Source organism: Cryptomeria japonica, chromosome 4 (assembly GCF_030272615.1).
Source record: "Cryptomeria japonica chromosome 4, Sugi_1.0, whole genome shotgun sequence".
Classification (NCBI taxonomy): domain Eukaryota; kingdom Viridiplantae; phylum Streptophyta; class Pinopsida; order Cupressales; family Cupressaceae; genus Cryptomeria; species Cryptomeria japonica.
The window spans coordinates 12,348,533-12,420,621 of NC_081408.1; the positions used below are offsets into that span (position 1 = coordinate 12,348,533).

Below are 72,089 nucleotides of genomic sequence, written 5' to 3' on the forward strand. Positions count from 1 at the left end.
CATCTTCATCCAACGGTCACAAATTCATTATTACTGCCAGCGAATACTTCACAAAGTGGATCGAAGCTGCTCCACTTACCCAAGTCACCGGCAAGCAGATCACCTCATTCATCCTTAATTACATCATCTGTCGGTATGGTGTACCCATGTCCATCATCACAGATAACGGTCTTCCTTTCAAAAATCAGGATGATTGTGAACTCTGTGAGAAATTTCACATCCAACACCGCTTTTCCACTCCCTATTACCCACAAGGCAATGGTCAGGCTGAAGCTTCAAACAAGAACATATTGAAAATCCTAAAGAAGACAGTCAATGATGTCGGTCGTGATTGGCACATTCAATTGAATCCAGCACTATGGGCATATCGAACTAGCATTTGAACCCCTACAGGAGCAACTCCCTACTCACTAGTCTATGGTGCAGAATCTATCTTACCTATTGAGGTCGAGATACCATCACTACGGGTTTCCTTGCACAATCTTATCGATGATAAGGCATACATAGTATCACGTCTTCAAGACTTAGAGCTACTTGATGAGAAGTGACAAGCTACATACAATCACCTCAAGGCCTATCAACAGCGTATGAGCAGAAGCTATAATCATCAAGTTAGACCTCTTACATTTGAGGTAGGTGATCTTGTTCTTCGAGAAAATCCTCGTAACCAACCCAACTGCGAACATCAGGGAAAGTTTGAATCAAATTGGTTGGGTCCATATGTTATCACTGCTATATTTGGGTCTGGGGCATATCAGTTGGCTACGTCAGAAGGAGAACCACTAGCAAATCCGATCAACAGCATGCACCTCAAAAAAATTTATACATAAAGCTGCATCAAGCATCAGGCTCCCATACATACCGGCAAAAACACCAAAAACATTTAGAAAAAAGTCCTGAAGAAAATATAAAAGCATCAAAATAATTAAAGAAAAGTCATGCATCCAAACGATGAAAAACCACTCCAGTGGCACCTTGGGTAAGTATGATGGTGAAAACCTGGCAAACAAGCGCCACTCATAAAGACTATGGCCCCATTATCTTTTAGACTTGTTGTGATCACATTCATTTCATTCACTCATCCATCTGTCCAAGTCATGGCTTGTTATTGATCTACAATCAAGGATAGTACTTTATGCGTCTGGCATCCTGCTTTTTCATAGTCATGTCTAAACTGGGGGCAAAACCCTTAATCTAGTTTGATGGAAGTGGATACTACATTGTTTTGTGATTCACTGAGTTCTTCATTCAAAACTATCTCACACAATACCAAAAACATTGGAAAACTATCTCACACAATACCAAAAACATTGGAAAACAATCATCAAAATCCAAAAACATTCAAAAATATCTCACAAAATCCAAAAAACATTCAAAAACAATCATAAAATCCAAAAACATCGAAAATACCAAAAACATGGCAACACATTGTACATACTCATCTGCATAGATACCAAACAAACATTGTGAAAAACTCCAAACGATGACCACTTATCCGATCAACCAAACAATCAACATTAAACACGCAAACTGTCTTAACAAGGATGCATCCTTCCTTACCAAAACAAAGACAAAATGACATTTTCTTTGACAAGAAAATTATGTTTAAAGCTATCAAATACTTGATTGATTTGTGGGTTATTTATTAATATCAGGTTCCTACAACATTGTTTGTGTATCTTCGGCGCATTATTCCAATGAAGTTCTGGGGCATGTACTAATGGTGTCTACGTGGGAAGTTCACTAAGCTACGTGATCATAGGAAAAATACAGTCATAGATCACTACGGCTTGCTGACTACAGCGTATACCTCGACCATATGAGCATGAACCATTACCAAGGATCCATATTCTTTATTCTTTATGTATGTTGTTTATTTACCGGTCCAATGCTCTTTCTTTGGTTCCTCCTACCTCATCCAATTTGGATAAAGGTTTTTGTCTCTTATTACGGTATGAACTTGTCTCAGGATATGATCAATCCAATATCAAGGAGGATGATCCAAGTCATGCATGAAAGGAGATGATCCTTGTCTATTCCACAAGTAATACTTAGGTCAACTTGATCCATTATATCAAGTTGCTTGTATTAACTTGCTATATCAAAATCCATGTAAGGAATACTCAGGTCATCTTAAATCATTATGTCAAGTTTCTTGTATTTTCTTACAACATTTTAAAGCTCAATGATGAAAAATAAAGCACTATGGATCGTCATTCCATCTCATCTGTATATATTGCTGTAAAGCGGAAAATCGCGATCGAACCCTAGTTGCTCTCCCCTCTTCCAACTCCAAGGAGAGAGAAGGGAGATTCACTAGGGTTGATGGTTTTCACTTAGGGGAGAGACTTTACATTCAAAAGAGGGGTTGAAACCCACAAGATCCAATCCCACACAATGCAAGATTGGATGCTAAATGTGTTTCAAGGGTTAAGAAAGCAAGGCTACCCTCTTTTGTAAAGAATGTTGATAGAAGAATTAAGCTAGGCATGCATAGAAAGTGAGAAAGATTCACTTATAAACTGAGATAGGGATATAGGATGAAGCTGCAGACCTGGAATTAGCAGTAAAATGTCGATACGGCGCTGTCCTGCAAATTTGAGCAAAAGTTGTCGGGACGATGGCGCCCGGCGCCACGGTCCTCCAAAAAATCCGCGAAACGAAGGGGGATCTGTTCGTCTCTGCACAAGGATTCCAGATCTTCAATTTCAGCCGCATACCTGCAACCTACACACAGAAAAGCAAAGACGATTGGGGGGTTAGGGATTAGGGGTTTGCCTTTAGGTCAAACCCCGGTTTTGGAATTAACCAAGAAATGAGCAATGCTGTAAATGTAAATGTCTTTAATGTAAAACAAGTACTAATACCTTGTTGTAAGGATGTTTGTATCCTTATGTGCGAAGGTATAGATGTTGTATGTTGTATGTTGTAGTAAGTGATCTCCTCTTCAATGGTTGAATCCTTGTCTTGAATGCAACACTTAGCCTTGAATGGAGACTTAGAAGGAATGCTTGAATGCTTGAATGCTTGAATGTTTGAATGTTTGAATCTTGCTTTCGCCTTTTTTCCATCTACCCCAAATGAGAGAGGAAAATGTAGTTTATATACTTGTCAATTAGGGTTAATAGACTGATTTTCCCGACCTTAGGCCGACCAGGAAAGATAATTTTCCAATTTGCAAACATAAAGACCCGAAGTCCAAAAGAGATCGGGCCCAAAATAGGACCCAGGGACCAGGGCGTTGGGTGCTCTAGTCCCACCTCCCGGGACAGCAGGGTGCAAAGGAGGTTCAGGCCAGGGTGCAAGAAAATGCAGTTTTTGGTGTCATAAGCAAGTTTCGGGGTCTCCATTCAGGTTGCGTGTTGCGTCGCCATCGTGAAGACCGAAATGCAGTCGAAATTGCAAGTGTCACAATTTTAGGATGCTACAATTGCATTTAGTTGCATTCCATCCATCCATACATTCATAAATAGATGCATATCATGCATACATAGTAATGATAATGCATACTCCATTTCACTCATCTTCTTCCATAGGACTCAGTCCTAGGTCCTCCATTTCTTCTATCTAAAATTGAATCCCCCCCTCACCCTCCCTATCTTGGACATCATCATAATCCCTTCATCATGTCCCATCAACCCAATCAAGCTACATTCATCACCATCCATCTCTAACAGGAGGGGATGCGCTTCCCATCCTCAGTCATCCACACAATCAAGCTAGTTACTCTGTCTGCACAGGTACATCGACTCATGCACACCTAGACTATCAATAGATACTCTGATCAAGTATCTTCGAGTCTCAACAGCTAATCGATCATGGTAATCCTAGACTACAACATGCATTTATCATAATGACCTAGTCTCAACGGGGCTGCCATGATTCCTCACAATCATCCATCGCACGCACAGACTATCAATTGATCAACCAATCAAACACAATCAAAATAGACAATTACATCAATTGTCTAAGTCTCAGCGAGTATTTTGCTTCATATATCTTGACTTCATCGAGCAATTACATCAATTGTCTAAGTCACATCAGATCACTGTGATTCACTTACTCAGACTTTATCCTCTCCAAGCGACCAACTGACATCAATTGTCACGCTTTGACTCGACCAAGGCAATTTCACCAATTGCACTAGATTGTTCAACCAATTTTGATCAATTATATAGCATCACTCGAAAGCACAAACCACTACATTTTCACCGTATCTCCTGCATGACCTAAGGGTATAAGGGTACTCACTGGCTTGTTGTTTCTCCATATTCACTCCAATTTCTTCCATTCTTTCACCGTTATTGCTCATTTCTTCTACTCTCCCTCCTAACAACTTCTTTCATTCTTTTTCGAGAGATTGCCCAATTTTTTGAAATTTCTCGGCCCATCTCTTAAGGGGGCATACCACCCATTAAATTAACATTTTATGGGGCATATTTCTTCACACCTATTTTTCTTTCTTTGAAATGACGCAATAAAATCGCACTGTCTCAAAGAGGGGCAAATGTAGTCACATAAATCTGTCCATTTTAATTAAATGAATATTTGCTATTTATTTGATTAAAAACCCACTAAGCCATCAGTTAATTAAATTAATATTTAATTAATTCATCTTCAAACATTCTTCTATTAATTAAATAAATTATTCAATTTATTTTAATTCATTCATTAAACCAAATTCACAATCAATTAAATGAATAAATCATATTTATTTTATTTTATCCCTTTTTCCTCTTTTAAATAAATTAAATAAAACATTTATTTAAATCATTTCCCCCCACTTGCATTTTCCTACAAATGCAACTTGCACACATTTATTGAAATAAATTAATTTATTTTAAATAAAAATCCTAATTTCTTTCACCCACCAAATCCACTTGCACTCCTAAACCCCCTTCTAGATTCTTCTAACCCCTTCCTAATTAACCTAATCCATCCCCTAATTATTGTCACATTCCCAAGCAACTTGGAGTCACTTCTCAAAGACTTCAAAGTCTTTGAAAAGCATTAATGCTTTGTGTGTTCAACAATCTAACCTCTAAAGTCTTCCAAAACCACTAATGGCTCTTATATGACCATTAATGGCTCTTACATAACCATTTATGGTTTATTCAACTTGCACTCATGTGTCTCCTCAAGAATTTATTGCTTTGACCATGGTTATCCCTTTTGCCTTTTCACAAGAGTTTATCCATTGGATAAAAGCTTTATTCTTTGAATAAATAATTTATTCACTCAACCCAACCTTGACCTTAACTCCCAAGTTAACTCTCGGGTCATGTCAAGCATTTAATGCTTATAATGCTTATTCCCTCTCCTCTCAACCTATCTCACATTGCCACTTGTCATCCTGGGATTGGGTTGAAAGCCATCACATGGATTGAATATCATTCAATCCTGACCCTTGTTGAGATTAGTCAATCTCAACCATCCATTGCTCCATTTTTCCTATAAATAGAGCCCATTTCTTCATAATCCAAATCTTGAAAACTTGTATGCATCTAAGTTATAGAGAATTTTAGAGAGCATTTAGCATAAATCACTAATATCTTATCATTTTGGTTTAAAATAAATCATTTTAGCATCATAGCATCATAGCATTAGCTTTTTATTCACATTTAGAGTAAATACTTCAATCTCAAACCTCCATAAGCATCCATAGTGCAAAAAGTTGTTGAGAGCTACACTAGTTTGGAACTTGAAGAGGAGAGGAACAAAGGAGAAGGAGCTAAGAGTGTGTTAGGAGGCATTTGGAGATGTCTCATTATATTTACTTTTCTAGTTAAATATTCTCTCATGCTTTTGGTATCTCTTTTGATATGCCTATTTAGATTAGCTTTTGATTGAATAACAGTAACGATTTCTTGTGTTTTTGTGTGTTATACGACCACAGGCTTTTAGTCTAACCTTTTCCCTTTTGCAGAGCATCAAATACTATGTAAAGATTCATTCAAGGAAGTAAATTGTCTTTCTCTTTGGAAAAATTTAGAAATAGGAGGCACACATGTTGTCGCATTCACATTGTGATTGTTGATTGTATCATTGAACTTGATGAAGCTTTTTGTTGGTTTGAACTTTGCAAACGGTTGTTGAAGACTCTCCCCCTTATCACTTAGAGCCATAGGAGTGGATTGCTCCATTTGACTCACGACCAGATGATAATTGAGGAGTGTTGTGCACAACTGCGGAAAGGAAGTAAACTCAGACAAAAGAAGTTTTTCCCTGATATCTTTTTGTAAATTAGAAATGAAAATTCTTTGAATATCATTATCAGGTAAATGAAAAGAAATTTGAGCACACAAATGATTATATATACCAATGAAATCAGTCAATTTTTCTTTAACACCTTGTTTACAATGCATTAAATCAGTCAAAGTGATTTTAGGACCAATGTTGTTTTGAAATTGTTGGATGAAAGCATTTGCCAGTTGTTGAAAAGAAGTGATGGAATAAGAAGGCAAAGAGCAATACCATTGTAAAACCTTATCTATTAGTGTTCTTGTAAACAATTTTCTAAGCAATCTTTGATCATAAGAAAAATCAGTACACAATGTTTGAAACGTTTTGACATGCATAAGAGGATCACCTTTTCAATTATAGAGTTCCAATTGAGGGATCTCAACATTTTTAGGTGGCACGGATTTAAAAAAATCAAAAGAAAGTGGGCTCACAACATCAAAAGTGGGCACACTAAACTTGGATTGACTCATAGAAGCAATTTGTTGTTGTAAGGAAGACACAGTTTGGGCAAGATTGTTAATTGTCATTTCGATAGAAGAATTGATTTTAGACATAGTTGATTGAGAAGGTGGTGTGATGTTATTGAAAGAAGGCATGGACTAAGAATAAGGTGGTGGGACATAATGATAAGTAGGCATGGGTGATGATTGGGTAAGAAAAGGGACACTTAAAGGAGGAATAAAGTTGTTGAAGGAATTACCCCCTTGTGTCACACTGATTTGTTGAGGAATAATAGGAACATTCATGGAAGACATAGGTAAAGATGGAGGATTAAATGAAGAAGAGGGGTTGCCCCCATGACCAATGGTTGTAGGAATGACATTTTGAGTTGAAGTAGCCATGATGTTGGAGGTGAAAGTAGGAATACTAGTCATAAGAGTAGTCAAAGGAATTGAAGGATTGACTTGTGTTGAAGGTTGTGAATAACCTAGGGTTTCGGCACAACTCTTGATAGGCATGACATTAGAATCAACAATATGTGCAATGCCATGCAAAATATCAATTCCATTCTCATCACTTTGAATCACGTGCTTAAGGCCTTCAATTAATGGAAGAGCTTTAGTATTAGGGTATTCTTGGGACATCCATTGTTGAAAGTTATCAAATTGATTTTCTAATGTGGAAAGTTGATCTATAGAAACCCTAGTTAAAGCTTCTTCACCATCATGGGATTCATCAATAGGGTAAATAGGCACATGATTAGGATGGGAAGAATTAGCATGATCGTCATTAAAGATTTCATCCAAATTAGGCTCCATCTCCTCGGTAATTAAACCTTGAGAAGCCTTAATTCTAATGCTTCGTCTAATGGGGATAGGATAGGTAGGACTGATAGTGGTAAAACTCATGCACTAGAGGGAAAATTTGAATTTTGAATTTTGGAACAAAGCTTACAAAATTGATTAATGCAAAATTTAAGAAAATAATGATTACACAATGTGAACTTTATTGGAAGATGAGGATGACACAATTTCCAAAAATGAAAGGAAATTGGAATTTTAAAATTAGGGCGAAGGGAATACCACTTAATTTTAAAATCAGGGTAGACTATAATTAACTTCTTAATTATAAAAACTTTCTTGAAATTTGAAATGTTGAATTTTGGAGGTATTTCCAATTCTAGAGGGATAAAAAATCGACAAAATCAGCCAATCTTCTAGATCTAGGCTATTAAATACAGTCATAACAGTCTCCCGAAATTTCAGGAAAAAAGCCGAGGACTGTGGCCAGAACGCACATGGTCCGACCAACATTTTTGAAATTTTTAGGGATGAATATTACGATGATTTCAAAGCGAACCCCAAAAAATTGGCAAATTTTACGATTTCTAGATGGGCAAAATGAAGGCGCAAATGTAAAAATAAGACCTTATTAGGGTTTTGAAGAAAAAGAGGAATTGAATTGCAAATTTTGAAAAAGGTCAAACCTAATGGATAGGGACACCTTGGAAAATGTGTAGAAATCTGAATGTAAATGAAATTGATTTGAAATTTGCACAAAATCCAATTAATTTTAAAAATTAGGGTTTTATGACCTAACCACTTAATTTTTAAATTTGAATTTTGGGAAAAGGGGGGAAATTGAAATTTTGAATGTCTGAGAACAACCAAAAATATGAAAATTAAATGAAAACCCAACTTTTGCACAAGTTCAAGATGATTTTTGAAAATTAGGGTTTTAACAAGTAACCGCTTAATTTTGTAAATTTGATTTGCAAATTGAACAAGACAATGAGGAAATCGACTTTGACAAACAAAACAATTTTCAGACCTAAGATAACCACAAACAATTTTTACAAATCACAAGTTCAATTTTAAGTTTTAAAACTAGGGTTTTTAATGATTTAACCACTAAGTTTGTAGAAAATTTAAACTTGCAAATGAAAAATATGCAATTTTGTTCAAAGGAAAGCATGCAAGACATCGGGTTCACCAAAATGTAATGTTCGTGAAATGTAAATTATAGATCAAGAGGAAAACTACCCTTTCCCTCCAAGGAGAGATGAGACTTTCACTACAGATTTCCCTTCAAACACTTTTCACCAAGTTACATTCGGAAGAGGAGAGGAGAATTCACTAGATTCAACCTTCAAGGATGAAGATTGAATTCTGAATGAAATGGGAATGATAAGTTGATCCTCTCTTCCTTATTTGAAATGGAAAGGAATTGATTGAATTATGTAGTGCAAAAGTGACAAAGAACTGATTATAACTTGAGATCGGAATATGGGATGAACCTGTGCACCTAGATCTGGCAGTAATATGTCGAGACAAAGTTGCCCTGCGAATTTGAGGAAAAGTTGCCCGGACCATGGCACCAATGTACACGGTCCTTTGAAAAATCCTCGAAACGAAAAGGGTTTTTCCACCTTTGCAAATGGAGCCTAAATCCAAAAGTACAGTTGTGCACCTGCAACCTACACATAGAAAAGAGAGAAAAATGGGTTGGGATTAGGAGTTTGCCTTTAGGTCAAACCCCAATTTTGGAATTAACTAAGTAATGAAAGAAAGTACTTGCAAGTAGATATAAATGAAAGACTGAATTGTAAATCACCTCAAGGGAGGTTGTGGTAGCAACATTGATAGAAATGCTTGTGTGGAATTGAATGTTGGGATCAATCTCCTCTTCAATGGTTAAATCCTTGACTTGAATGCAACACCTAGCCTTGAAGAGAGACTTGAGAACGCTCAATGCTGGAAAAGAATGCTTGAATGCTCTTGATCGCTTATGCAACTTGATAAAATCCAATCTTATCCAACTTAAACTTATTGAACTTTTGCAAATGAGAGGACGAATGCCCCTTAAATACATGTTAGTGGATTTGATTTTCATTACAAACCGACATCGGGGGAGTTTACCGCCCAATACTCAACCCACAATGCATGCTCTAGGAAGGTCCTACCCCAAAATAGGGTAGGAACAGGGGTGCCATGCCCCTATCCTGGGAGGACAAGTGATGCAGAGATTCTTGGAGTTACTCTCAGTCAGCTAGTGTCTTTCTTGTTCTCTCCAACCTTCTAACTCCTCAAGCCCATCCAATGGTACTTGGTAAGGGTTCTGCTGGTTAGACCTCCAAGGCTTAATCCACTTTGGCTTTCCTCCAAGGTATAGCCACAATTTTTTACAACAATGCTTCCTATTGAGGATTCCACCTCAATCCCTATCACACCTTCCCAGTGCTCCAACGACCTCTGCAAAGGATCTTTAATTACAAACTTGTTCCATGAGTGTAAATGAAGTTGACATAGTGTCTTTGGTGTTTTCTGAGGGTTTGATCACCTTTAAACCCATTTCCAAGCCTTCTCAAGCTCACTTTGTCTATACCGGGCTCCAAACAGACCTAATTCAATTAGGCCTCTTTTTACTATTTTCAAGGCTTAAGTTCACATCTACCTACACAAGGCCCCAAAAAAATTGCATTTATGAGTACCCTTTTCCTAGTTACATACAATATTGTAGAATGGCATATGGGTTCTTAGTACACATGGGGTTTCTAGAACTGTCCTATTTTTAAGGGTTTTAGGGCTACCCGGGTGACTTGCAAACTTGGCCTTAGAAAGATTCACCAGTCAAAACCTCTGCACAAAATAATCTTGGATTCTTAAAGGGCATTCAATTGGGTCTCAAAAAATGTATCAATGTTTTCTCTACCAATCCATGTGTGCTTGAAAACACACATCTTTTGTTGTCCTAGTCTCACCAACTCCTAGCTATGAGCCTAGGGTATAATTGTAAAACCACCAAAAAGGTTTGCAAAGCCAAAAAAACCTACACTAAACATATGTATAGACCCTAACCTATCATTCCATTGGATTTCAACTGGTGCCATCAGTGGGTGCTCAGGTTAGAGCCATTTATTGCTTAAACCCTAGCCTACAAGGGTTTTGTACCTAGTTCACAGAGAATGGTTTGAATCTCTGCAACTAGACACAATCAAACCTTGAAATCTACCTTTATGGAAAGTAGATTAACTATTCCTTCATGCCCTGTAGGTAGGTTCCTCTGAAAAGTCCGTACTGGACCATACAACACAGCAAAAAACAAGGAAAAATAGTGAAAGCGGTGTAAAAACAAGGTTTTTTTTCTTACAAACAAAACTTGCTTTGCATTCCAAACTCTTCCAACCTGTACAATGATGTTGTCTTTGGCTTTTAACATCATGATTCAGTTGGTTAGAACCAACTTCTTCACCGCCAACAGCATAAAGTGCAATGTTGCAAATGTTGCTTAGCATTTTACATCTTTTTTATCCTTAGGAGACAACCTTGCACTCAAGTGTACTCCAAGGCTCCAAAGGCCCTCTATGCATTCTAGGAGACCTAAAACAATGCATTACACCCTTATTACATGATGACTTTGTTTTTAGAGTAGTGCACCTATGAACAACATCAACATTACATCTTTCTAGGATATCAACATCCTGAACACAACAAAAGCTTGGAAAACTCAACCATGACTTCATTAAGTCCCAAATGCTTGGTCCACTTATTACAACATGACAGACAACATAAAAGACTTAAGAGCAAACCAAAATTTACATAGAGTGATAGGTGCCCTACACCAACAAGGGTGCCACACCCCTTTCCTAGGGGGGACAGGGGCACCACGCCCCTATCCTACCCCTTTCTCCAGGACAGAGTGTGGACAGGGTGATGCAGAGGCCAAGAAAGAAGCTAATTCTAATGGTTGAGCAATCTTCAGTCTCCGATCAAGCTAGAGGATTCGATCTCGCGTGTGTGAGGACCCTAATGCAGTCAAAAATTGCTAGGATCATAATTTTATGACACTATAGAACGTAGCATCCCAAAGGATCTATACAACATTCTTGATGCTAGGAGATTGACCGCTAGTAGAGTAGATAAAGAGATGAAAGAGCGTGAACTGATAAATGTTTGCACTTGTATCTCATAAGAATAAGCACATAGACTCATTGAGGAAGCCAATAAAAAGGAGTTCAGGAGCAGGAATACGATAAACAAGCTAATGATTGGCAGGGTTGAAGAAGTAAGGAAAGAAACCGAAGAAATATAGAAAAGGATCACAAAGAACAACCCTCTATATAATGATGCCGGTCAAAAGGAAGACATTTCCCATCCGGAAGTATAGGCACGTGTCCCAGATGATCAGAAAGATGAAACTCAAATTGAGATTTCAAAGGATGAAGAGGAACCAGAGAAGGTAAAGGTGCAAGACAAGGGAAAAGAGGTGGATAAAGGAAAGAAAATTGTTGATACTCCTGCAATTGACACTCCAAAGGACAAAGGGAAGTTCCTACCTTAGATTTCAATTAATCTTGATAGCCCTTTGGATATTGGATAGATGTCTCTGACTGAAAAGTTGATTGTTGCAGGCGCAGTTCAGGCCCAAGCTAGTCAAGACCTGGTTAAGTTTGGAAATAAAGACAAAAAGCTTATTCAGATGTCTATTGATGTTTTGCAAAAGGTGGTACCAGACTTGCAACTAGATCCCAATTCTAATCCCTCTGGTAAATTATTGCAATTGATTTAACAATGTAAATACCAATTTTGAATCATTGGAGAAGTCTACCACCAAGCGGGTATTAGATAGATTTAAGGAGGTTCGTATGCAGACATTCTGGAAGATGAAAGAGGATGACAGAGTGAGATTAAACACAGATCTACAAACTATCTCAGGGACATTGACAGAAGGTGGTAAGATATATAAATCTTGTCTTATTTTGCCCAAATTCACACTTGATAGTGACAAACAAATTAGTACTTGTCAGGGCAAGCTAGTGGGAATATCTCAGCCATTTGATTCTATTGTATCCCTAACCAGCAACATAGAAGGGCAAGTAATGGCTCTAAATGATCAAATCTCAAGCCTTAGTGCAGAAAAAGATAGAATTTTTAGGAGAGTTGGTGAACTCCAGAACATAATTACCCACCGGATGGACACCATGTTGAGTAATAAAGTAGATTGTATGAAGGCTATGGCACAACTTGTTCTGACTGAATTAAAGGATGTGGAAATTCATGCCTATGTTTTCAGTGCCTTCATCATAGTTTTGGATAACTTGAAGAGTGGGTGGGACATACACTTAGGATTTTTGAGGACCATTTTTGTTGATATCTTCAAGTATGTATAAAGTGTCTAGTAGATATCCCGATATATAAGTTTTGGTGCAAGCCCCGCAACTTTGGCATTGTTGTCAAAGGGGGAGAGTACGGTGAAAAAATTACAGAATGATACAGGGTTTTTTTTATCTAATGGGGAGCCTTAGAAATTTTGATCCGGTATCCAAGTTGTTTCAACACTTAGTCATTTTTCACAAGTGTTGCCATCAATTCCAAAGGAGGAGATTGTTGGCAATTAACACTCATCTTGTGGATATCAATGCTTGATTAATGTTTTAGGGTTTTCATTGATGGAAACTCTTCATGAGAGTTCTATCCGATAGATATAGTTTTTGGAGAAGTCATCCGGTAACTGGTAATCTGGCTTCGGTAATTCAAGCTAAGCAGAGCAGTTTTGGTCTAGAAGTGTTGCAGTGATTGTGGTGGTCAGATTTGTGTATGGGATGATAGATCTGACTTATAGAAACCATTTTATCATCATTTAGGTGATCCACATATGTTTTTGATGATCCGGTTCAAGTCGACTCATGATTACACGTTACACTATATGGTCGACTTGACAATTGTTTATTTTGTGATTGTGGATATATAAGATCAATGTAGAAGATCTTTTTGGTGTGTGGTATGATATGATATGAGCGAGTAGCGATCGAGAAACCTATTTGGCACAATTTCACGTGCGCATTCTTGATCCGATAGCTCACTGAGATATAAAATAGAGAAAAGTTGTAGAGCAGATGCAATCAAAATTTTGTATTTAACCAAAACTCATCTAGGCATTGTTTGATTCTATTTTAGAGTTCAACAATCGTAATTCATGATTCTAAATGATTTTAAAGGCAGTGAGCCTTTCGAGGTTTTAGCCCTTATTGTAATTGAGATGTAAGCTCTAGGTAGTGTGCCTGAATGCTAGTGCATTCCCCTTTTGTAATATTGTTTTTCTACTGGCCATAGTATAATAATATTATGGGTTCAAATCCCACTGTGGTTTTTTTCATTTGGATTTCCACGTAAAAATCCTGGTGTTATATTTTATGGTTAATTATCTTGTGTTTTTGTATCTTACTTTCTTGCATATGCTTCCAGTGGTTTCAGAATAAGTCAAAAAAATTGTGTGCCAGTAGATCACTAATTCACCCCCCTCTCAGTGATCCTTGATTCCAACAGAAACACCGTTGTCCACCATAAATTCAATGAAAAGTATGTTTATTTACAAGCCTTGGCAACAATTTCTACCTTTTCCTCCTACTCTATAATGTACCCAACTGTACGGTACCCAAATTTCCACCACACGTCACGTACTATTGTGATGTACCAGCACTCTCTGATGACACAGTACCCGAGGGCAAATTACTGAGGGAAGTACTTGAGGGAAATACTCGAGGGAAAAGTACCCGAGGGAAGCACTCGAGGGAAAAGTACCTTTAACACCTTCGACCCTCAATCAACGGCACTCGGCACCCTTCGGCTCCAGACGTGAGTTCCACTCGTATGAAAAAGTAGGCCTCAGAATTCCAAATACTCCATACGACAATGTTACTTCCACTGAAGGATCCAATCATAGATAATTCCTATGTCAATAAATTATTGCAGATATGGGAATGAATTATCAACATAGAGTATATACCATCAACATTGAATGACCAAGAACTAGATATTTGTAATTATATTTCCACACGGTAGAGATAGATCCAACAATGAAGTAAGTGAAATATCAGAATTGATATCTCCAATGGCAGACTAGGGTGGATGCTAACCACCGAAACTGTAATGACAGAATAGGGAGGTTCTTGTACCTCTGAAACTGCAACAATGCCAAACTCCAATTGGAATTCACAGATACAAAGAGAATATAAAATTCACCATACCTACAACTATTCCAAACTCGGCCTTATAAAGAGCTCCAAGAACTTTCCCGAAGGGTTACAAGCAAGACGACAATAGTTTACTATTTTATTAATTTGGGCCCCTTTATTTAATAATTTAATTAATTAATTAAATAAGTCCTTATGATATTATTTAAAATTTAGGACCACTTAATTAAGTCACTTTATTAAAATTGGGGACATTACAGTCCTCCCGGCCCAAAGATTGCTTGCCCTCAAGCAATCTGTAACTATCTACCATCTGACAAGCTTCGAGATCTTAGACCATGTGTGAATGCTGGTAGTCGTATCCACTGAAAGATTGACGCTGCACCATGACTGCGAGCACCACCTGCAAATCCCCAATCAGCTTGCGCTGCTCCACTCTAATATAAGCATTGCCCTGCTCGAAGTTGAGGAATAACTCATCAAAATCCAACTTGCTTACTTCATATGGATGCAACTCACGAGGAGAGATGACAATCATGCACGCCTCATGCCCAACCAAAGGGTAAACTTCGTATTCAACCAATTGTAGAGATTGCTCCTGTAAGGGATCATTGCTAGAGTTCACATCTCCATGAAGTTTATCAACCACTATTGGCTTGACAAAATTCATACAAACATCACCATCCTTGCACTTGTCATGAAAGTTTCAATGTTCTTCGCTTGAAGGGACAATTGTTATCTCTAGCTTGTCCATATCCTCCTGTCACTAGAGTGAACATGTGAACTTGTCTTCATCTTTCTTTGATTCTGATCGAGTTCCTAATTCAGGATCCAACTCCTCTTTTCTTTTCCTTACATAGTACCTATCAAAGGATTCGGTATTCTTGATCTCCTCAGGTTCACTCGAGTATTCATCAAAGATTCTGATAACCTCCTCATGCACAGGTATACTTTTTCCTATCAGAACTAGATATTCTTGAAATGTCAGAAGATTCTTCCTCTTTTGATATTTGTTATACCACTTGGTGATTTTATTGGCAGCAATTTCATTATCCCTTTCTTCCATTTCTGTAGGCATCCCAAGCATTCTACAGGCTGGCAGGTATTTTGGCTCTGATACCGCTATAATGTACCCAATCATACGGTACCCAAATTTCCACCACACATCATGTACCACCGTGATGTACCGATGCTCTCTTATGGCATAGTACCCGAGGGCAAATTATCAAGGGAAGTACTCGAGGGAAATACCCGAGGGAAGCACTCCTGGGCAAAGTACCTTTGACACCTTCGGCCCTCAATCAACGACACTCAGCACCCTTCGACTCCGAACATAAGTTCCACTCATATGGAAAAGTAGGTCGCACACTTCCAAACACTCTGTACGATCCAATCACTCTGGAAAAGTGTGTCACTTGCTCCACTCTTGAATGAGTCAAGTTCATTGAACCTAGACAAGTTCACCTATTTGAATTAGATGATGGAAGTGAGTTGTCGCCACCTTAGCATGCATATCTCTTTGATCATCACAAGTGTTTGTGGTTAATAAATATCTCTTGATTACTCAACATTTCCAATTGCTTCATGACAGATGTGATAATGATGAGAGATATTCTCAAATTGCATCATCTTATTTGATTTAATCAGTTTCAATTATCCTTCTTCATGATGCGTCTCACCTTTCAACCTTGTAATCATTCACCTTACTTCCACTAAAGGATCCAATCATAGATAATTCCTTCATCGATAAGATTATTGTAGATATGGGAATGATTTATCAACATAGAGTATATACCAACAACATTGAATTGCCAAGAAATAGATATTTGTAATTATATTTCCACACGGTAGAGATAGATCCGACAATGAAGTACAAAGTGAAATATCAGAAATGATATCTCCAACAGCAGACTAGGGTGGTTGCTAACCACCGAAACTGTGATTACAAAATAGTGAGGATCTTGCACCTCTAAAATTGCAACAATGCCAAACTCCAACTGGAATTCACAGATACAAAGAAAATATAAATTCACCATACCTACAACTATGCCAAACTCAGCCTTATAAAGAGCTCTGGGAAGTTTCCCAAAGGGTTACAAGCAGGCCGACAATAGTTTATTATTTTATTAATTTGGGCCCCTTTATTTAATAATTAAATTAATTAAATAAATAAGTCCTTATGATATTATTTAAAATTTAGGACCACTTTATTAAAATTGGGGACATTACATACTCTACTCTACTACTTATTGCTTCTACTATCTTACTCTATTATCTATTTTTAACCTTATACAAATGAGGAGAGCAAGCCTTTTATACTTCCCTTTACAAACAAATGGCTAAGATTACAATATAAAACCCTAATTAGGGTTAGTTACAACTAACTCTACATTACATTTAATGCTTGACCAATGATTTGATTACAACAAATAGGACACATCTCCTTCCTTGAAGGCCAACCAATAGGAATTGAGATTAGGTAAGATAAACAATATTTGATGAAGTGGCATGTGTCACTTGCTCCACTCTTGAATGAGTCAAGTTCATTGAACCTAGACAAGTTCACCTATTTGAATTAGATGATGGAAGTGAGTTGTCGCCACCTTAGCATGCATATCTCTTTGATCATCACAAGTGTTTGTGGTTAATAAATATCTCTTGATTACTCAACATTTCCAATTGCTTCATGACAGATGTGATAATGATGAGAGATATTCTCAAATTGCATCATCTTATTTGATTTAATCAGTTTCAATTATCCTTCTTCATGATGCGTCTCACCTTTCAACCTTGTAATCATTCACCTTGACTTCTCTTGACCTTAATTTATTGATGTATTTCTTGACCTCATACTGAAATCATCTTATGTTCAACATCATTGTGAAGTCTTCTTCATGTTTGAGCTAATTCTCATCTTCCCTTTGATAATCTAATAGATTCTTTATCTTGCATCCTTGTAGAATAATCTTTCCTTGGTAGTCTTCTTGAATTCCATCCTTGAAGTGTGGATGTTGTCTCACTTCGCATTATGGCACCATCCCTCTATCTACTCCCTTGATCTTGAAGTAGTCTCCTTGCGTTGATGAGTCTTCATGTTGCAATTATCATTACTCTTCATTCGCCTTGATGAAGTGTGAATCTTGTTGTTGCAAATCCTTTAACAAGTTGGTCTTTTTCCCTTTGGAATTCCTCTTTTGTGATTCCCTTCGTGTTGCAATATCACCTTGAAGTTTTGAGTTCTCAATGCCCTTGCAAATGTTATCCTCTCCATGCAAGTGAGTCTTTCATTTCACCCTTTATCCATGCATCAAATCTGAAAGAAGACAAAAGAGATATTTAAATTTGGATGATGAATGAAAACCCAAGTAAGTAAAATATAAGATAATGCATACTATTTTCTTCATAACTTTTCAAAGTCCTATAATGACACTTAAGAGTTCTGGGAATCCACTTTCAAGTGTGGAAATGCAGGGTTTCAGGTTTGGTTTTCCTCCTTCAAGTTTGATTTAGATTAGAAGTTCTAGAAATGTTACCTTCAAATTCGGAATGACTTTTAGGTGTGGAAACCACTGAGACAATGGTCCTAAATTCGACTTCAGTGTTAATTGTAAAAATTATTGTGACGCTGATGATCAAATTCAGATACAACGCTAGTATAATCTTCACTTAAATTTGCCCTCTGTTTGGTCAAATTCACATTCTTCTTAATTATTTTTAGATTCCTCTTTGATTAAGTTCGCAATCCTATAGTTCTTCTATTTAATTGAATTAATTTGCTTTAATTGAATGGGTGATTTGATTTATAGACCTCCCATATATAAAACTTTCAATGAATGGTTTTGCTGACTTCAAAAATGTTTTAATTACCTCTTAAAAAGGTTATTTCACAAACATAGGTCTAATATGGGGTATCATTAGGTATGATTATGTCCTTTAGAGGTATGATCCATCCTTTTGGACGTCATGGATCTTAAAATTTCATGGATTCTCTCAGTCCATGAAAAAATTGCAAGTTGCATTCCTCAATTTTGTGGATATCTTAGGTCATGGATTTATGAGACTTGTGGATAAAACTTAATCAACATCAAATTTTGATGCATTCTTGAGACCCATGGACAAATATATCACTTCATGTCTTGGTTGTGGATTTTAGCTAGTTATGGATTCTTTTTAGCCAAGGAAAAATGTTGCTCTCCATCTTCAAGTCATGGATTTTGGGAAGTGATGGACAAATCTTGCATTTGATCATGAAGTCATGGATAAAATCGTTCACTTCATCTCTCACTTATCTTGATCATTAGAATACCTTGCTTGTGAAATTAAAGGTTCAAGGACGAATTTGATCATTACAACTCTCCTCCAACATACCCCTCAAGACCTCCAAGTCATGGATTTCATCAAGTGAATGATAAAAATGAAGGAAAAGTTGATTTGAGGCGAAATCCTCTTGTCTAAGCCTCTCTAAGCACTAAGTCATCAAATCAAGGATCTCACCCAACTTTTGTGATCACCTCATCAAGTCACTCAAAGTCGTGGATTTTTTACACTCAAGGAAAAGTTGGAGATATCATTCCAAAGTTGTGTATTTCATCTCTTCATGGACAAATTCACACACCTCTATTCTCATTGATTTCTCCAAGTGAAGGATAGCATTGTTGCAAGAGTGACTTGATGTTAACTTTCATTGTCATAGCCATTATAAGTATTAAGTCACTCAAATCATATTCTTCACTTATTCCCTCAAAGATTGATCAATTCCCCTTTAAGTCATGGATTCTAGCAAGTTGTGGACAAATTCCTTCATTTCACCTCAAGTTCGAGGATTCCACCAAGTCATGGATTCTGGCAAGTCATGGAATATTCTAGCCAGTCGTGAATTTTTGAAGGTTGTGGATTGTGGAAGGTCAGGTATTCTTGCTTATTATGAAAAAAGTTTACAAGTGTGACCTCCAACTTGAATTGTTTTTTTTATGATCCCTAGGTCGTTGATTTTGGTGGTCCAAGGATAAAATCAAGAACTACATCATACTTCTCCCATTTTCCTTCTATTCTTCTATCATTTCTCACCCTTCTTAGTCATTGGTTGCCTTGATCGATCCATCCCTTCATCAAACTTAGTCGCTCACGTATTCAAACATTATGATGTTGCACTCACCTTTATCCAATCGTGGATTTTGTCAACTCAAGGATAAACTTGATCACATCCACCTCCAAGTCATGGATTTTGGAAGGTCATCGCTTTTCACGAGTCATGGATTATGGTGACTTATTAACAAACCCAATGACTTCCACTTCAAGTTGATTGTTTCATCCTTTGTCTAAGTTGATCATTTCAATGTCTTTGCTTGTAAACTTAGAGGATTCAAGGGGTAGACTCAACCATTGCCACTTTCATTTGGTATATCACCAAGGTCTTCAAGGTCGTGGATTTTTCCTGGGTGTGGATTCTAGTGAGTCATGGATAACTCACTTTGACCTCATCACTTATTGATTTCACCAAGTGTAAAGTGACTTCTTGATAGGGTTGACTTGGTGTATTCTTTCCTTTCATCATTGCTTAGACCTTGAATTATCTTCATCAAGCTTTTCAACTCAGTTGATTGATCATTACCTTTTGATTGATCCTCACTTTTGCATTATAACCTAAGGGTGCCCATCTGCTTTCTTGAGTGTTCATCATACATAAGACTCATACCTTGACCTGACCTATAGGTTGCATTATGAAGCGTCACCTAATGACTACCTTGACTCTCACCTATCACTAGAGAACTTAGAGTTGAGAAGACTCCAAACTAGTCTAGAGGGAGACCTAACTACTGCTAGATTGTCCAACTTTATCATAATCTGACAACAAGGCATTGCATCCCCTTGCAAGAAAGAGGTTAATAACTAAAGAAACTACTACCAAGCAAAACAAACTAAGAATAATAACTAACCTACGAGCAAAAAAAGTGGGGGTCCCCTTTTGCAATGGGGCGATGTGTGAAAACGTCACAACACTACCCATAGTCAAACGATAGGTGTAGAAACTAGAAACAAAAGCTACATATTTGGAAGGAAGCTTCCCCAACAAGTTGAAGACCAATTGTGCATCCTTCTTCTCAATGGCATAATCCATGAGTTGTGCTCTTAGCTAATTTCCCTTAGTGATATAATCTTGGATTGTATCAAAATCCTTAGGATCCAAATTTAGGAGATCACTTTCAAGTGTGTATCCTCTAATCTTATCAACTTGACCGTACAATTAACCAAGTTTATCCCAAGCTTCATTGATTATCTCACACTTTTCAATATGAAAGATAAGATCGGGTGATATATACTTTCTCAATGTTCTGAGAGCCATAGAAATTTTAATGAGCCATTCCATTTTCAGATTAGCATCAACATTAGGAACCAAGGGTTCTGAAATAATACCATCAATGTAATGACTTAAATATTTTCCCATTAGTTTACTCCATGCATTAACTTTCCAAGTTACATAATCATGTGGAGTTAAAAGTGGAAATTTAGGTCAACCCATGATTAAAAATCAAAGAGCATAAAAGAGAGAGAGAGGAAGGAGCACACAAGACACCCCGCTTGTCCCCCTCAATTCACTCAATCAAAGAACCCCCTCGTTCCCCACTCCCCACCACACCAAAAAAAATGATGATTTGACACTTTATACGCAGTGTGTTTACAATGGCCAACTTGCAAAACAAGGCAAAGTGGAATTCTAATTTCATTGTTTAAAATTGTCTCAATCAAGCTATAACAGACTCAAATCACTAATGCAAAAGACCAAACTAAGATCTAAGCATTACATATGACAAATAGGCCAAAAAAATCATATGTTGAAAGTATAATTTTCACTCACAATCATTACAAACTCATAGCACCAAAGTGAAGTAGAAAAAAATATGCACTTTAAAAAAAATGACACCTAAAAAGGAGTTTGTATAAGCCTGAACAAAGCCTTTGGAGTTGAAAAAATGGGGATTATTTAGCTACATTTGTGAAAAATTGAATTTTCTAAAAATTTGTGCATTAAAATCAAAAATTAATTTCACCACAATGTAGAGTATGAAAAATTAGCCCAAATAAAACAATTGTACTAAAAGGAGCTCGTATGACCAAGTTATGAGTGTTTGAAAATCAACTCCAAAATTGAAAAGCTCAACCATGAGGGGGCAAAAAATCAATTATCCCACATGCATTCTATTGTGCACAATTTTGCTATTTATATATCAAACACAATAGCCATATTGTGTAAGCTTGTTAGATGGTTTTGCAGGAGTTGAAATTGAGACATATTTTGGTGGAGCACTAACTGTGTGGTTCCTTTGGTGGATGTGTCAAGTCTAGAAAATCTGCAAGTGCCACGTGGAGCTATGACTAGATAGGATAAAGTGTCTTGTATGGACAAGTCGTTCACTGCCACATATCCTTATTGTTGACTGTGTTTTGGATGGCATGGCCCTATGCTAGCTCCTTGTGGAAGATCATGTTGAGTTGATTGTGATGTGGGTATGCTATGAGTTGTCATCTAATCTAATGAGGTGGCACAAATTTGTACATGAAACATGTCCTTGCTTGCTAAGTCAACTATGTTGACTTGCCAGGCAAAGTCAGTGGTTGTATGCCACATGTCTTGTAGTGTGTGTGGCAAATTTGAATGGCAAATTGTCTATATGTTAGAGTGGGACTGCCGCATGGCCTACCACCATTGGCAGATGTCATAAAGTACCCTTGCAAGTTGCAAGGATCTAAGTACCCTGCGTACCCACAGGGTACAAAATATTAAAAATTCGATTGTTATTTTTTTCAAAAGGACTTTGCATGTAATAAAAAAATTGTGATTGAGATATGTATAATTTTTCTAAAAATAATAAGTAGAAAATAAATAAAGCAATTTTTTTAATATATCTACCCAACTCGTAATGATTGCATCCATACAAATGATTGGAAGGAAAAAAATTATGATGCCTTAGGGACAATTGCTCTAATTTGGATGATTTGATAGGCGATCTTGGGGTTGTCGAGCCTTCTGAGTGTGATAGTGGTGTCGAATTTGGCCCAAAGTGCTCTGAAATTGTAGGTACCTTCTAGATCTAACAACCACCTCCAGGCTTCAAATGGCTCTAGATTTGGCTGTTGGCCTATTGTCATTGATGTCATTGATGTGATTTCGTCTAGCATGTATGTTTTTGTTTTGGTCCAACTTTTTGCTTCAATATACGTTATTCCTTTATTATGCAATGTATGTATATTTACTTCGTGCAGTTTTGAGGTCCGGTATCTACCTTATCAAAAGGAGTTTGGGGTTTGGTCCCATCCGAATGTGATGAAAGCATAATCCGCAAGGTATTTTTGGATCTAGTTATATCAAGACATATTGGAGGCGTGTTTTACAAAGCACTTTTTGGATCAAGTTTGAAGTCGATATCTTATGAAGATATTTGTTTGCTACATTGCGTGTGGATATTTTGGTCTCACTCCTTTCCAATTGAGTCGACTGATTAGAATATTTGGTGTAGATACATATAGCCATTAGTTTTGCAAGTTAGAGGCATGGTTGTTGAAAAATAACTATTTATGTACATTGTGTATATGCGAAAGATCTATGAATGTGAATGTTGTTGTGTCAGATGCAAGTCTAACAGCTCAATTTTGTATCCTATCATCCGGTAGTGAGCCTTTTTTGTATTCGGGCAGTGAGCCCTTCGGTAGTGAGCCAACCCCTTGTACTGTGTAACCGATTACATATTGTATTATACTTGAGAGATCACTCTCTCCATGGTTTTTTCGATGTTATGTGTTTTTGTGTTATGTTATGTTATTTAAATTATGTTATGTGATTGATTAGTTAGAAGTTTTAATAAGTTCGAGGGAATACCGATTCACCCCTCCCCTCTCAGTATTCTGGATATTCAACAATTGGTATTAGAGCCAAGTACTTTGGAAGATTTTAACCACTCGAAGGAGATCCAAAAAGTTGAACTTATGGATTTAAGCGAAGATCTTAGAAATGCTCTTGAGGATCTTGAAGCAATTGAAAATGAAAACAAAGATTTGAAAGAAAATATCCAACTGACAAATGAGTGCATTGAGAAGCTAAGAGAGCAGATCGTGAAATTAAAAATAAGGCATAAAGAAGTCAGTGAAGAGCTTAAGCAAGCAAACAACACTATTGCAAATCTTAAAGTAAAAAATGAAGACAATGAGAAGACCAAGGAGTATTTAAACAAAATGATGAAATGCAAATCAGAGGAGTGCGAGAAGCTAAAGTAAGAAGTAAAATCTCTAAAGATGCATCTAGAGAAAGTAAAGAAACAACAGAGTAAAGCCAAATTCGATAAGTTTGACAAGTTGACAGATGCAAAGAAAATCATGGAAACCAAAAAGGATGCAAAAAAAGAATCCAATGAATGTTTGCAATTCAACACAAATTGCAAAGAAGATTCACCTCTATCAAAGGCAGTAGATTCTAATAAATCTACCAAGGAAGATAAAGGTAAGTCACTAGTAGAGCAATGGGTAAGTATAAATATCACCTTATTTAATGGTTCTTGTTATAAATGCAATCAAGTAGGTCATAAGGCAGTAGAATGTAGAAGTAGCTTGAATCAAAATTCTAACCTATTCTCTAGTAGATGTTATGCATGCAATAAGTATGGTCACAAAGCTAACCAATGTAGAAATCTGGTTATAAATCAAAATAGATATAATCACTTTAAAGGTAGATGTTATACATGCAATATTTTTGGACACAAAGCTAACCAATCTAGGTCAAGACAAAATCCGACGAATATCAAGTGTTACAACTACAACAAATTAGGACACATGGCAAGGCAATCCAGAAGAAATGAAGCTCAAATTTGAAAAAAAACCGGCAAAGAAGATAAATGTAGAAGATGAGAGAGTTGAGATGAAGAAGATCTAGAGGATAAAGGAAATTGTTGAAGTATCAGCACCTAGCTCGGGTTTAGGTACTTCATCCAAAAACTAAAGAGTTTGTGGCTTTGGCCCAGGGGGAGCAATCAGAAAAATATCCTTGTCCCCTGCCAAAGAGTGAGGTAGTAGTGCCGACATAGTAGAGTGTGTGGTGGTCTGACTAAAGCATATCCAAGTCATAACTCATCAGAAGTCTGACATTTTATTGTGAAACTTGAGGAAGTAGATGATAGCTCACATGTATTTAATGTGAAGTGATAGTTGAAAGAATATAAGGACAACTCTTTGACAAATCTCATTCGAATTGAAGAAGCATTAAGAGTATTGAGAGAAATCAAGGCAATCTAAATATCTAGGGTTTCTCTAGCGAATTGATCAAGGTTGATAATTTGTTGAATTGGCAATCATGGCAACCCCTGTCATTGTTGATGTGGTAACCGAACCTCATCCATTGTTCGAAAAGACTCTGTATAAAGAAATGGAAGTCAATCCGACTAGAGCATTTTTTAACATACCCATTGGGGTTGTTCTGGTTGAAGATATCTGGTCCTTCATTCATGTCAAGCTTGAGGAATTCAACCATCATGGGAAGATGCTAAAACTATGGACAAACAAAATGATTAACGAACATGGTTAGGTAGGACCTGAGTTTGCAATCCTAGCTGAGAAGAGACTAGATACATAGAATGGTTTTCCTGACTTTTGCTATTATGAAAAGTGGGTTAGGATAGCAATGAGAATATTTCATGATGAATTTTTGTAGTTGGATCACACTCATCATACTACTAAAGATGTAGTGAGAGCAATTATCGTTCTAAGCGATTTTGAAGAAATTCTCACTCTAAAATCGGCAAAGAACAAAGATATTATTGATTAAACAGGTGCAACCTTTGATAAGTGTTCTTTAGCCTTTACCACCATCATGAATCTGATAGTAAAGTATTTATCGATGATGGTTGGAAACAAAATTTACTTCACCAACAGGGATAACTCCATTTCGGCCACAACAGTGAATATGGCTTACGAAATGGCAGCGCTAAATAAGGACTTTGACCTTTGTGAGATCTTGAGATAGCGGTTACTACAAAATCTTGCATAGTGCGGGAAGAAAAAGAACCCATTCAAATTTGGAACCCTATCCCTATGCATTATGTTTTACTTTTTACAAGAGGTTCTTGGTCAAGGAAAGGTTCTTTGGTCACCAGCAAAGTTGGTAGCTCATCAAATTGTAGAAAGACTAAATAGATTCATCAGTGAAACGGTAAGAGAAGACGTGTTTGTAGCTTACTTTTTAGTTTTTCAGTTAAACATGTAGAGAAGGCAAAGGATACCAAAGGAAATAGTTGTTAAGTACAAAAATGACATCACTTATGTGCTTAAAACTGACAAGTGCTACATGGAAGCAATTGTGCCAAGGAAAATATGGATTCCGCCTTTTGGATATGAAGTCACCAAGGAAATGATTGAGGGCACTACTCAAGTTCTATTACAAAATCCGGTAGATGAAACTCAAGAACAGTTTGGCATTGTAGATGAGAAATCCTTGAAGGTTCACATGGAACACTCAAAGAAAACTCGAGATAAGAATGTAAAGAAAGTTGTACAAAAATATTTAGCTAAGGAAAATCTTACTGAGAAAGAGATTACCAAGTTTAGGCGTTCCGGAAGCCTTGCCAGCTCATCTGAAGCATCTGCAAAAGCCACTCTGAAGGATCTTCCCTCATCTGAATCCCCGAAGAAGCCAGCGGAAGCAAAGAGAAAGACAATAATTGTTGAGTCTAGAGAGAAAGAAGAAATAGAGCAATATTGGATACACATTCAAAAGCCTAAGGCCAAGAAATTCAAGAAACCACTTGTTGCAGAGAGCCTGTTTGAATCACTTTCTCAAGGTGAAGATCCAAAAGAGGTAAACAAATTTTAAATTGAAGCCAATGATGCAGATAAAAGTTGTATAGTTAGAGCTTTTCTATTATATTGTGTCAAATTAGAAGGTGATGCAGAATAGTTTAAAGGTGATATTTAGAATAAATTAAATGAGGAATTGATTAGGATTAGGCAACTTGCTAGAGAGGAAGAGCAAACTATTAAAGATCAGGTTTTCGAATTTGTTTGTTCTGCTTTTTCAAAAGAAGATAAGGCTAGTCTCAAAGAAGCCTACACAATTGAACCAAGGACAAAGAGAAGTCTAGGCAATTTCATGTTAGGAGAGACTAATGCCAAGGAGGATCTTTAAAATGAAATCACAGAAACAGTAATATATGTTGCAAATAATCTTGGTATGTTACCCTCTGTTGACTCCAACACTCCTACCGATGAATCTAAGAATGTGGATAATAATCCTGTCGACAACCCTGTTAATAATCTTGATGAAAATCTCGTTGATGATACATCTATTATGGATAATGTGATGGATGCCCCCAAAACTTTTGATGTTCCTCCAGTAAAACCTGAATTTAGAAAAGGTAAGGAAATTGAAGGCTCTAATGATAAAGGTCAAGATGAACAGGTGATAGCTAAAAGGAATGAACCTGAGCCCAAGGCTCTATCAGAAGAAAAGATAGATAATCTGATAAAGGAATCAAACGTGAATGTATTTGGAACAATGACAATGATTGGTACCAGCTCCGGTATTGTTGATGATTCATTGAAGAAATTGTTTACTACACCATTAATCATTCAGCCCATCACTTCATCTATGCAATTAGTTGATTTCTCGAATGTTGATCCAGTTCAATAACTCCAAATTGGAGAAGTCTTTCTATTATCCGCTAGACAAGATTTCCAGAATAAGGATAAAATTGTTTGAGGATTTGTTGACAACACTTCATGTTGTGATGCCTAGGTGTCAATTAGATTCGGATACCCCTAGTGCAGACAAATGCAAAATGTTAATCAGTTCATTAAATAATCATGTTGAGAATTTGAAGAAGAAATATGAGAAAGACAAAGCAAATGACCGAGAGAAGTTATTGCAAGAACTTAAGGGCAAGTGTGAGTTTGCACTTCATCAGTTCACACATCATAACTCTTAAGGTTAGTCATACTTGGCAAATGGTAACATGCTTTTCTCATACAACCTTCAATGGCCAAATGCCACAAAGAGCATTAAGGATGAAATGAATATCATTGAGGAAAATATCCAGCAGTTCTATGCAAATTACAGGTTATCTAAGGACTTATCTGGTTCCGGAAGGTCGGCAATTGAAGAGCTCCATGAGAAATATTATGAGTTACAACAACAAAGAGATGATATCATTATTCCCTTAGTTATATTGCAAGATCTAAGCAGAGAAAGCATATATATCATGAACCAAGCCCTTTCCAAAGCCATATAGTTCACATATTTTGCACCCAATTCCATTCAAGAGGTAGAACATATGCATGTGTCCTTGTGGGTACAAGTCGAGTTCCTATCAGAGGCTATCTCACATTGGGATAAAAATAAGGACTCTTGGACCACGCATATTCAGAAGATCAAGCATTTCTCCTATTGACATTGGTTGTGTCCCTTAGGGGGAGTTTCAGTTATATTTATGCACAATTTTTAGTTTTATGGCCCTTTGTCGTTGTTGTCAAAGGGAGAGTAGTGTTATGTCATTTTATGCAAAACTTTCAGACAATTAGTTAGTTGTTATCTTAGTTGTCTTTCTGTTGACCGTATTACTTAGTTAGTTATACCGTATTACTTTATGTTGCCATCAATGACAAAGGGGGAGATTGTTGACCTATTGTCATTGATGTGATTTGGTCTGGCATGTATGTTTTTGTTTTGGTCCGGCATTTTGCTTCAGTATACGTTATTCCTTTATTATGCAATGTATGTATATTTACTACATGCAGTTTCGAGGTCCGGTATCTACCTTACTAGAAGGTGTTTTGGGTCCAGTCCCATCCGGATGTGATGAAAGCATAATCCGCAAGGTATTTTTGGATTCAATCCTATCAGGACATAAGGACATATTGGAGACGTGTTTTACAAAGCACTTTTTGGATCAAGTTGGAAGCCGACATCTTATGAAAATATTTGTTTCTTGTTGCATGTGGATATTTCGGTCTCACTCCTTTCCAGTTGAGCTGATTGATCAAAATATTTGGTGCGGATACATATAGCCATCAGTTTTGCAAGTTAGAGGCATGATTGTTGAAAAACAACTAGTTGTGTACATTGTGTATATGCAAAAGATCTGTGAATGTAAATGTTGTTATGTAGTATATGTACAATGGATGTATAAAACAATTTATGCACTTCAACAAAACTGTAATTCATGCATATGTTAGATGCAACTCTAACAATTCAATTTTGTATCCTATCATCTGACAGCGAGCCTTTTTGTATTTAGGCAGTGAGCCAACCCCTTGTATTGTGTAACCAATTACATATTGCAATATACCTGAGAGATTACTCTCTCTGCGGTTTTTCCCATATTGGATTTTCCACATACAAATTCGATGTTATGTGTTTTTGTGTTAATTTCCTTTACTGCATTTAAATTATGTTATGTGATTGATTAGTTAGAAGTTTTAATAAGCTTAAGGGAATACTGATTCACCCCTCCCCTTTTAATATTCTAGATATTCAACATTGGCCTTCAAAGTCTAATTGAGATGAAATAAAAGGTGATTCTTACTTTTCTCGAACCTCCCAAGTCCAATGGTGGCCTTAGATGAAATAAAAGGTGAATCTCTCAAAAATCACAATCCAAAGACACTCTATTGGCTCTAATACCATGTAAGAATTGGCTATGAATGTAGCCACCCAATATCTAGAGACCAAATGAAAAACACAACAAGAAGAGAGATAGAATTTGACAAGAATAAACTATATTCCTATCAATGATGAGATAGGATCAACTGGATTAGACAAATGTACATAGGAGACCCCATGGTTATATACCCATGGTGAGTACAAAGGAAAAAATGAGATAATGACAAGTGTCCTTATCTCATGATATGATAACACCACAAAAGGCGGATAAGTGCAACCACTATAAGTGGATATGATAAAGTAATAACATGATAAGTCCACCTAAAGTGGAAATGCTCCAACTACTCCTATGTAATTCCCTAAGTAAGATCAAGTAAAGTGTAATTAGGACCTAAGTGAGAAATAACCAAGGTAAAATACCTTAATTACACCAACACATTTCACTTTTAATATCTGGTTACATGCATGCCTTCCCCAACTTCGTGGGTCTTTACTTTTTTACATACCAAAGGACGAACATACATAGAGATATCTAGCAGCATAGACCCGATATTCTTTTTGTGCATTACCCAATCCTTTACCTATATCTATTTTCATGCATTTGACCATACCTTATATCCATAGCCACACACATACCCATGTATCTAACATTTATCATGCCTATTTTTGCCCACCATGTTTAGACATTCATTCCCCATCTTCAAAGACTAGTCTCATGCCCTCAACACTAATCCCCAAAATTTCAAAATTCAAACTATTTTTTGCAAATTCCCACACATTTCCTTTCTACCACAAGACAACTTGGTGTATTTGTATATAGTGGTAGTCAAAGATATTCAATATATACTCATTTTCATATCAAATCACATTGAGTAATTGATTTGATTATTTATATTTCATTTTAGGAACACTACAATGGGAGCACTAAAAAGAAGGTTATATATGCATCATCATCCAAAGTGCTTGCATGACCAAAGATTGTTTAACTCAATCATTTATATGAACATAATGCTAGTCCTTCTAGGTATTGATGTAGTTGAAATTAATCCCAACAATCTAGCAAGAATCCTAAGGCTATTTTCAAAACCACCAACGATCAATAAATAGCATACTTCAAGAAGTACTAAGCAACAAAACGTCAAATTACTCAAATCATATACTTCAACTACAAGACAATTTTACACCCACAAAAGTGACCCAAACCTAAAGAATTGACCCAAAAAGTATTGTGTGTATAATTTCAAGTGAGAGCATACTTAACTTTTTATTTTTGTATGTTAATGCCACACTATATCTATTATCTCCCATTAATTCTAATGCTAAAAACATTGATCCATCACAATTACTTTTATAAATATTTAACATTTAATCACTCTATTAGATTGCCTAGTGAAAGATTTATTTCCTTTTTCAAATAGTAATGACATTAGATTTGCTGCTCTTTAAATTAATATTAAAAATAACAATTATATCAATTTTAATATCTAAAAATACAAGAATAACACTTTGGAATAGTTATCACATCAATTTATTTTTCTTAATAATATTGGAAGTGTCATCAAGTATTTATTATAATTAATGTCATTCTACAATGATAGCAAGGGATGGAATTTAACATCAAGTATAATATCAGATGGAATGTAACATCAAGTGTAATATCAAGTGTTAACAAAAACTCTTGCATTAATTAAAACATGAGTCATTAACACATTCTCCATATTGACATATCTCATCATTTCTTTTAATATAAGTATATTACAATCTACTAATTTCAAAAAATAATATTTATAATACAAAATATTAATTATTATTATTAAAACAGAATTCTGAAATATCTTTCCAATAACCAATTAAGAAATTGTAATTTAGAATTTAACTATTTTAATTCGTTATACTCGTAACGATTATTTCATTTTAATTGTAGTTCATTTAGTCAAGGGACCTCGTGAGTGTTTATGCATACCCTCCACATTTACAGTCCATTAAACTTTTAATTGTGGTAAAGCTACTATAATTGATAAGCTTCAAAACTTAAGCAATTTTTTTCAATTTTCGCCACTACAGTTCACTAATGTAATAGCCTTTCCTTTTTAGGATTTGATGTGCCACTAGTCTTTGGCAACATTTGTTTAATGACTCTTTATTTTACCCACCCAGCGGTTTGTTGAATGACATTGTTTAAGTTCGTCTCCCACTCACTCTTGCAGTTCATCCACCCCTCTACCTACTACAGAATCCCAACAACTTAATTTATCTTCTTTCTACCACGCAATCATTGCATTTGCTTGTAGCTTAGAACCTGGTAACATAATTATAAATTGAATTTTTTCTTTTGAAATGACATGCTAAACTCAGCCATAATGGAATTGATCTTTTTAAAACTAGTCTGATCTCTAAGTACTTACAAAAACCTAGCAGATGTCAATATAAATAATCTTTAAAATTCTCACTTGCCAATATTTAAAGTTCCTTTCTATGAATATGCATACAACATAGAAGATATCATAAATCGACATCATAAACTACTTACAATATAATATGTAATTAAAAGCCAAACTTAAATTTCACTACTCACAACTAGTTTACAAGTGTATAAGATCATAACTTGCCCTTATCTCTACAAAAAAAAAACTACAGCTTGAGAACAGAACAAGCATATCCTATCGCTTTTAAGTTTAAAAACATTACTTGAATTTGTCAGGTAGCTGGAAAAAGAATAGGACCAGCCTAAATTAACAACCACCACTAGAAGGCTGAAAGAACCAATCAATTCATCCACTTTAAATTTTGAAACGCTTATTAACATTTTCAAAGTCCTCTACCCAAACATGGACATCAAGAGTTGTTCTTACATAAAACATTGGTTTGATGCTATATAGAGTTTGACTCAAAAACTACACAATTGAACGCTGATAACAATATCATAGCTATATAGAGTGTTCATTTGTACATTGCATCTAATATAATTGTATTTCTTTTATATTCGTGACAATTACCCCATATCCTAATAAAATTGTCATTCTTGATCACAACTGATATATACCATCATTAGCTCCTACTGCCAATCTAATCAAACTAATAAGTATCAACCAGCAACCAGTGATGGTTGTTGCTCTCCTTGATCAATGATTAATGATCATGACTAAGAATTGCTTCCAGGTTCAAATAACTAGCATTAATCGCCAATTGTTATTCTCGAACGGTGATTTATAATTCGTATTTAAAATCTAAAAAGCCAAAAAGAAGCTACATTAATTTCACATTGAATGGTGTTTTTTATCAATGGAAGTTGATAATACGGCAAACATAAATGGTATCCTAGCTAAGAAATCAACGTCACAGCTCGATTTATTTGTTAGGGATAATAGAGCTGCTTAAGTCTGTGATCGTGTAAGGGATACCTATACCATCAACAGTTAGTATGTTCAATTTGATAAAAATACTAATATGGCAAATATATCATAAGTTATGCTTCACGAATATTCCAGTGCAAAAAGTTAATGCTCTGAAAATCCAAGAATACTGTACAGTAAACTAAGTGAGGTTTATAGGAATTTCTAAAATTAAGGAGCCACTTACCATTTAAACTTGACACACGTTAAAAATAACATAAGCATGATGCAAGAAAATACTAAAACGGTAAAATTAGAGCCTTGTGGTAAAAAGCAAATATTCCAACATTTTAGTACCTTAATTTTCCTTCCCAGCTTAGAAGTATTTTATCCACAAAGCATCATTAGCCGACACCATAAGTGTTTTTCAGGCCCAACAGCTTCCTAATTGTAGAGCTTCTAAAATCCTCCCCCAACCCCACACTTCTTGACAATCCCTCCTTGGGCGAGAGATTCAGAAGAAATTCAAAGTTAACAACTATTTATGCCGCATGTGGGCAATGGCATGATCCAATATATACCAAAACAGGAGCCCAATTTCTCAAGATCGTAGCCTTTAATCATTTCCCACACCAACATAGGTAATTTTTAATTCACAAGACACCAAGTAGATTTAGGGGGAACACTAGCTCTCGAAAAGAAATTTCAGGTTGTCTCCTGTTTGGGTTGCAAATTCAAAAGAAATTCACTAATTCACATCCTAGATAGTTGGAATTCTACCCAGGCCCATACAGCCATATTTTTTGGCATAAACCAAATGCAAGTGTGTGTCTGCAGTCCCTCAAATGCAGCCCTAAAGAAATAAACTAGTTCACAAGCCAGATGGTTAAACTCTCCTTGTTTAGGTTAGCAAATTCAAAAGAAATCACCCACCCCACTTCAGAATCCATTTACGCCATAATCCTATACGATTTCAATAATATGCTCCCTCGTTTGCAAGTACACCATCTTCAAAACGTGCAAATTAATTAAAATAGTTTGTTTACAAAAGATTGTTAAAAGGATATGCTCCCTCATTTGCAAGCACACCATCTTCAAAACGTGCAAATTAATTAAAATAGTTTGTTTACAAAAGAGTGTTAAAAGGGACTCCTAAAACAAATTGTAATATAGAATTTCTAAAACAGCGGAACAAGTGATACAAAAGAGTAGGAAGGTAATCCAATTACTACTACAATCATCCTACTCATCAATATTTGCAACTCTCAACAAGACGAAAAATAGATTAGAGTACGGAATGCTAACATCATAATATGTGATTTCCCTACAATTAAAAAAAAAAGATGAATTATTGCATCAAACCAAATTCCGTGCCCATAATGTGAAACACGAGAAACATTTCAAAGAAAACATTTCAATTGCATTCAGTGACCATATAGCATAATTTTTCCTAATCTCTGCAAGAAATTTGTTAACATGATGTAGTTGAACCAACATCATTTACTTGAAAAATGATGTCAACCTTTGAAAGGAGACGCTGAAATATTATTATTCAGTTCTGTGAAATCTAGCCTCAATACAGATGAGAGCCAACCGTAAAACCTTGCAAAATTATGAAGGATGAAATGCAAACAAGTGAGTTTGTGCCCTCAGCTTCAGGGTACTCAACAAGGAAGACTACAAATTGCAAGCAACTATAGCTCGTCCTGAAAAAACATGATAACAAAATGACTCTTAGCAAATTTTCATATAAATGTTATTTTGCATCAAAAAATTACTACTATCCATAATCTACTTGCCAACATGATCAGAATCTTACATGATCATCCTTATCCTCTTCTACATCTTCATCTTCGTGTTCTTCATCATCCTCCTATTACAAAGAAACAATACATATTAATATAATTTAAGGAAAAAGTATGCTGATGTCCTGAGCAACCACATCTTCAGATTACATCGTAATAAAATCACATTTCCATGTACAGTGGATCTAAAACACATTCAAAAACAATCCTTGATAATTTCAAACACATTCAGAATCAAGATAAAGGAAAAAATATTTGAGTTTCTGTAGATTTTAGAGATTATTTGACATTCATATTGATCATAAAGAGTCCTGACTTGTTTGAAATGTCATAGAAATATTAATTAGTACCATCCAAAAGCTTTTATCTTCAACTAAGTGCACATAATATCTCCACAAATCGAAGTAATTTTGTTTAGGTTTCATGGGAGACAAAACTTACATCTGTATCCTCATCAGCATCAGTAGACTTATCTTTCTCCTGCAGGAATTTCAGGTTTTAGTATCAACAACTAAACACTTCTCAAGATCTTTATTTGCATGGCCAATAAATTAACATGTGGCTGTAAAAATAGGCACACTAAAAATCCCATCAATTTAGTAGGAAGTAAACAATGTGAATCATAAGCAGACTGCACTGTAAGATACATCACCTCTTCCTCTTTCTTTTTCTCAGCCTCTTCAAATGCTGCCTTTTCAGCCTGAAAAAGCAACAAGGAACAAAATCGTCAGGATAACCATGACCAGCTCTACATTCAGCTCAAATATTTATAACAGAGAATTTCAAAACACAGCTGACTCACATCTTTGTTTTTGCCCCATGTCTCTTCTGCTAACTTCTTTGCATATTCAGGGTCATCAGACACTAAAATATTATCAAATAAAGTTCCCGATTTGACCTGTTGTATTAAAAAACAGGAGAAAACAGGTCGTCAAATGGAATCAAGAACTCAAAGTCAACCAAGGCACTGAAGGTAGGCTAAGTTGACAGCTTTAGAGATGAAAAACATATACAAACCTGCCATAACTCAATTCCAATATATTTCAAATTAGGGAATACGTAGAGCTCAGGATCATCCTTGAATTCTATTCACAATAAATTAAAATAGAGTGTCAAACATTACAGTATGGGAGACAATAAGCATATTCAAAGATTGCCAATCCCCAATGATACATCATTTGAAAGAAATGCTTACCAGGATTGTCAATCATTGGAGCCTTCCATTTGCCCTTGAAGTTTGGATTCTTGATTTTCTGTCAATTATTTCATACATTATCATAAGTAACCACATATACAAGCACTAAAAACATGCAAGAAAGAAGCAGGCTACCAACTATATTGATACATCAACTGTTAATGTCACAAGATTTCCCTCCATATATACCTTGGGCTTCCAGGGACCATTGTATTCTGGGTTTGGAATAGTGGGAGCTTTCCATTCACCATCTTCCTCATCATCCCAATCCTCTGGCTACAAAACACAGGAATAGATCATTAGAGATGTGCTGCTGAGCACAGATGGCAGTCATCATCAATACATAAAAAGGTTATATTAGAACCCGAATTGGCTGTTGAACAATGAAAACAAAATGGCATGGAATAACTACGTAGGAAAACATGTTCAAGACTCTGTAATCTCCAATGATAGAAGTGCCTACCTTAGTGGCATCAGGGTCAGTTATTTCCTGTGGTATGTCATCATATCCCTGCACAAACAAGGACATCAATCTTGAGAGAAAATATAGTTGCAGTTATCGACTGCAGACTATAGCAAATTGTTAAAATAAGTAGAAAATCACTTTGCGATTGTAAGCAAACCCACCATACCTCAGGTTTCTTGTCTTCTGGATCAGGAATGAATTCCTTATCATCCCAATCCTCAGGCTGCAACCACAACCAATTAGATCCCTCACAACACAAGTAGGTCATAAGTGCACGAAATATCAGACCATAATATCCCATGAAAAATACTCATACCTTTGTCGCATCTGGATCCTTGATCTTCTTTGCTGGTAATAACTCCCAATCCTTATACAGACTGCCAGATTCTTTTTCAGTGTTGTCAATAAGAATGCTATATGTTGCATCAGGCTTAAGAATAAAAGTATATACATGTGAAAGTTGATCAGTTTCACATTGGACATCCTTTTTAATATTTTGGTTCTTCCCTTTATAGTTCAGTATAGCATGAACTTTCTTAGTACTGTAACCGCAAATGTCAGGTCCAAACATGATGCTGCAATAAAAAAGCAATAACAAGCAGAAGCATTAAAACAGACATTCCAAACTCAAAAAAACAACATATAGCTAAAACTCATCTAAATGCACAATAAATACCTATAAGGTGTCTCTCCACTGAATGTCTTCTGGTCAAAGTCATCACTTAGCAACTTTACATAGCCACCACCACAATCAAGTTTCTGTTCATGTTTGACAGAAAACTGAAGAACAAGTGTCTTATCCTTGTTGCTGAACTCGTGGAATTTGGCTGAGATAGCAAAAAACCTGTAGTCTGGACTGGTCTGGATGCCTGATTTCCATAAGCCAGTAAGTACCACATAGTACAACGAGAATACATACTGTAAATTCTCATTTTCACAAGAGCAGCTTTAATAGCAAAGTCTCTAAATCTTTTTAAACAAATTAAGACTTTAAAAAAGTTGTGATGCATTATAAGGGTATCAAAAAACAAAATAGCAAGATATAACTACACACCCTTGTCCTCTGGGTCCCCATGCCATTTTCCTGCCGTGTGAACCCATTCTCCAGCTGTGCCTTCATCCTTTTTCCAATCAGAGTGCACCCAACGGTTCTCCCAGCCATCTATTTGATAAAAAATTGAAGAGTTAATTTAGTCATATACAAGCAGTAATCACTCCAATTACATTTACTCTAACGAATATAATGGCATAAAATGTCAAATATGAATTCAAAGCAAGATCTTTTAGTGCCATCAGAAACATATATTGTATATTTTCAACAAATTAAAAAATCAAAATATGATGCAACAGCCAAAACACCAAATTATAATTATGATAAGTTTCAACCACAAATTACTCATCTAAGGTTCTCAGCCTATCAACAGCCAGGTCTTTCAAACTGGGATGATTGTACAGCTTGCCATGAAAGCTCTTTTAATTTTTAAATTTCTTCAAGGCCTTCCAAATCCACACATTGTTTAGAGCCCAAAAGGAAGATGGAGTATCTAGAGCTTTGATCATGCCTACGGTCAGGCTTGTACCAAAAGAACCCCATTACCTTTAACTAACCATATGAAAGAACATAGTTATAATTTCAGTTTCTGGATAAAATGCAATATGAAAATGGATAAAATAGTAGTACCCACAATTAAGGCATGAACTACTGATCCCATTAATGGAGCATCATAAGTCCAAGAAAAGCACTACTACTAAAGACATCAAATTAAATATTTCTATAGATCTAAAGTGCTTGTGGTTTACAATACATGTTCATTAATTTGATAATTGTTTTTCTACATTCTTAATATATAGACAGGGATCAAGTACAATGATCAGATGACATAAATAATAATCACACTATCATTGACCTAAATTACACCTGTTGAGAAAGCTCACAAAGGAGAGAATCAAGTCTTGCTAAAGCTAAACAATTATGAGTTGATGTTATCATAACAACCTCTATATTTGTAGAACAACAATGTCTGTATTGGTAGCATACCAATCTCTGTACTTGTAACCATCCTTGACCTCTACAAAGAACTACAGTGGCATGCCAACAAAATCAAAAATTAATAACCTACGAAGCCAATTTGCTGGTGCACATCAGCATAGAGATTCATTAAGAATAGGGTGTACTTCATGTAATTAATCAAACAAACCATACAATGTTACTGGGGCTAATAAGGAACCTCAACCTAGCCGCCCTTTCCTGTTCCAAAACCCTTAAAACTAGGATGCCTTGACTTCATTTGCATACAGTGCTGCTGGTTGTCAGGAATGCTGGTTAACATTGTAACATTGTAACTTAGACTCAAAAGCTTGGATCTGCACCTTCTCTGTTTCATTAGATAAACAGTGTACTTTGTATGTAAAGATTTGCACCTACTACTTAAACCAACCCAGAAAAAGATATCTAAGGGGATCATGACAAAGGTTTCTCACTTGATAACAATATAAAATACATGTACTGTAAAAGAGTTTGCCCACTTAATAACGATATAAAATACATGGGCTGTAAAAGAGTTTGCCCACTTGATAACAATATAAAATATATGGACCGTGAAAGAGCTAGCATATTGATAACAAGAACATCTTTAATATCACAAGTTAAAGAAAAACGAGGTTGCTCCCTAAAAATACCACTTCTCAATTCATATCACATGTACCAATAATTGTTGAAACCCAGAAATCCTCTCAAAAAGCAGATGGAATAAGTCTGGGAAAGATTGGAAAAAAGATCCGATGTTAACAAGTATTATAACAACATACACCAAACAGCCAAGTGGCAAGTTCAAATGCTATATGAAAATAACAAAACTATAAATGCTAAAACTAGTCCCTTTCTGTGACCATGATTTGGTGAAAATACAATAAACGACTTTATTTTGAACAAAAATATAAAATCCTGATATGTCTTTTCCTATGCCCGCTGCTTAAATCTAAAAGATGGGCTCCAATTAAATAAATGGATATTTTCTTTCCATGTATCCATAGATAGATCAGATTTCCCATACACATTCAGGAAACATTAGTAATAACTTATATTCATAGATGACTCTGGATTATAAAGTTAATAAATATAGTTGTCACTATTGTCTGCTAAATATGTATTGGAATCCGATATATCTACATGCATGCAAAGGACATATTCATTTTTTATTGGAGCCCATCTTTTTAGATTCGGTCTACAATTTTATCCAGACACGTTCCCGAATACCATTATGGACTGTGGAAAATTGTTGTCTCTTATTGACGTCTACATTCCATATCAATTCACGACAGCTTCACGAACTAATGCACAAAATACATTCACCAATGTAGCTGTTACTAATATCTGCCGAATATATTTAGGGACTCTACTATATCAAAATGCACGGAAAGAATATATACATTTTTCGGATATCCGATGCATTCCGGATTCCTGTTATGGACTGTAGAGATTTAATGCCCCTTATAACTACATTCCATATCAATTCACTAGAGCTTCATGAACCCATACATAAGTGAAACATCGCCATTGCATTTTTAAGATATATATTCTTAATCTTACATAAGAACGGCATTTCACTTATCATGTAATCAACACCTAAACGAGATTGGTCACTTCCGTACCCTTGATTCTTGCACTTTATTCAAGTCTTTACAATTACCTTTCCATACTTGGCCCTTAAACTTATAACAAACTGTGTTACTACTATGACATAATTTTCCAACACTAAACTGAAACCATAAGTGCAAATTAACACTGCCAAACAAAGTAAAAAAAAATTATTATATATTCCAACATTAACAGCTTCACGAAAAACTAAGTCCTGACAGCAAACAAAAATTTTCCATAAGATTTTCAACGCAGCTCTATAAGCAAAGCAGATCTATCCACAAAGAAACAAATTTGGCAGCATTTCAAAAACAATTATTAGAAAAATAAAAGTAAATATTTCTCTGTAATTTTACAGCATTTTACAATGTGTGTAAAAAAACGATAAGCATTCCCATATAAGACAAAAATTTAGCACCAGGCAAACATTTCTACACAAGACTCAGCGTCACATAAGTTTCCTACCAGCTTCAAAATTTAACGCAATTTTCCCGCATGCTATCTCAAAAAAATGACCTCCTGAAGGCAGATCGGGACACTACGCCTTTCGCTCAAGCAGCAAAAACACATCTTAACCCCATCCACTCCACATTCATCAACAAAATCTTTTTAAAAACTCACAACCAACTAGACCACGCATCCTTAACATTTCTGAACCAAATCTCCCCCAAAAACACTCACAAATAATTAAACCACCCCAAAGATTTCGCATTTCAGTACAAGATCTTTAAAAATTAAATCCAGAAAGTCTTAAAACCCTCAGATTTCAGATCGATCTCCCCCAACCTCAAAACCAACACATCAAAGTAATTTTCACATTCCTCAACCAAATCTAACTTAAAAAGGATCAATCGTAACATACCATCGAATCGCTCCTCAAATATCACATCGGCGGAGACGATCGAAGCCAACACCAACCCAACAGTGCAGAAGAGAAGCAAACTTCCCCGTCCGCTCGCCATTGTCAGCCACTCTACTCAAGACTACCAAGCTTTACCCTTCCTTTATGTAAATATACCGCACAAAAAAATTAACCGTCTTGTACAAAATTTCGCGTCCGGCATGGAGGACAATGAGAAACTACAATGCTGACCTCGGATGAACCGCAATTTAATATGGCATTAAATTGATTAAATATTTTTCACCAAGGATTAGGGTTTATGATCCCTCATATTTAGTGTTTGACCCTATCTCCTGAGATTTTTCTATTTGCAGATTTTATATTAACCCTAGAAGGACGGATTTATCGTTAATTGTTTTTTTCCCTCAAATTGCATGTTGTTTTAGTTTTAAAATACTAAATAGATTGTTTATTATTGCCCATTTAGATTGGGTTTTATAAAAATATTAAAACTACTCTTTTTAGGATAAGAGGCAACCTTTATCATTGTTTGTTATGATTGTTCCTTCACACCAAAGGAATGGTGCATTTTTTTAGGTGGAACAGCACATGAGTGCGTAATTGGTTGACAGCAATTTATTTATCCTAGAATTCCTTTAAATTGCTTTACTTTTAATGGAGGGGGTGTTGGGTGACCAACATGGTCTCTTCTTTAGTATTGTTTTATTTGGGGTCTATTTTTATAGATTTTCAAGAGTTCTATTTGGGGTTGGGAGAGATTGGACTTCATGACCTTGTATCTATCACAAGAAGTTCTAGTCAATCATGTCAAGTTGTATCCTTTATGATCTTGGTTTTTATGTGTTTGTTTTGTTTTTAAAGATTTTTTTAATTTAAGGATTTTATATATAGGTAGTGTTTTACAATTCGTTAAACTATATAGCAATTTTTTGGTCAATCATAATCAAATCAAAGAAAGATTGCCTTAGAAATTATATAGTTTAATTTCAATGAATTAGAAATCGTATTTAACATTTATATTGCTTTGATTCAATTATATTTCATTTAGTTTGATCATGACTCCTAGTTGGAGTAAGATTAAGCTTTCCAATTGTCTATGTCTCAGATTAACCTTTCCAATTGTCTATGTCTCATGCACCCTTACTTTTAAATTCTTCTTTTTTTAATTGGTTGTTTGGCATAAACTCCTTTTGCCTTAATTATTTTAGGTTTCCTCTATGTGAGTGTTTCCAACTAATTACTCCAAAACCCATGGGAACTAATGTGGGATGTAAAGGTGCAGTGGTAACTCAAGTATTTTGGGGCATAGAACAAGATGCATTTTGGGTCATACCAAAGGCTTCAACAGATGTAGAACCTTTGTTGGAGTAAGTAAAATGATTGAACACAGTAGGCCATCCTTAAGCATTATTTCCAATTGAGGTTGACATAATAGATGAGGTATAGACTAGCACATTTGAGGGTTTGGCCTAGGTACTACTCATATAAGTAGTATTTTGGATCAAAGGAGTGGATATATTAGAAAAAAGATACACTAGTGCTTACATTCCCTTTGGGCTATAAGGCTATAAATTGTTGAGAAAGAGCTTCCCTTTCCTTTTCTAGCCTAATTCTTTCTGCTTGGTCCCTCAAAACCTGGATTTGCAACTTCAACTCATGATCTAATAATTGGGGAGCAGAGGTTAAGCAAGTGTTAACACTTGTATATTGTAAAGCAATAGAGGATTGGACTACTTGGACCCGATTTGCAACAGAGGTTTGAGGTTGAGGTATGTGGTAGGTCGAAGAGCTTGGGTCATGTGGTGGGGATACCCATTGGGTGCTCAAATTTTGATGTTGCTTTTAAACCATATGCAAAGGGTCATTGGATTGTTGCCCATCTTGTTAACTCAAATGATTTAGTAATATTAGGGATGGCACTATCTAACGACACAAAATGAACATTCATACTCCCTTGAAAGTTTGAAATCCCTTCAACTCTTGCACCCATCCTAAAGGAGACATCTGAGACATTGTTACTCATGATAACTTCTTGTTGATGCCCTGTACTTGGGGTTAAAGCAGGCTCCTGACTTGTAAAGTTAGGGGTATTAGGAGGTGTTGACTAAATTAACTGTCGAGGCACCCAAGTTTGCTTTGGGGTCTCTTCACTCATGTTCTTGTCTAATTAGACTTGAGATAGTTTTTACCATCCCCTTTTCTGTTGGGAAAATGGTGTCTCAACCTTGCATTTACATGAGGTTACTAGTTATAGTAAGTTTTTGTTTGAGCACGAAATGGTGCAAAATTCTCCTTGAAGCTTCTGGTTGGCTAGATAAGCATGTTGGTAAATTTTGGTTGCAAGATCATAGCTAGTTTTGAAGATATTAAAGTTTTCATTTTTAAAGGGTGCAATGAAAAGTTTAAACTTAATTTTGAAGGCTTTAGAGGCTTTGAAACACCCTGAAAAGTGGGCATCATCAGCGTAGTGGTTTACGAGGTGATAGAGTACTTCGCGAGCTTTCTGACGCTTCAAACGGTTCATCAATCGGACAATACAGTTCACAAGATATAGCCTCTGGAAGTTTGGATTCCTAAAGTAGGAAATTTAAAATGTATCGGACACATAAATGAGTTGTAAAAGGGAGGATCATGTGTTGATGTGTGTTTTGACACGTCATAGGGCATCTAGAATGAAGATAAGGTCAACTCTAGTTTATTGGGTGGTTTCAGCCCATGGTTTTGTAATATTGTTTGACGGTTTCTTGTATTGTATCTCCTATATATGAGGTGCATGAGATATAGATTGTATGTAAGAGTCTTATGGCGATTGAGTTACCTCTGTGTCTCTTACTAGTGGTACTCCTATGAAGAGCTTGCTCTGCAAGTATATTGTAATGTGTTATTGATTACTGAATAATATATTGAGCGGCTTTTGGAGTGTGGGGTTTTTCTCTCGAAAGGGTTTTCCCCACATAAATCATTGTATTGTTGTGTTGTGGTATGCATGATATTTTGTTTATTTATGTTAAGTTTATGTAATTGTTGAAACGATTTGTAAAAGTTTTGCATTACCCTCCTCTCAATATTAGTGTAAGAAGTTGTTTTGCTACTTAACTTCCTTACATTTTCAGTAGAACAAAGGATTCTTAGGGATCTTAAACTAGCTGGTTTAGAGATGTAGTGAGTCGTCACCCTTGAGGTTTAGGGATAGAATTAATTTAAGATTCAATCAAGATGGTAAAACCTATCACAATTTATAATCAATACAATGTTAAAGACATTCACATAGGTTGGGGGTGAAGCAATCTTTCAACTTCTTCATCAACCAATTGTGCTTTTTGTTCTCCTTTTGTTAGAACCACATTGATTCTCATATACTCAACAAGGCTTCTCCTATTATCCTAAGCAGCAGTGCTTAAGTGAGCAACCAAATCTGTGAGCTCTTCATGTCTCTAATTTGCTGCAAGTTTTTTAAATGGAAGATCATTATTGTGGGGTAACACCATTATGGGAAATCTTCTAAAACCAATTTTTTCATGTTAAATTCCCTAGTAGATTCGTCATCTCTATTGGTGTTTCCAACTGATTATTCCAAAATCCCTCTATGAGAAGCCAACCTCAATCTTCAAGGCTTTGGATCAGTGGACCAATTGACAAAGTAAATGACTATGGATGAGGAACTAGTCACTCTCTCTACACTTTAGGCTTTGTAGGACGTAGGTGGGTATCCCTTTTAACAACATATTTAATATTTATAACTCATTTGATGCTACAACAAATATGTTCTCAACCTATTATGTGATTCAGTAAACTTTAAAACCTTTAGGATGTTGCTTTCACCCTTATATAGATTTTGATCACTATGAGAACTGACTATCCTAATTTCTTCAAAATGAAAAGCTCTGATTGAATTGTAGATAAAAATTTATTTTTGTCATAGTTAACAATAGAATACCATGATCAATGTCTTATCCATTGGGCTAGATGAACCGTTATTAGAATATAAAATGTACAAACCCTGCACTATCTTCTACCTGATATGACTAAAATTTGATATCAATCACATCACGAAATGAATCTCGTAGTTGCAACTTAGTACTTGTTCTCTACATAGAATCCCTTTGAATTGAGTTATCAAATTTAATCTCCTACTTTAGAAGAAGTTGAAATCTATTCAAACTCAACAACACAGTGTAGACATATGAACCAAAATCCTTAATTTTATTGATTCATATAACATGAACTAGATAACAAGTAAAAGAAACAACTTGGAAATCATTGAGTTAGATTTCAAGATGTTTATATAATGGCAAAGTCCTTGTACATATCCTTTGCAAAATCACAAAAAGTAGGAAATGGAAGTGAATTAGAGTATTGTATTGCAAAAACTATGAACTTTGTTGCATATTATTCACCCTTTGTGAATGAGTATAGAATATTTTCTATCAAAATTTGGTAGTATATCTATATGTCAAAGAAGAAGAAGAAGAAGAAAATAAGGCCTTGATTATCCTCTTATATAAAAATTGAGGATGCAACAAGCTTTGAGCATTTTACAATATCAAAATTCAGGTAACCGCTTGACAGGAAAAAGGCAAACAACTTTTTTGAGTTCCCTAACAAGGATAGACATTCCTTTATCTTCCTCTGCAGGTGGTAGTTGTTGGAGATGATCTGGAAACCTCCTTTTCTTTTATTGAGCTCCCTTATCAAGTTGAAAAGTGTGATAACCCTACAGACGTATTAAATACACATTGACAAAGAGTAGCTTACAAATCCTTCTCAAAGATATGCATTTAATAAAAAGGATAAAGATCAATATCTTTAGGGAGATGTCAAATATTTATGATTCATCCAATAAATACACCTCTTTAATCTCATTACATTTGAGAATAGAAAAAGAGTGCAACAAAATTTAAAGAGGCGGGAAACTACAAATTAAAAAATTTTAAAAACTTGAAGAAGGGAAATAAGAAGGTTCATAAATCATTAAATCCATGTTGCTTGAATTCTTGAAGTCCTCTGAGATGTTTTTGGTAGTCTTCATCTTCTATCTCTAACCTAGCCACCTCCATTCTTATCATCCCACTATCAAATCTTGATAGGGCATCCATATATGACCCTAACTTCTTCAAGAATTGTGCATCATCTGCAATGATATCAACAAATATTTGGTCTTGTGTTTTTCTAATATATGTCTTTCATTCTGAATTGAACCTAAGGACCTTCCCACCTTCTACTTTGCTCCTCTCTCTGTCAAACAAAGTTGGCATATGGCTTGTAACCAGGCACTGAAAACTTATGATCTCACCTCCTATCCTTTGTGTGTACATTTTGTGGATAGTGAAGACTTGCTTGACCACTTCAATTTTTGCCTTGAAGCTCACAATCATGCTATACAAATAATTTGGAAAGGGCCTAATCAATAAACCTCTAATACTGCAATTACTTTGCTCATATGAGATAATGAGCAAGCTAGGAACCGTTACCACTTCAAGTGTACTTGAGAAAGCCTCAACAACTCTCTGTGTTCATTCCTGGTAATATCTACATGATCCAAAATTTCATTGATCCTTGACTCAAGCAATGATCGGGCCATCTCTATCCTCACTCCCTTTTCTATTTATGAAGTATTTGACTTCAATATATCAATCTCATTATTCAACCTTGTTATGTCCACCCTAGCTTGAGCCAAATCACTTCTCAACACCATTAATTAATCTAAAGAGTATTCAATCATACCAGGAAGTCTGCATGTAGGTCCTGCATATAGATATTCTTGCAGTGCTTTCACCTTATCCCTTAGGATAAGAACTTCCTTTTTTGCCTTTATAGATACATTGTGGGAAAACTTTGCCACATTTAAATTCAAACTCGTTGCCTCTGTAATGGAAGTATCGACCACTCTTTTGACAAGCAAACTCCCAAATAACTAGTCTATCTCATGACTCAAACTTGGCCTCTTTGTAACAAGATGGAGACACCAAATAACCAATTTATTAAGATGATCATCAAAAATTGCTCTTGAGAGAAGTTTATCTCTATGCACTCGATCATTTCTTCCAAGTCAATATCATGTCTCCTCCTCAATTCATCAAAAACTATAGCAGAGGAGATATCCCATCCTTCCAAAATGAGTACTCCACTTATTTTTACAATCTATCTCCCCATTTCAGGGGTTATAATAGCAAATTTCTCTTTGGCAACTTTTAATAGCTCATCCTTAATTCTCAACCTTTCATCATCTCTTAGGTCATTTAGCCTGATACCCTTCCGTATTTCTTTCTCATCTACCAAATTCCTTATAACAAACTACTAGAACTCTCTGGTATTTATAAACTCATCGTCACTCATGAATTGCGCATAGACATTTAGCCTTACATCCTCATTGAGATCACCCCCAAGCTTGAATGCATCAAGGGCCCATTCCTTGGGAGGATTCTAAATTGCAACATTTTATCTGGTATCAAATCTATAAGGGGGTGGAGGATCATCTCCTTGGAATTCAAAACCTTCATAGGAGTAAAATGGAATATCTCTCCCTGGGGATAATGTATGTAAGCGAGTTATGGCTCTCAAACTCTCTGAGATTTGAGAAAGGGGGCCACCTAAGGATGAGGCAAGCATAGGATTTTTCATACCAACCCATGTAAGTAATATTTGTGAAGGAGAGGGGTCAGGTGATACAGGGGAAGCAGTAGAGGTTGAAGAAGGATCATCAAAACCAGGTGGAGGGGAAGCAGGACCAATGGGTGAGCCAATGGACTGAGGAGATGGTACAGGAGCACCTAGGTCCTAGTTTTCTTGTCTTTACAAATTTTGGCTTGTACTGACCCTATCCAAGTCAGTAGTAAATAAGGACTCCAGGAGGGTCCAAGAGTGAGTATTTTGTCAATGTAGGCCTAGGTGGAGTTCATTTTACCTAGGTTTGCATTTTTGTGTAAATAGTGTATTTGCGAAGGTTTTTGGCCTTTTGGTTGGTCAAAAGTGTCAAATGTTGTCAAAAGCCTTAAATGGGGTCAAATAGGTCTTAGGAATGTTTTAAATGTCATATGTGATGACTGGGAATAGGTCTCTTAGGTTGGAGAGATCAAAAATGTAAAAAACACAAAGTTGCAAAAAGTTATCATGACAATTTTTGTCTTGAAATTGGTTCAACATTGAAGCTAGGGATTTCCCAACGCCATGGAAGGACTCCACACATGGGAAGGATATATAAACCCTCTCTTTCACATTTATCAAGGTTGGTGTACTTGGATTTTGGAAGCAATAATCAAAATACAAGATTTTGGACTGCACTTTTCATTGTTTTTGTCAATTTTTGCATTCTTTGAAGGTTTAATAGATTGAATCCATGAATCCAATGATGGATTGAGGTTTAGTAGTGTTTTTTAGGGTAGGAGTTTCATTTTAAATCTTTGTATTTAGCATTTACTATTGTTTAGGTGATTTGATTCACAAGTAGCTAGTTTTGGCTTGTAATTAGCAGTTTTTGCTAAAATGGGTGCCCCATAAAATCCCACCGTGTGTTCATCACGACCTTTTGGGAAATGGTAGGAAACCCATTTTATAGTGTACATATGAAAGGAGAAGGTCTGAAAGTGTCATTTGATATTTTTAGCATCTTGCCCTAGGCGAGCCCAGGAGCATCTTGACTAGAGTTGGCAAGACGAAAAGTTAGCACAAATTGCAGAGGTGAATGTAATTGAAAGTCCCAAGCTTTTGGGAAGTTTTAATAGGATAGTACATGTTTTCTTATGCAGGAGTAAGCCTCAAGAGTTCCATTTGAAGGTCCAAAGATAAGATTTACTTGCTGCTGCCAGTCAAGTGCCTATAAGCCCTTGAAATTCTCATTTTGGGGTTTGTGTATGCAAAGAAGGGTTGGAAGCTTAAAACCACTGAAATTATTTGGGGTTGAGTGAATATTTGAAGAAAATACATTTTAGTTTGGGGGTCGTTTGGATCATTTTAGCCCAAGACCTCAAAAACCGGTTCTAGGAGGCCTAATTGGGGCTCTTTCCCTTGTAGCCTTTTCTAGACCAATTTTTGAAATCGGTAAGAAACCTTTGGATTACAAACCATAAATGGACCTTGAAACCATCTAAAAACATGAGATAAGAGCCCTCTACACCTCTGCAACATCTCAAGACCATTGGAGGGAAGTTTGATGAATTTGAGCCAAGAAGCCATCATTGAGCATATGGGAAACATAGCAAATTGGTAGGGTTCCTAGCAAGGAAACTTGAAGAAAACACCTTGGAGTGAGTAAGAGAAATACCTATAAGAGATTGAGAAGGACTTGTAGGTATAGAAAGCAATCAGGCCTGATGAGTTGGTGAAATTGAGCAACATCAACTTAGTGAAGTGTTGAGTAGGCTAGGTGAACTCTATTAGGAGATTCTAGTCTTTCTTCTTCGGCTTATTGAACGAGTGATACAACATTCAACCAAGGCCTCTCATGAGGTAGGGAGATTATATCAACATCCAGATAAGAGACAAATATAGTCATCATTCTTGCCTCTGGGATCAATAACATTTTGCATGTAGGAGAGTAATTACTATCCTCCCTCTTCCTTCTATGTTCCTCATAATTAATCTTATACCACCTCTCCTTTATTTCTAGCACATCATTGTAATTGTATGCATTTCTTATGAGATCATCTTCATTATCCCATTCATGTTGTCATGGCTTTTCTTTCCCAAGCTTTTGGACAAACCATTCAAAGTCATAAAACCTATAATTATCTCGGGGAAGCCCGTATCTATTCAACATAGAGTCAAGAATCTCACGTCTTTCTATTTAGTAAATGATACATCCTAATTACAACTTGTGATGGGATCAATGAGCCCTTTTTACGATCTCCCCCAACCAAAGAATTATCAACTTCTACCAATTGATGCATTATCTCCAACAAAGCAACCCTGTCCTGAATAGTGATATGTAAGAACCAAGGAGTAACGAGGATACCAAATATTCTTATAATTGTATGGTCCTTAAAATAGAACCATGATCCTCAATTATGAGGGATCCCCAACTCAGGCTTAAGATCCAAGGATCTCAAAAATTATTTGGCTCATTGACTCGAACCTCATTGACCTCCTTTTGAAAAATACTTAACAATTTTCTAACAAAGAGATTCTCAAAGGTCGGACAATTAGATCCATTCATATGTAAATCCCAAATATAAGTTCATTCTTGTACTAGGAGTTGCTCTCCTCTAGCTACAATAGTAATTTGTAGGTTCAGATGTCAAACCTTAAGACCTTTATATAAAAATATGTGCATCAACAAAGAGTAGTACCTAAAGTTTGATGACCTTCCTGCTTTGAAATGACAAAGGGCATTATGGAGACCCTCAGCCACCAAGGAAGAAAAATCAAATGCCCTATTGATATCCCTTCTCTAGATATCCATACACGTCACCAGCACCCAATTAGGAATCATATCCTTGGCATTGCAACAAATTCCTAGCTTAAAAGCATTGTGTGTATCTGTGAAATAGCCAGCAAAGAGATCAACATTATAGGGGGGAACTTGTTGTTGAGTCAATTTCCTTTCATCCCCCTTTACCCCTATGGGTCTGAATGATGTCAAATTCCTCCTATACAATTTCTCATTCTTCTTGTATTCTTCCTCCAACTCCTATGGGTTGATAGCACAATCCATATCAGGGTTGAGCATGAAGCCCTCATTAATAACTCTCTTGTGATATGTGTGAGTCTACCACCCTCTTTAGCCACAATTTCTTTGGTGTCTGGCTTGTAGTTTGCCAACAATTGTAGCGACCAACTCAACATTGGCATATACATTTGGGACCACAAGCCTTCCAAGACTGCAATTCCAAATATTTGGCATTGGGATTATTTCCCTCTTCTTGTTGTATCCCCTTCTCTAGAGGCTAAAACCCCAAGGTGGGATCAATGCATCTCTACATCGGACTAAATGGTCAATTATGAACTCATCCAGTCTGGACCCCAGTTTAGACCTCTTCCGAGTTTCAATTGACCTAGGAAGTTACAAAATTACTTCTTCTAGAAACTTCCTCTTTCCTAGGCTAGAGGATTTGGCCATTTTTAGGGTTAGGGTTTTCTTAAATCAATAGAAATAGTAGCTAAGGCTTCAAAATTTAGCTCAAAACACACCCTAGGCAATCAAATTGTCATACACAATAAAAAATCACATAGGGAAGGAAAGAGAAATGCTATAGCGAATGCAACATGAGTGTATGTGATAACCCTATCACATAAACCCTAATAGTGATAACAAAATATTGCAGTGAGAATTTAAAGCATGTCTAGAGAACTGTAAATGTTGAATTGAGCTAGGATGGTGAGCAGGTGATATAGCCAAGAGATTTTGGATTGCAGTGGGCAATTGAATTCATTAATTGCAGTCACGTAGGATGGTTTGATGGTGGGAGGTAACCATTAAAATTCATATTTGAACGTTGGGGCCCCAATAGAAAGATCCTTGTCAGTCGGTGATTTATGAGAAGTCGGCATGAAGAAAACTTTTTCTTTTTTTTTATTTGCCACCATTTATGAATCTCCACAACATTTTGGAATTAATTTTGTTGTGCATCTCTATTCAATTGTACAATCACACGAGGATCTTAGTCATGGGTTCACTAAGAGGTATCGCTCTTTTTTATAGTTAGAAGGCGGACCAATGGGACCCACATCCCTACCACGTAGCACAACTACCCATGTGTCCAAGCTTTCATTGTTCCAAGTGTCTGTCATCATCACCTACAAGGCCTACATGCTCATCCACAATAGAGTTAAACTTGGTGTAAGGACTTGCTTGTCCTAACCCTAGTTAAACCAAACTTAAACTCACTGTTTTAATTAAAAATTAAATTAACCATTATTGCACATGCAAAAGCAATAATTATCAACATGCAAGTAATAGATAAGTAACTGAACAACCATGCAACTCATAAATAACATGTAGAAATTAAATGTGCATGCAAAAAAAAAAAAAAACTAAAATTAAAAATGAGGACCGAATAGAATGCAAACCATAATTAGTTACGATGTCGAGTTACGTGTGTGCATGAGTAGCGTAAATCGTATGCATGAAATTATTACGAATTAAATTAACATGCAAACACTCATAATTAAATAATCTACCAAATAATTAAATATGACCATGCATGCATGCGTAAATGAAAACTAATCTAAGAAAGTAAATCATGCATGTTAGTGGGTTAGTATGTTAGTAGCCTTTTTTTCTTCTTCTTTTCTTTGTCAGTTACATTACATGGCGACTTCTTGTCGCTTTACATCACGTGACCTTATAGGTCCTTTTTTCATAACTTCTACATGCGACCATTATGGTCTTTACAATGAAATAAAATATACATCTTCAATTATTACATAAAATTGTATCTGGAATCTCTGACTTTCTTTGTCTCTGGATGTGTCACCTCCGTTTGACCTGGATAACCTCCTCTCGCAAACCGGATGGCAGACATATGACCCATGTGTTTTATTCGCCCAACCAAATGAAGCATAAGCTTCCCGGTGCTCTTGATAAGCTCTCGTCCCTCACGACGGAGTATCCTAGCAAGTCGGTACCAACTGGTAGTAAAGGAATCCTGTGCAATCATGTAGAACTAACAACCCATCCTGGTTGAACTAACTACATGTGTTATGGTAGGGAGAAAAATAAATAAATAAATATGATGGCCATCATTACCCTATTGGGGAGGTGAAGAAAATCACCCTTCCCTGGTTAGCCCATAAACAAGCACTCTCGTTCCATAATCATCCCTCATAGACAGAAAAATAATTAACCCTCCGCGAATTAATGTCAGAATAATATTATTATATGTTTTCTTTATAAATTTTTATAAATTTTCCCTTTATAATATAATTTCCTCAAATCAAAATTTAATTTTTATACTTTCAATAATTCTAAATTAAGAATCTCTATTTAAGTTAATATAATCTTTAAAATCAATTCCTAATATATATATATAATATTTTTATTGCTTTTATTCTTTTCTTAAAAATTCTTAAATCAATATTGATGTTAGAATTTACCACTATCAAGACTTTCCAAATATAGTCGTAATGTTTTAGTCGTTTCTTAAAAACCCAGATCTCAATTTCTCTAAAATTTTCACAGTAATTAGAAATACTTAAAACGCAAAAACTTAGTAAATTTTCTCAAAACCCAATTTCTACTTTTTAAGATACATCGAGAAGATGGCATTGACAACACAACTGACACATCAAACAAACAAGCATTAAATCCACAATATCCAATTTTTAAAGAAAAAGATCAAATTAAGACTCAAATTAAATATGAAAAATAAATGAACCTGGCTGTGAGAAAGAAGAATCTCAGGTGTTTCCCAAATTTCAGACAATCTCTTCAATCTACCTTGTCGACTTCATAGCAATCACACAAATCAAGAAACTCAAAAAGAATTGGAATGATCAAATAACAGGTTTATTCCTATATTTATAAACATTTAATTCTCTAAAAATAAAATTTAATTGTTTGCATGATTAAATTCTTAAAATAAAACTAATTATTAAAATTAGAACTCACAAAATAATTAATTGATTTTATTAAATTACAATTTGTTAAAGATTTAGTTTTTAATAAAATAATTAATTATTAGGCTCTCGCATGTCGTCTATATTTTTAGTACATAAGTTTACTCCAACATTGTATTTTTGCATGCCTTGATCATTTATTTAAATTTATTAACTAATATTTTAATTAATTTCTTGAATCAATCTCGTTCTTTATTTTAATTAGTCCTCTAATTTTAGTATTTATTTATATCTTACATAGTTTTTTTTATGTTTTATATATTAATTATCAATACAATTTATTTTTAATTACTCAACTAGTTAATTTATTTACTCTCTTTTAAATAATTATATTATAAATAAATTTCTAGCTTGATTTAATAATTTATCCTTTTATTGTAATTTTATTTTATTTTATCAATTTATATTAGACTCCATAATTTAATTTATTAATTGCTTATCTAACTGGGTACTTTGCACAAGGTTCCAATACTTAGGTTGCTACTGGCGAGCTAGAAAAACCCCTCCTCGGTCATATGTCCGCCTTCAACGGTTACCCTGCAACTTATACTTGACAAAAATTCGTCAAATCCCATTACATAAAAAAAATCTAGCAAAATATTAACATCATTAAATATCATAACAATATTATTCATCATTATTAAATAACAACATCATTATTAAGTATTATTAATCATAACAGTAAAGTAACATCATAAAATAACTAACCATCGTCATTGTCACTAAACCACACAATATCATCCATCATTATTAAAAGTTAATCAAAAGGTATCCAACATAATAAATAAATCCAACTGAGGTCTAATTCGAGTCGTGACATCCTTCCCCACTAGGAAGAGACATCGACTCGATGTCTTATTACAAAAAAAAACATGCATAAAAATAATAATTGAGTCTATCAAAATAAATGTGGGAAAGAATGCTTAATATCCTCAAGGTTTTCCCATGTAGCACCATCCTTTGAATATTGATCCCACTAGATCTTATATTGCAAGATCTTTCTCTTGCGCAACTTAATAGTACACCCATCAATGATTCGAGTAGGCTCCACTAACAACACCCCTGGGTCCTATACCTGTAGTGAATGCCAATCAAGGATATGATTTATATTGGGATGGTAGGGCTTAAGCAATGAAACATGAAAAACATTGTGGATCCGGGCAAGAGCTGGTGGTAGGGCAAGTCGATAAGCAATTGGATTAACCACTTCTAGGATGTCAAAAGGTCCAACATATCTAGGTGCCAATTTGGAAGATTTCCCAAAGGAAATAGAGCTCTTATGAGGTCTCACTCTCAGAAAGACCTTATCTCCTGCTAAAAACTGTCGAAAGGTCCTATTCTTATCTGCATAGCTCTTCTATCTATCAGTTGCTTCCTTAAGTCTAGCTTTTATTAATATCATCTGTTCTTCTGTCTCCATGAGTAATTCTGGTCCAATTAAAACTCTATCTTCTACCTGGTCCCAGCTAACAGGTGTCCTACACTTACGTCCATAAAGAGCCTCAAATGGTGCCATGCCTATAGAGGAGTGATAGGAGTTATTATATGCAAACTCCACTAAGGCAAGAAAATCCTCCCATTTGTACTGTTGGTCCATGCAGTACATCCTTAATAGGTCTTCTACTACCTGATTTACCCTCTCAGTCCATCCATCTGTCTGAGGATGATAGGCTGTGCTAAAGTTCAACCTTGTCCCCAAAGCTGCATTCAGGGTGGTCCAAAACCATGAAGTCATTCTCACATCCCTGTCTGAAATAATTGTCTTAGGTACCCCATGTAACCAAAAGATCTCTTTAACAAACTTTTGTGCTAGGGTTACTGATCCATCCTTAAGATTTATGGGTATGAGGTGAGTTACTTTGGTCAATTTGTCTACCACAACTAGTATCATGTCATGCTTATATCTGGACATAGGTAATCCCTAGATAAAATCCATACTAATGACTTGCCACTTGTAATTTGGTACACGGTGCGAAAATAACAACCCTGTCGGATACATATGCTCAGCCTTGACTCGTTGACATTCAAAACATTGCCTTACATAGGTTACCACATCCTTCTTAAGTCCAAGCCAAAAGTATAATGATTTCATATCTGCAACCATCTTATTCACACTAGGGTGTCCAGCATAGAGTACGTTATGCATCTCCTCTAAGATCAAATCCCTCAATCCCCCTTTATTGGGAATATACATCCTCCTCATGTATCTAAGAAGTCCATCTGGTTCCAACATGTACCCATCAAAACAGTGGTCAGAAGGATTAGTCTCTAAGGCATTTTTGACTAAATCATAGTGCTCATCCCCTTGAAGATTATCCAACACCTGTTGTCTCAAGGTAGTCCGGGTGGTGGCTATCACTGCTAGGTGTCTTCTTCTACTTAAAGCATCAACCACTCGATTTTCTTTCCCTTTGATATAATCTATCCCAAAATCATACTCACTTAAGAACTCTAACCACCTTCTCTGCCTTGCATTCAAATTTGGTTGGTTAAAGATGTACCGCAACCCATGATGATCAGTCTTTAGCTCAAAGGGCTTACCCAAAAGGTAGTGTCTCCACATTTGGAGGGCATGAACAATAGCAGCCAATTCTAAATCATGTGGTGCATAGTTGGCTTCATGTATCTTCAACTTCCTGGACTCATAAGCTACCACCTATTCATTTTGCATTAATACTCCTCCTATTCCCTCTCCCGATGCATCAGTGATAACTGTGAATGGTCCATTTGGGTCGGGTATGGTAAGTATAGGTGCTGATGTCAACTTCTGTTTTAATAAGTTGAAGGCTTGCTCACATTCTTCCATCCAATCAAATTTTCTTCCCTTCCTTTGGAGTGTAGTAATAGGAGCTGCAATCTTAGAGAACCCTTCTACAAACTTCCTATAGTATCCAGCTAACCCCATGAAACTACGAACCTCAGTAACACTTCGAGGGGCTGGCCATTCTGTGATTGCCTTGATCTTCTCAGGATCGACGGAGACTCCATCTTTGGAAATGATGTGCCCTAGGTAGTGTATTTTCTTTTGGAAGAAGGCACGTTTAGATAATTTACCATAGAGCTTATGTTCCCTTAGTATTTGCAAGACTATTCTCAAATGCTTCTCATTCTCCTCTATAGATCTAGAGTAGATGAGGATATCATCTATGAAAATCAGGACGAAGTCATCTAGACAATCTCTAAAAACACTATTCATAAGGTTCATAAAGGCTGCAGGAGCATTTGTCAACCCAAAGGGTAACACTACGAACTCATAATGTCCATAACGAGTTCTAAAAGCTGTCTTTTGTATATCTGTATCCCTTATTCTAAGCTGATGGTACCCAGACCTGAGATCAATCTTGGAGAAAACTTGTGCACCTTTCATTTGATCAAACAACTCATCAATCCTTGGAGTGGGTACCTATTCTTGATGGTGACTTTGTTCAACATTTTATAATCAATGCATAAGCGGAGTGTACCATCCTTCTTCTTGATGAAGATTATGGGTGCTCCCCATGGTGACACAGTTGGTCTAATCAGACCCTTGTCCATTAACTCCTGCAATTGCACCTTTAGCTCGTATAACTCCGTGGTTGCCATCCTGTAAGGTGCCTTAGATTGGGGTTCAGTCCCTGGGTGCAAGTCAATAGTAAAATCAAACTCCCTCTTAGGTGGTGTAGACACCAAAAATTGTCCAGTCTAATTAAATAAATAATTTATTTATTTAATTATCTAAGCTTAATTCTTCTATTAATTAAATAAATATTTATTTATTTAATTCATTCATTTATCCTTTTCTAGCCTTATTTCTCATTTAAATAAATACATTTATTTATTTAAATTATCCTTTTCCTAAATTAAATAAATATCTTATTTATTTAATTGATCCCACTTCTTCTATTAATTAAATAAATCTTTATTTATTTAATTAATTCATTAACCTTTTCTACCCATGACACATGTCATTCATTTCTTAATTCATACACTACCTACCTCTTTCATTATTTTATTATTTCTTTTACCTACCCTCTAATCATAGCCGACCTCCTTTTACACCTCTCAATCTTATCCCTCCATTTCATATAGTGTCTTCTATATAAGGAGATGCTTCCTTTATTATCAAACCCTGGCTAATCAATCATTCTAACTACTTGATCAATTGACTACTTGGCATATACGATCCTACTTGCAACCACATTCTGTTCTTTGTTGAGCTCTTGTGCACATAAAATCTGAGAGCAAATATATCAAGCAAGATCAATGGAGATAGGAAGAATGAAGATCCAAACCCTATTGGACATGTGATGGTATAATCTTTGTGATTTCGTTTGATTGGCATTGTCTTAGGTAACCTTCATATGTTATGGTGGATCTTTGTTGTTGTTAGGCTAGGGTTTTCTGGTTGAATTCATTTAGCCTTTCAATATCGTTATTATTGTTATCCATTTTCACCATATACATTTTGGCACGCCCGATGGGACTCTTGTCCCTTTTTGCATTTAACATCCTTGTTGCAGATTTTGTATTTTGAAGTTGCAGATCTGATGTTTTCGACAACATTTAGATATTTTCGCGTCTGCGTACTTTCGGATCGCGTTTTTGATTTTTTGGCACGTCTGAGACATCTAGAATCGCGTATGTGTTATCGGCAGTATTTTATTATTTTTTGTAGGTTCCGAAAATCGCGTTTGCGTTCCGAAAATCGCGTCTGTGGTGTTTTCATCTGCGTCTGTGTCCAGAGGTCGCGTCTGCTTTCTGGAGCCGCGTCTGTGTCTCACAGAACCGTGTCTGCATCACGAAGTCGCGTCTGTGTCGAGGGTAATCGCGTCTATGTGCACTGATTTCAAATTTTGAGTTATTGATTTAGTCTTGGGTTTTTGCATTTAGGGTTTCAGATGTAATGAAATTGGTGCAGCTTGTCTTGAAAACAAAATCGTTTGGTTGAAGGCCCCTATTTTCACAAAGTCTTTTGGATTTAAAATTTACCTAACTTGTGTGCTTGCAGGAAGGGGTGATTATTTCAAACAATCCAAACTACTAACAACTCTTTGTTGCAGGTCCTTGGCAAGGGTTTTTGGATTTTTATTGTGTGCCTTGTTTTCATAGACTAGCAAACACTTCAATTGGTGCACTAAAATTGAATCATTGTCTTTTGTGTCTTGAGCAATAGGCTCTTTTTGTTTAATCTTTAGAGGGCCTGTCTTCCCGTGTGGTCATTAGGACTACTAGTGAGAAGAGAACGACCCAAGTGGTAGCGAGGAAAACCCACCTCTTCCGAACCACTATAAATAACTGTATTCATGGTGAAAACTATGGATAACGTGTGCTGATTAGTTCATATCGACACTATGTCTCCCCATAAACCCGTTTGATCAAATTTATTTGATCATTTGTAGGGCGTAACCCCTACCGACTGGGAGCCTTTTGTATTTACAAAGCTGAAAGTGCCGCATGTATGGCCACACGAGCGGATGCCCTTACTAGCACCTTTTTGTTTTAGAAGCCCAAATCCTTCTAGTTGTTGGGGCAGGAGGTCAGACCTTTGGTAGCGGCCCACACACATACGGTTCTTAGTAGAGATACAAAGTTCGCCACGGGGAGTTTTCATGGGGACTGATGCTTGGCTGACCCGAGAAGTGAGTGCCGAGGGTGGAGCTAGTGAGGTCAAGCATCTAAGTATCCGCTCTGAATAGCATAGCCTCGGGGGTAAAACCCCATGTGGGATCAACAACTATTATCTTGGCCAGCCATACAAATTGTGCTTGACTTATTTTAAACATTCAAACATTCAAGAACAAACAACAAAACATTGTGTCTTTTGTGTCTTCAAGTGTATGCAAAACAATTTTACATCAAACAACACACTTTTCTTGGAGTCATTTTGAGTCTAAACACTTGCAAACATTGGGTCTTCATCAACACTGTATCCTCTTGTCACGAAAAAATAGTCAAATAGTCAGATTTGGTCACAACAAAACAACTTCACAGATTGGAAAAAATTGCACAAATTTTGCAGAAATGCGTCTGTGTCTGACATAATAGTGTCTGTGTTGTATAACTACGTCTGTGAAGGGCAGAAACGCGTCTGTGTTTCCAAAATCAACAGTGAATTTTGCAAAAATCTCAGAAACGCGTCTGTGTTAAACAAAACCACGTATGTGTCAGAAAATCGAGTCTGTGAAGTATACAGGCGCGTTTGTGTTCAGAATTGAAAAAACTGTTACAGTCTAGCAAACAAACACAGTCAGTTTCGGCATTCTTGAGCTTCCAAGGTCATTTCTCCAGGGTTTCATCTAGCATTCAACCTGTCTTTGGGTCTCACAAAGTCCATCATTTCTTTACACCTTACATTACATTCACATTTGTCTAAACTTGAGTCAAAAGGTCACTTGCTTGTCCTCATCATACTTTGTCAACATACTACATACAACAACATTTTGCTAAGTGGTCCCTCATCAAGGTCTATCACCTTTGGGTCTCATTTGGTCTTACTTAGAGTCAAGGTCAACTTACCTCATCAAGAGAAACTATCCTCTCTTTGGAAGTCACACCTACTCTACTACATACATACTTGGTCTTACACTTTGGACATTGCAAGTACACCTCAGATTCATTTACATTCCATCCAACTCTTAGTCTTCCATACTCTTTCCATTTTCATCTAGTTTACCACATCTTGGTCAATACCTAGTTCATGGTTGAAACCCGTCTTCAAAAATCTAGGAGAGAAACTAAAGAGGCTCAAGAGTCCGCAAACATGAGTTCTTATGAGTATGACAATGATATCTTTTTCAATTCCGATCATACTACATTACCTAACATGGATGCCTATAGAAACATTCCAAATGTTGAGAACATGGACACTACAAACAACAATGCTACACATAATGACAATATGGATAACTTTTCTGTACATTCAGCAGATGTGGAAGAATCCATTATGAATCCCCATTTCAATCGATTGGTTGAGGAAATAATGAGGAGGGATAGACAATATTTCTTACAAATGATGGCACAAAGTGGAGCCAAGATACCTCATGATTTTGACATGTCTCAAATAATGGAAAATCGACCTTTGCAACAACCTTACTCCAACATGGATCAAAGGAGACCTAATAGTGGAGGCAATAGAGGACCACATATGGTGCCTGAATCACCATCATCTTTGTTTCAAAAACCAGAGGTCCCAGATACACATGGTCAAGCATATGATACCAACCTTCGCAGACCATTATGGAAGTCTTATGCAGAGAAATATGCTCAATCACATATCAATGCTAAGGATCAACCACCAAAGCAATTGGATATTCAAAGGCATGCTCAAAATTTGGACACAAGGAAACCCCGTGTCAAATTTGGGGGCAACACATTAGAACACGACATGCCTGTAGAGTATGGTATACATGGACAAAATAGATATTCCGTTCCTCAACATGAATCTATACCAAGTGGTCCATATATGCAGCATCACTATAGACCTCCTCCATATGAACATGTGTATGATCAATATCATCCATATATGCAACATGCTTCTCCTCCAATTGGTGCCTCAAGCATAGGGTATGGTCCAAGAAGTCGATCTCCACCTAAGAGCAATTTGGAGCAACAAATCAGGGACTTACAAAAGAAAATGGAGGACATAAATACACCAAAGCCAACATACACAATGAGAGACATATGTCCTTATCCATTTGACAAGAGCATCCCAATGCCTCCTTTTCCTACACACTTTGTGACGCCTAAGTTTGATAAGTATAGAGGAAAAGGGGATCCTAAGGCACACATAAGACAATTTTTCACAGCTTGCATTGAGGTAGCAGCAGAAGAGACATATTTGATGAGATTATTCCCACAAAGCCTAGGTGATCAAGCTATGGAATGGTTCTCCCAACTTCCACCTGGAATTAAGTCATGGGGTGACTTAGCAGAGGCATTTATCCAACATTTCTCCTACAACATAGAGACAGACATATCAGTCACTACTTTGTGCAACACCAAGCAAAAAGAGGGAGAGTCTTTTGCATCATTTTTACAAAGATGGAGGAATCTAGCCAGCAGATGCTCTTGTGAAATTCCACAAAAACAAATGGTAGAAATGTTCACCCAAAATGTTAACAAAGACATTGGTTATGATCTAAGGAAAGCTTGTTTGTCCACCTTCAAGGACGTCATTGAAAAAGGATTAGCGACAGAAAAGGTCCTAATTGAACAAGGAGTTATTAAGATATTCAAGGAAAACAAAGATGACTTTAAAGGAAAAGACAAGCCAAGATTTTGGAATAAAAACAAGAACACAGTCAATGATGGTGTGGTTGATGCCAACACAGTGCGACCCAAATTCATTTTTTCTGGATCAAGCTCTACAAACAATCAAGTGAATACTCAAACAACTTCCAGATCACGAAGGAAGTACACCCCATTGGGAGAACCACTTGAGTCAGTCTTCAAGAAGCTAGTGGCAAACAAGGTAATCACAGTTCCAGATTTTCCTGCATATGAACCAAAGGTTAAACCAAATTGGTGGAATGATGATGAGTATTGTGAATTTCATAAGAGCAAGGGTCATAAGATAGGAAATTGTCATCGAGTGAAGAACATCATACAAGATCTCATTGATAGAGGTGACATTGAGATTGAAGGGCACTCATCCAATCAAGAACTTGAGATGTTTAAGGAACCATTCCCAAAACATGACAAAGGAAAAGCTAAAGTCACAGATGATCAAACCAACTATACCAGAGCATCCTACAACTATGATTCAACTATCAATCACATCTCGATGGACAATTACGTCTCTACCATTATTATCAAGGACAAAAACCCTGAGAATTCTACCCAGAGACCCAGGATTGTCTTAAAAGGTGTTGGATCTTCTTCTGAACCTACCTCTAAATGTAATGTCACAACCCGTCGAGGTAAAATCACTTTGCAAGGTGCTCCAGCCAAGAACAATGCTTCTTCATCAACCAAACCTGAGTATGATCTTGTAGAACAGTTAGGGAAGACACCCGCGCTCATCTCCATTCTTGAGCTCCTACGTATATCCCCCGCACATAAAGCTATTCTTGACAAAATCTTGAGAGAAACTGTTGTTCCTACTAATCTGAACGTGGACCAGTTTCAAGCCATGGTGGGATACCTTTCCATTCCACACTCCCTTGCATTCACAGAAGCCGATGACGCCTTCGTAAGTCAGCCACATAATGCACCATTACACATTGAAGCCTTCATACACAAACATCGAATAAAACGAGTCCTGATAGATGGAGGAGCAGGTCTAAACATTTGTACATTGAGCACAATTAAACAATTGGGATACTCTGATAAAGCTATGAATTCTACAAATCAAATCACCATCAAGGCATATGATGATGAAGAGCGTTCGTCCAAGGGCACAGTCACCTTACCTCTCAGAGTTGGGCCAGTTACGAAGGATGTGGTTTGTCAAGTTTTGGATCTAGATCTCACTTATAACATATTGCTAGGACGTCCTTGGATTCATGAAATGAGGGCAGTCCCATCTACATATCACCAATGCATTAAGTTTCCTCACAATGGAGTAGAAGTAATAGTTAACGGTGATCCTAATCCGTTCATATACTACAATAACCTGAGATCAAAAACTGAGACCATCATTCCCAGTAATCGTGAAGCTGTTCCTTCTTTGGCATACATTGATCCTGAGTCATTGAAACCTTCGACATCAAAAGAAGGTGAGCTTAAAGGCAAATTTCAGGACAAGAGCATGGGGGAATACACTTTAAATTAGACCATGTACTTACGACAAGTCATGAGTTCCCCAAAAGAATATGGAAGACCGCATCCTAACAAGCAAGTATCCATCATGGTACTCAAATGGGACCCTACTACCTTTCAAAGAGGGGGCGAACTGGAAGAGGAAGACTTATACAAAATGCTTTACAAAGACATTGAGGATGACACACAAGATCACATCAGTCTACCATGTGAGAAATATGGCAAAGGCTTCAAGATTCTACAAAAATTCGGGTATGATGGAAAAAGCCCTCTGGGGTTACGAAAGGAAGGCATCATTGAACCTTTACAACCTGAATTGACTTTAAAAAAGGAACGCTCGAAAGGAGTTGGTTTCTTGACTTCCGAGGTCCACACTCAACGGACAAAAGAAGCCTTACAAATCAAAGCTGCCAGAATTCAACAAGAGGATCACTATTCCACAGACTCCAACGAATGGGAATGGGGTTCAGACAAGTCTTCCAGTGACTACGAGCTCACCGAGATATTCAGAGAACCAGATGAACCCACAGAAGAAGAGGAATTTTATAAAAGATTCAAAGTTGGTCAAGAAACAACCCATGAGGATTCCACACAGTCCTTGTCTCAAGGTCCTAGGTTGAAATCACATAGGATGAGAACCCCTATCCCAGAATGTGCTACTAGTGATGATAATTTGGATTCGTTCGTGATTGAGACTGATGAGGAGAGTGCCATTGATGACCTCGATAATTACCTTGACATACCTGAATATAACTACATCTTCACTCTTAGCCCCACTAACTTTGAAGACATTAAAGGCCTTCCCCTTGTTCACCACCAACTCATTGACTGGGATCATGAAGGACCTGCACAGTTTGACACATTCCAAAATGATGAAGCTTTTATTGACTATCTGGGCATACGAGATGATCTTCCCCTTGGGGACCACAAAGCGTGATACACCATAGAACTCGATAGCGTGGCATATTTTGGTGAGGGTGTCGGACCTTCCAGTCGCAAAACTGTGAAAATAAGAACAAATCAAGGGTCTTATGGCGAAAACCACACTGTGGCGCTGTCTGACACCAAAAAAGTAAAAAGAAAGGATGTATATGAGGGCGAAAACCTCTCTGAGGCACCCGAAGATGGAAGGCTCGACATTCTCCCAGCATCATATGAGGAAAATTCATCCATGTTGGTAGAGGAGATTATCAGAACAAACATTGGTACAGAAGAGGTTCCACACAACATATTTCTGGCTCAATCATTGACAAAGTCAGAAAGGTCAAAATTCATAAGTTTCTTCAAAGAACGACAAATCAACTTTGCATGGTCATATGCTGATATGCCTAGATTAGATCCAGATTTGGTAATGCATCATTTGACAGTTGAACCGGGGGCAAAACCAATGAAACAAAAATTAAGAAAGATGCATCCACAGGTGGCATTACTAGTCAAAGCAGAACTTGAGAAATTATTGGATGTCGGATTCATACGCCCAACTGATTATCCTGAATGGATCTCGAACTTAGTGCCTGTCAGTAAACTAGATCGTAGCATTAGAATTTGTACAGATTTCAGAGACATCAACAAAGCTTGTCCAAAGGATGACTTCCCATTACCAAATATTGACTTGATTGTTAATCTCATAGCAGGTCATGAAATGTTATCATTGATGGATGGATTCTCTAGTTATAATCAAATAAAGGTCACGCCTAAGGATCAACACAAAACATCATTCACTTGTCCATGGGGAACTTTCTGCTAGAATGTCATGCCCTTCGGGCTAAAGAATGCAGGTGCTACATATCAAAGAGCCATGACTACTATCTTTCATGATCTCATGCATGTAACCATGAAAGATTATGTCGACGACCTCTTGAGCAAATCAATAGACAGAAATACACATTTGGACATACTTTCAGTCGTCTTTGATCGGTTGGAAAAATACAAAGTAAGATTAAACCCCAAGAAATGTGTTTTTGGAGTAACCTCCGGGAAGCTCCTAGGATTCATTGTATCCAAAAGAGGAATCGAAGTTGATCCAGCAAAAGTCAAAGCCATCTTGGAGATGCAACCACCAAGAAATATCAGTCAACTTCAATCTTTACAAGGCAGACTCCAGTCCATACGAAGATTCATAGCGCAACTTGCAGATAAGTGTAATCCTTTTCAGCACTTGCTACATAAAAACATCAAATTCAAATGGGATGATAATTGTCAACAGGCTTTCTAGACACTCAAAGATTATCTTCTGAATCTGCCAGTTCTGATGCCACCAGTTCCATATCAACCTCTATTACTATACATATCAGCTACTCCAACAGCACTGGGGGCACTCTTAGCACAACAAATTGCTGAGGGCAAAGAAAAAGCAGTATACTATATCAGTCGCACATTGGTGGGATATGAGCTAAACTACACACCAATTGAGCGTGCATGTCTTGTCGTGGTCTTCGCTTCACAAAAATTACAACATTACATGCTCACTCATAAGACTAAGCTGGTTGCAAGAATTGATCCGTTGAAATACCTTCTCAATAAAGCGACACTTACTGGGCGACTAGCCAAATGGGTAATGAACCTGAGTGAATTCGACATCGAGTATGTGGACAGAAAAGTGATAAAAGAACAAGCCATCGCAGATCAATTAGCAGATGCTCCCATGATAGATGATGTTCTTCTAAGTTCAGAATTTCCAGATGAATCCATTTTAACAATGTCACATGCAAAGCCATGGCAACTGTACTTCGACGGCTCATACACACAGCATGGGGTAGGAGCCGGCATCCTCTTTATAACTCCTCAAGGGGATTCTATACCAAAATCATACCACTTATCATTTCCTTGCACTAACAATATAGCGGAATATGAGGCATTAACAACTGGATTACGGATTGCAGTTCAGTGGAAGATCCAGGAACTTCGTGTTTTTGGGGACTCTCAACTTGTAATCCGTCAAGCAACTGATGATTACCAAACAAAAGATAAAAAATTAATGCCTTACAAACAAATGGTGGATGACCTGAAACAACACTTCACCAAGATAGATTTTGAGCAGATACCAAGAGAGCAGAATCGCGCCGCAGATGTCATGGCTATAATTGCTTCACTGATTGATCTACCTCCAAATGAGACCCGCTATGAGTTCTTGGTGGATAACCTTTTGGTTCCTTCATATGAAATCATTCCTACTGAGATGATATGTGTTGTCGGTCCCGAGTCCCAGTTATATGGTTCCATTTTCACACACCTTCGTGACAACACCCTACCTCCTGATCTATCAAATAACCAACGTCGCACTTTCATTCGCCAATCCTCTCAATACGTCATTTTAGCTGATATCCTATACTGACGAAGTCTAGATGGCACTCTTCTTAGATGTTTAGAAAGCGACAAAGCCCAGATTGGGTTACGTGAAGTACATGAAGGGATATGTGGTCCACATGCTAGTGGTCCTACCTTGGCCAAGAAAGTCATCAGGACTAGATATTACTAGCCCAATATGGAAAAAGACTCATATCAGTTTGTCAAGAAATGTAAGCAATGTCAAATTCATGGAGACCTCATACATGCGCCAGCACAAGAACTTCAACCAATTACGTCTCCTTGGCCCTTTTGTTAGTGGGGACTCGACCTCATAGGCAAGATTCACCCTCCTTCTTCCAATGGTCATAAATTCATTATCACTGCCACAGAGTATTTCACAAAATGGATTGAAGCTGTACCTCTCACACAAGTCACTGGAAAACAGATTGCTATGTTCATCCTCAACTATATCATCTGCAGATACGATATTCCTATTTCCATTATCACTGATAACGGACGTCCCTTCAAAAATCAAGATGTTCGTGAACTCTGTGACCGCTTCCATATTTCCCATCATTTCTCCACACCATATTACCCCCAAGTTAATGGACAAGCTGAGGCGTCTAATAAAACAATCCTTAAATTCCTAAAGAAGACAGTCGACGATGCTGGCCGTAATTGGCATATCCAACTTAATCCTGCACTTTGGGCCTACCGCACAAGTGTCCGCACACCTACAGGAGCTACACCCTATTCACTTGTCTATGGCACTGAAGCCATCTTGCCTATTGAGGTCGAGCTACCCTCTTTATGGCTCTCTTTGCAAAACATCATCAGTGATGAAGACTATAGGGTCTCTCGCTTACAAGAACTGAAACTACTGGATGAATGAAGACAAACTGCTTTTAATCATCTCAAGGCTTACCAACAACGAATGAGTCGCAGCTACAATCACAAAGTCAAGCCTCGCACATTTGAGGTAGGTGATTTGGTTCTCAGAGAAAACCCCCAAAATCAGCAAGACAGAGAGAAGAAGGGCAAGTTCGAACCAAATTGGCTTGGTCCTTACATCATCACAGCAGCATATGGATCTTGTGCATATCAACTCTCAACTACAGAAGGTGAACCTTTGGAGGATCCTATCAACAACATGCACCTTCGTAGGTTTTACACATAGCTCTTTGAAATATCCTAATTCAAAAATACAAAAAAATAAAAAAATTCAAAAATACAAAAAAATAAAAAAAATTCAAAAAATACAAAAAAAATTATAAAACAAAAAAATCGTTACTTGGTGAAAACCTGACAAATAGGCGCCTTGTGACACAAAAAAAATTGAAAAATCGAAAAAAGTAAAGAGAAATAATTTCGTCCAATGGTGAAAACCACTTCGGTGGTGCCCTGGGCAAGTACCATGGTGAAAACTGGGTCACCAGCGCCATGTGTAGAGACATTGCTCCTCCCTCATTCAGGATTCTCTTTCATCACTTCACTTTACACACACTCACAACCTATTCGTTCATAATAAACTTACCCATTCCCATCATGGCTTGTTATTGATCTACCTAAGATTGGTTCGGCATTCATAATAAACCTCCCTTTTCACCTCCCTTTCCATCCATAATAAATCAGCTCCTATCTGTGGCTAAGGCAAATCCTACGTCTAGTGATGGGTGTGGAACTAAGAGCATCACATGTTTCGAGGAGTACAGTTTCTTCCAGTTTCCTCCAGTCTATCCACGCACAATCCGCAATAAAGCAACATTTGCATCACAGATCCGCAATAAAGTTCCGTCTTCTTCGCAATAAAGTATCAGTTTCATGGATTCAGTCAGTTTCAGATGAGACACAGCAGCAACAATGGGCTTCGACAAATCAAATCTTTCAACAGACTTAGACAACATATGGTTCAGTGCTATCTATCCTTTTTGTGAAAGTAAACATTGTGACCACAATCAAATAAGACTTATACAAGTGACAAGAGACACTAAACTTGAGGGCTATAGTGGATGTTGGTGTCAAGTCTTGGTTTTATTTTGATTTTATTTTTTTGGTGACATGTCTTTTAGCTTTTCCGGGATGTCTCTGACTAGAGATTTTATCTCCAGGATGTCTTTGACTAGAAAGGCGAGGATGGGGTATCGTCACCTATTTTTCTTTTGCTGTATGTGGATTGTCTCTTAGTAATGCTATGACTTGTCCAAGGATATGAGGACACTATGAGTCTAGTATGAACTGGGGCATTCTTTGTTTGTGACTGTCTTATCTCCATGCAAACAGGTACAATGACTTTTTGGGTCGAACATATGCCTCGATTGTCATAACCTACTTGCCATAATAAAGCTCAATGATGATAACGCACAAGAAGCTCTTTCACTTTCATATCTTCTGTCTTTCATCCCCCTTTCTTGATTGACTTCCATCGTCCTTCTCGAGTCTGCATAGCCTGCTATCACATGACTGAGTATAATGACACACCAAAAACATTTGCATTTCATATAGTTGCACCTGCATTACCACATATAAGCATTTCATACATACATATAGATATCACAACTGCATCACATCCTGCACACAATACCTGTTAGCACATTTTACATTTGCATTATAATATTCATCTGCATTACATACATTCACATTTGCATCATGCATACACATATAAAAGAACAAAAAAAAAATATATTCCATTTCCTCATGTACATATTTGCATCCATATCATAAGCATCACATAGAAACATACATCACATAGGTACACATGCATATAGCTGCCGCAAAGATGAATCATCTCATATATATATATAAAGTGTCATGATACAATGATGTCAAAATCATATGGCTACAAGCACCCGCAGGTGTCTACATCATCATACAAAAATGGTACAATACTGATACATAAGGAGCCCTCTACGGCTATGATGAACTCCCTCCCTCGGAGCCGCCTGGCCTCAACGGAATCTGAGCCCCCGAAGGACCTGCCCCAGGATCATCCCTCCTGTCCCCTCTATCTGGTGGTGATGGAGGACCCATAACCCCACCACTAGATGTCTGTCTCCTCCGACTCCCTCCCGTAGCTGTCGCTGTCCGCGATGGTTTATGGAAGCTCCTCGCCCACTGATCTGCTGGCACTGCACCATAATAGAGATCTCGCCAGTAGGCAATCTCCTCCCCTGCCCGCAGGACGTAGGCATATCCGACCCCTGTGTCCTCTGCTGCCTACCTCCCAGCCCTCAGTGCTGTCTCAGCCTATGTGTAGCGCTGAATGGCCTGATCCCGCTCCTGCTCAGTATCTTTGAGCCGCCTCTTGAGCCTATCCCTCTGTCTCTCCAACTCCTGGATCTCATCCACCTATCCCTGGCAGATCTCCCTCAGCTCCATCAGCTCATCCTCCTTGGCCTCAGCCCCCTGTGGCTCTGCCTGTGGCTCCCCCTATATGGGTGCCTGCCCCTGTGCCTGTGCCTGTACTGGTGCTTGTACTGGTATATGTCCCTGTACCTATCCCTGTACCTGCACCTGTCTGGGACCCTGTGCTACTGACACTTGTAGCGGTAATCCACCGCGACCCCTCACCACCCGAGCCTACCTATCCTCTCCACCCTCCCTCCGCGGTGCCACTCTCCTCTCTCCAACTGCCCCCCTCCTCCTCCGTCGGCCTCTTCCCCCATCATCTCCATCATCATCCCCATCCCCACCACCATCTCCATCTAGTAGATCCCTTGGATCCGTCAGGCGTGGGAATGGATGCTCCGCCCAATATGTTGTGTACTCAGCATCCATGTCGGCATCCTCGATCTTTGGCCACATGTCCCAGGGTAAGGGCATCATCTCTGCTAGCTGCATAACAGCCTAATCATATGATAGCAATGGCCCAAACTGCGCCTGATCTCTGATAGTCCGTGCATACATGCCTGAACTCCGTGGCATCCGCTGAATCCTGTCGAACTACCTGCCCACCCTGTCTACTAACTGCCTCTCCAGCACATAGGGCGTCTGCCCAATCAGGTACCTGCTCTGGAAGGTGTAGGGAAGCTCTACAGCATCGTCCTCCCACTGCTCACATCCCAGGTATGGCCTCCATATGACCATGTCGATGTCATCAATCACCCGTCGCCAGTGCTCTAGCCTGCCAATCCGTGGCTGCGACGTGATCATGTCGTATAAATGTACAAAACTGTGTCCTTGACCTCTGCCTCTAAAATGTATCGGTCTCGTCACTAGCAGATGCTCATAGGCCCACACCTGTAACAATGTCACCCCGTAGCCCAATCCCACTGACCCGTGGTACACGAATTGATGCAACTCATAATACAGATGTGCTAGCACACACGGTCCCCAAGCATATCTGGTGTGTTGTGTCACCAGTGTCTCCAGTGCACCTCCCCAGCCCACAACCAACCCTCGTGTCGCTCTATCCGGACACAGGAACTCACTGATTGCTCCTCCTATCACTGCTGGCAGCGCCAATCCTGTAGCAGTCATGGTGTCCCAAGCCACATGTCCAGCCCTCATCTCTAGTCCTGGGTCCTGAAATACTCGTCTCAGGGCCTCCCTGTCTCCATCTCGATCATATGAGATCAACTCCCCGTCGATCGGTATCCGCAAAATCTTGTATACATCCTCAGGGGTGACTGTCATCTCACCCATCGACAAATGAAACATATAAGTCTCGGAGTGCCATCTCTCCGCCAGTGCAGTCAGCAGTCTCATGTTCGCCCGAAACTCAGGCACATACAAAATATGTCTCAGACCCATAGCCTTGATCGCAGCTCGGTCCTCGGCTATCAACTCAGGTTGCAACCTCTGAGTCGATGGGAATCTCTCCTGTGACTCCAACATAGGCAAATACTCTTGCAGTCAAGCAAATCAATCATGTCAGTCATCGTGGCATTTAATGTTCATCACAAAATGCTACTTTTTATCTAAGTGCATATGGTTATCTATCCTAGTGACACTCCATGTTCATCACAAAGTGTTGCTATTTATCCTAGTGGTACTCCCTATTCATCACAAAGTACTACGTGTTTTGTACTCCTTGTTCATCACAAAGTGCTCCTCACATTTGCACTCACTGTTCATCACAAAGTGCTGCTTATATTTTAGTACTCCCTGTTTATCACAAAGTACTCTATCTTGGTACTCACTGTTCATCACAAAGTGCCTTGATCTATCCTAGTCTTCCCTAGAGGACTTGCTTGAGTGTATCCTCTCAGCAACTTATCCAATCGACAGCGTATGTTCATCACAAAACTGCCGATTTGACTTAGAAGACACAAATTCACATTTTTGGACACAAACGCGCTTTCCTGACATAAACGCGCTTGAAGACTGCATAAATGTGCCTGTTTTACATAGACGCGCCTGAAACACACAGCTGCGCCTATGCTCTGCACAGATGCGCCTGGGCGACACAGACGTGCCTTTTTGGCATAGACGCGCCTACACAGCACAGACGCGGCCGCATTCGACACAGACGCGTTTTCCATCATAGACGCGCCTGGCACCAACACAGACGCGCCTCACCAACGCAGACGCGCCTGACACCAACGCAGACACGCCTGGATGTTTTTTTGACATTTTTGGACCCTAACCTAAAGCGCATTTATTGCCCTATCTACCATGCATTAATGACAACAATAAATTCATCAAAGTACAAGGAGGTTTTGCGTTACTTACCGGCTCTCTTGCCTCTGCTGGCCTCTGGAATCAGCGAACGCGGTCGAATCTATGAACAAAGGCCATCGCTGCTGACTGCTGCTGCTCTTTTCTCTCTCTGCACTCTGCTCTCGTGGATATGTAGATGACAATGAGGATGTATTTTCCCCCGTGGTCTATCTTATAGACTACCCTAGCCCTAGCCCTCGCCTCCCGAGTCAGTCTTCTTTATCCCGTGACTTTGTCACTTTATCCGGTCAGTCCATTCTAG

The 72,089-nt window shown here is 37.2% G+C and overlaps 1 protein-coding gene across 1 annotated transcript; it reads right to left on the reverse strand.

Annotated features, from left to right (window-relative positions):
• Positions 1–34,020: 34,020 nt before the first annotated feature.
• Positions 34,021–40,913, reverse strand: LOC131040786 (calreticulin). Its single transcript, XM_057973744.2, has 14 exons — positions 40,592–40,913; positions 37,147–37,254; positions 36,769–36,961; positions 36,409–36,667; positions 36,259–36,315; positions 36,090–36,137; positions 35,816–35,902; positions 35,627–35,684; positions 35,449–35,516; positions 35,234–35,329; positions 35,084–35,131; positions 34,873–34,911; positions 34,446–34,499; positions 34,021–34,332 (listed from the first exon to the last, which is right to left on the reverse strand). Exons 1-14 carry the CDS (start codon positions 40,689–40,691, stop codon positions 34,321–34,323), a joined length of 1,227 nt encoding a protein of 408 aa, XP_057829727.2. The 5' UTR covers positions 40,692–40,913; the 3' UTR covers positions 34,021–34,320.
• Positions 40,914–72,089: the final 31,176 nt, after the last annotated feature.

Excerpts from the sequence above, each read along its gene's own strand:
- LOC131040786 (XM_057973744.2), bottom strand. The coding sequence starts at position 40,691 with ATGGCGAGCGGACGGGGAAGTTTGCTTCTCTTCTGCACTGTTGGGTTG. Across the intron at positions 35,903-36,089 it reads CTGACCCTGATGCCACTAAG|CCAGAGGATTGGGATGATGA; the intron begins GTAGGCACTTCT and ends TGTGTTTTGTAG. Across the intron at positions 35,685-35,815 it reads ATGGTCCCTGGAAGCCCAAG|AAAATCAAGAATCCAAACTT; the intron begins GTATATATGGAG and ends AATAATTGACAG.